The following is a 72,089-nucleotide window of genomic DNA, read 5'->3' as shown; positions in this document are numbered from 1 at the left end:
GGTTATATCTGCCATCATTAGCAGAAAATTACAGTAAATGAGTTCTTACCAAGTGTGAAGAGAGGAGGCTGGAAATCGGTTAGTGACAGACTGTAGACAACCACTGGCCTGGCTGGCTTCTCCTCAACCTCAGCTCCTTGCCTGGCCAGATTGGACAGCCTCTTCCCATCCTTCTTCAGAGCCGAGAACCTGGAACACAGAGAGAGGAAGTTCCACTCAGTGTGGTTTCGGCTGAACCAACTACAGCACTTGAGGTGATGCACAGCTCCGCCCATCTAGTTCCACCTATAAGAAAATAGCATCTTGTTTTCCACCTTTTCAGCCACTGAGTGTATACTGATGTCACCTGCAATGTACAGCCTGTGCTTAGACTCCGATCAGCAGACAGGTATGCTAAGCTGTGCGTCAGAAGAATTCTGTAATATGAGAAGGCTTCCAAAAATAAATGCAATAAGTAGTTTTTCACGAGCTCCTAAAGCTTTTGCACAGTGCTGTATATGGAGCAGAGATAGAAAAATGAGGTGGAAATCATTCCGGCTTACATGCAGCTCCGTGGCTGGATAGTGTACTGGTTAAGGGGCTCTGCCTCTGACACAGGAGACCAGGGTTCAAATCTCAGCTCTTCCTGTTCAGTAAGCCAGCACCTATTCAGTAAGGAATCGTTGGGCAAGACTTCCTAACACTGCTACTGCCCATAGAGTGTCCCTAGTGGCTGCAGTTCTGGCGCTTTAAATCCACCAGAAAAAAAGCACAATATAAATGTTGTCTTGTACCAATCATTTCCTGCCCATTTGACTGGCCCAATGCCTGCAGCATACAATTTGCATGCTGTTTGCCTTTAGGCTGGGATGATTTCTCATTGACCCTCTCTGATATATATACACACGGGAATACAGGCATGCTGGTGAGGAGGGTTCATTGTAGGCGGTACTCACAGAGGAGGAACCTGCATGATGTCTCCTGTGAAAGTCTTCAGCACCTTCTCCAGGTCCTCTCTGGTGATGTGATCTGTGCAGCAGAAACAAAGGTTACTAAGCAAATATAGAATGTGTACACTTGACACAAACATTATTATTTCTGCAAATTCAAAACACTGCAGCCAACAAACGCATCTCACCAGTACTGTGCTGGCCTATCTAGCCTATAGCAAAGCAAAATATACTGTTTTGAGAATTTGGTACTCCTGCGCCCCCTGCTGCCGTATCACCATATTGCAGTCTCACCAGGCCAGAACTACAAAGAAATACAAAGAGTACCAGACAGACAGACAACCAATGAGCAGAACATGACAAATTCTGCATTATGGGCAATTGCAAAGCACTACTCTTCATTCTGTTAAGTTTTGGAGAACATAAGTGACCCTGTACGTGAACATAAGCACCAAGCAGCAGCTGAAATGGATGGTTTGTGAAAGCATTTTGTTTAGTTTCAATGCTTTTCTTGTCAATTGCCTAGTCATTTTTGTAAAGTGTTGTGAAAGTATTTAAAGATATACCGTCACCAAGGACTGAACTTCATCCCAATCAGTAGCGGATAATACCTTTCCCGTGGGAAATCTTTACCTTTTCTCAAACGGATCATCAGGGGGCTCTGTATGGCTGATATTGAGGTGAAATCCCTCCCACAGTGTGATGTCATGACATCACACTGTGGGAGCCTTGTTGCATTGTGGGAAATAACAGCTGTTTCCAGCTGCCAAAAAAGCCAGAAGCAGCTCCTTCCAGTGACATCCCCTGCCAGCAGTAAAAATGTCGCCATGTGATAAATTTCAGAAAGTAAATCAGAGAGAGGAAAGATTTTACAATGGGCAAACACTGACTAAATTAATTTCTCACCCACCACCATAAACAAGGTCTCCTCATGTCTCTCAGCAATTTCCTCCTGGATGTCAGCTAGGTTCCTGTTGTATTTTATCGGTGGCTTGCGTCCAGCAAGAACTGTTTTGCGACTCAATGTAGCTGTGCTGAGCATACAGAAGCTATCCGCTGAAGGGCACATGTTCCGGATCCCAGCCATGAGGGTGTGTCCATTAGGCACAACAGGAGGGAATGTTGTATTTTATCGGTATAAACTGTATTTCCATGTGTGCCTTAACCTTCCTGGCGGTAAGCCCGAGCTGAGCTCGGGGTAAGCCGCCGGAAGGCACTGCTCAGGCCCCGCTGGGCCGATTTGCATAATTTTTTTTTTGCTGCACGCAGCTAGCACTTTGCTAGCTGCGTGCAGTGCCCGATCGCCGCCGCTACCCGCCGATTCGCCGCTATCCGTCGCGCCGCAGCCGCCCCCCCCCCCCCAGACCCCGTGCGCTGCCTGGCCAATCAGTGCCAGGCAGCTCTATGGGGTGGATCGGAATCCCCTTTGACGTCACGACGTCGGTGACGTCATCCCGCCCCGTCGCCATGGCGACGGGGGAAGCCCTCCGGGAGATCCCGTTCTTTGAACGGGATCTCCGGATCTCCGATCGCCGGCGGCGATCGGAGGGGCTGGGGGGATGCCGCTGAGCAGCGGCTATCATGTAGCGAGACTTTGTCTCGCTACATGAAAAAAAAAAAAAAAATTTTAAAAAAAAAGATTTGCTGCCCCCTGGCGATTTTTTTGCAAACCGCCAGGAGGGTTAATGGAAAAGTATGTCTGGACATTTATGTTGCTATGAGAGATTTACAGTGAATCTAGTTGATCAGCTGGGGCCTTGCGCAAAGCCTGTGTTTCATAAATGACTGTTTACAACTACACACATCTGCATGTGAGTAAATAACACAGCAAAGACAATGGCCTCTGACACTGACCCCAGCCCCCACAAATGGCCATTGAGGAGAAAGCTGAGAGGAAGCTGGTTTGTCTGGTTTGGTCAACAATGGTCCATGGGACTAGCTACAACAAGTTCCTTCCCCCCCAGCTGCTAAGGGCAGGAACTATTGATGATGTATAACACAGAGGAGGAGTCTTTATGCCTGTGGTATCCAGATATAAGACAATGCTTAAGAAGTTCTCTCTCTCTTGGAATGCTGACATGGACGGTGAGATAGAAAGGGGCTCAGCTAATGAAAGCGTGTGACTGTGCATAGGGTATATAGAGCCATTATGTGAGACACATACTTTGTATGCTATAACTTGTACATATGTAAATCTGTAAATAAACCCCTTTTATTTAACCCCTTTGAAACGACCTCAAGTGTCTGGTCATTAACATAGAAATAAGTTAACATAAGCTAGAGCACATTCTACAGTTCCTAAAGCTTAACCTAGACAAAACTGAGCTCCTGATCTTTCCACCCCATGCTGCTGCACCCCTCCCAGAATTCCACCTCACAATCGACAACACAACCATTCTCCCTACCTCCCAGGCCCGCTGTCTGGGTGTCACCTTGGACTCTGACCTCTCCATCCCACACATCCAAAACATCACCAGAGCCTGCAATTTTTACCTCCGTAATATCTCCAAGATCCGCCCCTTCTTAACCCCGGACACGACCAAACTGCTCATCCATGCCCTCATCATCTCCCGCCTTGATTACTGTAACTCCCTCCTTTCTGGCCTCCCCCTGAAACGCACTGCCCCCCTTCAATCAGTGATGAACGCGGCTGCAAGACTCATCCATTCTTCGCACCGCTCTGCATCCACATCTTCCCTTTGTGAATCCCTGCACTGGCTGCCTATCCGTTTCAGGATAAGTTTCAAGATTCTATGCCTGGCGTATAAATCTGTGCACAAAACCTTCCCTACCTACATCTCGGAGCTTGTTCATAAGTATACAACAGGTCGCCCCCTCCGTTCCTCCAACGACCTTCGCCTCACCACCCCACGCATTTCACACTCCCATGCCAGCCTGCAGGATTTCTCAAGCGCTGCCCCCACCCTCTGGAATGCCCTTCTACCACCCATCAGACTTGCTCCCTCTTTCAACAAATTCAAGCAAGCCCTCAAAACCCACCTCTTCATGATGGCCTACCCACCTCCTACCACACAGTAACTATCTAAGGAATATTTAACAGCCCCACCTAGTGTTTCCACCCCTCCCTTTAGATTGTAAAGCTGGCCATACACTGGCCCGATTTGCGCCCGTTTCGACAGCAGATTCGATCACTGGGATCGAATCTGCTGCCAATCGTTCACGCTACACGCCGAATTTCGATCCATTTCGTCCGATCCCGTCGATCGTGCCGTGCGGAAAATAACCGTCGATCGCCCGCGGGTAAAGAGCGCATCGCTAGCGGCGTTCGAGTGCCCGACGACCGACGCAATAGAGCACGCATACATTACCTGCTCCGCCGGCGCGACTCCAGTCTCCCGGTCACCGCTGCTCTGTCTGCGCTCTGGTCTCCAGGTCCGGCATGCCTCACTTCTTCTAGCCCGGCAGGAAGTTTAAACAGTAGAGCGCCCTCTACTGTTTAAACTTCCTGCCGGGCTAGAAGAAGTGAGGCATGCCGGACCTGGAGACCAGAGCGCAGACAGAGCAGCGGTGACCGGGGGACTGGAGTCGCGCCGGCGGAGCAGGTAATGTATGCGGGCGGGCGGGGGCAGCAGCAGCAGTACCACCACAACAGATTGTGAACGGTTTCAGGCTGAAATCGGTTCACAATCTGTTTGCTGTAAAGGTAGCCATACGATCCCTCTCTGATCAGATTCGATCAGAGAGGGATCTATCTGTTGGTCGAATCTGATGGCAAATCGACCAGTGTATGGCCACCTTAAGCCTCTGGCAGGGTCCTCCACTCCCTAGTGTAATCTACAGGATCATGTGCTCCTGTCCTATGACAGCCTGTACTTGTATTACTGGGCCTACCTAACCAGCCCATATTGCATGATCATGTATTTTGTACAATTTGCATGTATAACATTGTTCTATGTGTATAACCCTATGTATGTCATCCTTGTATCATTGTATATATTTATTGTCCAGCGCTGCGTAATATGTTGGTGCTTTATAAATACAATAATTAATAATAATAATAATAATAATGCATAATTATTGTAAAAATTAAGCATTTTTTATTATTATGTTATTTTCACTGGAGTTCCTCTTTAAAGTTAGGTGACTAAGTAGCTGCATTTAAAAGCATTTGAGTATAATATCCTGCAGGAACACAACTTAACCATCTGCCGCCCCCCATGGACGAGAAACCATCCCTGTGAAGCAGCCCTCAAGCTGTGGTTTGGTGTCAGAGTACACTAGGCCACTGAGGCCAAGTTGTTGTCTCTGGACATCCTAGGTAGTTTTATTTTGAGCAAACGAAAACTTGCTCTTATTTTTATTTATAGAGCACCAACATTCTTTAGCGCTGTACAACATGCAAAACATACAACAGTGGGGAGCATAGACACATGAGCAACATAATGTACAATTAGGACAACCAGTGAAACAAGTACCAATACATACAATAGATGCGTAGCTTGAAAACATCACCAATACTGATAGATGTTCATTTGGCAAATTGCACAGAAACAAGAAACACAAGGGTCCCTGCCCTAGAGAGCTTACAATCTAGAGCAGGGCAGGGCAAAGCTTGCAGGGCCCGGGTCGCATTCCTGAGATTATTCCCCTGCTCTCTCCTTCCCCCTCCCTCCATGCAGAATCACTAGTGGTGGGTAACGGGGAGGGGGGGGGGGGGGAACTTAAAACTCCCCTGATCCAATTCCCGCTTCGCATTTACATAGTAATAGGGCCCCACATGACAACGTCGTGTCATGTGATGCGGGAATCGGCAATCAGGTGGGTTTTAAGTTCCCCCCGTTACCGCCCATTTGCGACTTTGCAGGGAGGAAGGAAGGATAGAAATCCAGCTGCCTGTTAGCGAGCCGCAGTAACAGCACACGCAGGCCGGATATGGCTTGCGGGTCGCAGTTTGCCCAGCAATGATAGAGGGTATGGGGTGGAGACACTGGGGGAGTACACAAAGGGGTTAGCAGATGAGGCAGTGAGCTTTACAAAAAATTCTAGCTATAGCAAATTAAAGCTCTTAGGGCTGGTTCCCACTACAAGAGCTTTTCTGAGCGCTTGTGATTTTAAAAACTCTTGCTAATACAATGCTATGAGTTTGTTCTCACTTGAGTGATGTAATTTTGTACAAATCATGCATAGCATTGAATTAGCAAGAGCTCTTCAAATCACTTGCGCTTAAAAAGCTTTTGCAGTGTGAACCAGGCCTTATGTCTTTGAAGGCTCTTGGAATTACCTTCATACAGTGTAGTAGCAAAAAGGCCATAGAGTTAGGGGGTAGAGCGATAGCATAGAGAATAGTGTTCGGTTTAGCATTAAATCTGACCTTATCGGAAATTGTCACTATCCAATAGTAAGACATTGGTAATTTTACTGACATTCTACTAGCGGCTCTTTCTAGCACTCAGGTATTTTCTCTATCATCTAATTCAGCCTTTCTCAATCTTTTAACCCTGGAGGAGCCCTGTAAAAAAAAAAATTGGGATCTCAAGGAACCCCTGCATTTATTTCAGGGCTGTGGAGTCGGAGTCGTGGAGTCGGGCAATTTTGGGTGCCTGGAGTCGGAGTCAGGAAAAAATGCACCGACTCCGACTCCTAATGAATTTGTAACTGTAATTAAAATAGAAAATATGATAAAATGTTCTATTTCTCAGATAATAGTCATTAAAAATAATGTATATATACAGTAATAGCATGCTTAGTCCACAAAAATGAAATAAACCAATCAAAATTAGTTACTTGTGCTGCTTCAATAAAGCAGTCCCTGTATTTTTAAAGTCAGATATACATATCTGATTGTGACTGTATATATGATTTGTACACAGGAATCTCTTATATATACTAAATAACATCTATGCTGTAAGTATAAAGCCTGATGTGTAGCTGTGTCACTAATAGAGATGGTCAACGAGATGGAAATAATTCTGCATTGATGCTGATTTATGCAAATGTATGCACTTGTTATTAAAATTTGGTTTGGTGACTACAAATTAAAGGGTAACTGAGACGGATGAAAAGTAAAGTTTTATACATACCTGGGGCTTCCTCCAGCCCCCTTCAGGCTAATCAGTCCCTCACTGTCCTCCACCACCCGGATCTTCTGCTATGAGTCCTGGTAATTCAGCCAGTCAGCGCTGTCCGGCCGCATGCCGCTCCCACAGCCAGGAACATTCTGCACCTGCGCAATAGTGCTGCACAGCTGTAGTATGCTCCTGGCGGCGGAGTGTGTGCATGCGCACTACGCCTGACTGGCTCAAGTACCTGGACTCATAGCAGAAGATCCAGGTGGTGGAGGAGGACAACGAGGGACTGATTATCCTGAAGGCGGCTGGAGGAATCCCCAGGTATGTATAAAACTTTAATTTCATCTGTCTCAGGTTTACTTTGTTACACAGTAGTACTATACTCTACATATGCACTCCCCACAGAGCTGCAGGGAATCCACTGAGAATGCTGTGCACATTGAACACAGAGGTGTTGTCTGTTTACAATCTCCTCATTCCCCTGCAGAGTACCTGCACATCACTCTTACATGTACCCACACTTACATTGCCTAGGGCCTGATAGATGTTCTTTGTTCCGGTTTGTACCTTTTACAAGTACTCTTACCAAGGACTAGTTTTAGTCTAAAGGGAATAAATATAGTAGTCTACATATCCTTCTCACTTCAGTTGTCTTGTAAAATTCCTAAGCGTTGGCAGTTAAGAGACGAATTTCATGTTACATACTTTTAATCAACAAAATTGTAATATGCAAATTAGAGGAGTCGGGAGTCGGTGGAATCCTAAACTGAGGAGTCGGAGGATTTTTGGACCGACTCCACAGCCCTGATTTATTTTGCAGGAGGCATGGTCTTTAAAAATAGGTGAGGCTGTTTATTTCACTACCCCCTATTACACTGCCACTCATCGTACTGTCTCCTTATTCTTGTGCTTTTTATTAATGTGCTCAATATTATTCTGACCCCCAATTTAGTGTTTTTTTTTTTTTTAAACAGTACCCTCTATTATAATGTGCTCTAATATACTTCCCCCACAATGGGAGAAAATGCCAAGGAACCCTGGTTGAGCAAGCCTGGTCTAATTCATTCAGCATATAAAACAACAGAAAGCAAATGATCTCAGAGGGTGATACCTACCGAAAGGCTTCTCTTCGGTCACAGTGCCGCATGCATCCAGTGTGTCTGTGACTTTCCCCAGTTCAGCGACCGCTGTGTATTTCTGTGCACAGGAAGAGGAAGTGATGCGAATCATACAGGAAGAGGAAGTGATGCAAGTCATACAGGAAAAGCGGTGGTGTAGCGCTACCACTCTCCAATACAATGAAAAGACATATGAACAACAAGCTGTAGGTTATAAATACTTAACATTTACCTTATGTGGATGAAAATACAAATAAAAAAGGTGAAAAAAGAATATTAAATCAGACACAGAGTAAGCGATTTACTAAGGAGAAGAGCCGTTGAGTCAGTATATGACCCAATGACCCATCCTGGAAACTGGTGCAGAACTGCTACATATTGAATATGGCTGCTCCCATATGGATAGAGACCTATAATAAGCACTAGAGAGTCTCTGTAAAGCAGCAATAAAGCTGCATACACACATCCAATTTTGATTGGCCAATTTTACCACCTCCATGTAGCATGAGGGCCTACAGATCTTAACTACTATGAAAACGGTAAAATTGGATGTATGTATGCACCCTCAGTCAAAGAGATCCTAAGTATTTGCTGAGAGAAGTATCAAGATGAATTGGAGTCATCAGCAAGATAGCATCTTTGGCTCCCCAAGTAGACTTTTTGGTAAGCAAAGGTGGGAAATAGGTCAGAGGAGGTAGCAGCCAGGTCCCTCGACACTCAACAGGCCCCAGGCGCCTGCCTCATTTGCCTTGTGGTTGATCCTACTCTGGATACAATGCTGTTTACAGACTCTGATGTGTCACATCACTGACACACCTTGTCTTACCTTACTGCCTCCCAGCATGGTGCCCAGTAACTTCGTCCCACCTCCGATACCAACCACTGTATGGAGAGAGAGTGGAAGAGATTGAGAACAAAGCAGATGCCGGTATATACATCTATAGATGTGCTTCCCTTTAAGCAGCAATCACTATATATACAGCAAGTATATCACATCTTTAACATTCAAATATTTTACTGAAGAAAAAACAAACCAAAAAAAAAAAAAAAGAAAAGAAAAAAAACCATACAAGTGTGTGGGCAGGTTCCTGGATTTTGCTCATGCTACTTATCTCCCCCAGTGCACATGGCATACAGAATATATCCGAGGCAGACAAATCCATATTTTACTTTTTTTTTGTCCTAAATTTCTGTTGTATGATCTCAGCAGAGTTCATAAAGTTGGCCATACACACAGATTACCGCCTGATGTGGCAAAACGATCGACCTCTCTCTGACCGGAATTTGATCAGAGAGGGTTTAATTCTTGCCATACACAGCACATTGGTTTTCAATAGAAATCAGCAGGAAATCATTAAAAAAAAAATCGATTCAAAAGCAGTGCTGCATTGTGCGATGCATTGCAATGCTATTGGCTGTCCATCAACCACTGCACCACCCACAGTAGACTAATATTTTTCCTGTTCTTATCTCCTTTTCTGTTGTTGGCCCATGTATACACAGCTCTGCTCACTGTGATATTTATTAGACACTGAGGGGTAAGTGTACAAGTCTGTCTGTAGACAGACATGAAAACAATGTACAGTATAACGAAAACAATGTATATTAATAACAATAATAATCTACTGGATACCAGGTTGATCACATGGAGACCAGTATTCTCTTATGGTATTTCTGCGACCGGACATATGCCTTATATATGGACCCTGGGTGCAAGATGCAAAGCCTTTCTATACCATACAGTTGCAGCACATGTCTGGTTTGTGCCTCCAGCCTCTTGTTAACTGACAGTATGCCAAGATCTGCTTATTAATTACGGATCACACAGGTAGCCCAATAAGCTCTGCTGCTGCTTTCAAAACCTGCCTGAACACCAGGAACCCAGAATAGGGTACTGTGCTGCTGGGGAAGAGATCTGAAGGTGGAACCAGGACAAGGAATCAGCATCAGAGACTCTGGGCCCACTCACACTATCCGTACAGATTGGTGCACACTGCTCAGCACACAGTAGTACAGACAAAAGAGGCCGCAAGCCTACAGTGCAATTTTTGATGAAAAGAGAGAGGGAGAGTTTAGACAGCTGATAGACACATCTTACCCAGCACTCCTGAGGCCGAGGAGTCCAGGGTCCCTCCATGTCCAATCTTCAATGTTTGTTTCCGCTTCTTAGTGAACTCCTTTAGACCAGCCTCTGCAAAATGTAGACAGGGGCTGTGAAACTGATCTGTTATAGATCCGCACTGACACAAATGTGACAGTTATAAGTGTAGACAGGAGGGGCCAAGTCACCTGCTAGTAGAGATAAAAATAGCCGACTACCTTTAAAGAGTTGGCTCTTACAGCTCCTGGGTGGATTTTTGTTTAGTATCACTTGGGTGTTTATATTTTAGCTTAATTAAGCAATTATGAATGGTTTGCACATAAGCAATCTCTTATTCACTGTTTTGCTTACATTTAAAGTGACTCAGAGCTGAAATAAATAAAACGTTTTATACGTACCTGGGGCTTCCTTCAGCCCCATCCGCTCGGATCGCTCCCACGCCACTGTCCTTTGCTGTCTGCAGCTTCTGGAACCCGGGTCCCGTCACTTCTGTCAGTTGGAGCCAATCTGACGGAAGTGCGCTGTTTGCGTATCTCTCCAGCAGCCGCTGGAGAGATATGTAGAAGGCGCACTTCTCCTGCATAGACTGGCTCCGACTAACGTAAGTGACGGGACCCGGGTTCCAGAAGCTGCAGACAGCAAAGGACAGTGGCGTGGGAGCGATCCGAGCGAATGGGGCTGGAGGACGCCCCAGGTATATATAAAACTTTTTATTTATTTCAGCTCTGGTAGCCTTTAAATTTGGCTCCTCATCATGTCACTGTGTGTACCCACTGGCCTGTACCAATACTCGCTGTCTTTGGAGCGTCTGCCCCCTTCCTTCTTTCACATAATGGTAGGATCCTAGTCCGGCATTATGAACCAATGTTCTGTTTGCCCAATTGCCCATATAAATAAAGTCCTGCCCCGGCAAATGGATTACCAGTAGAGCTGAGCAGGAGCGGCTGAAGCTTTGTCTCTGCTCAATGGGCATCAGCTCCTCTCGTTCGCTTCAAAGCATCGGCTCTTAGGGCCCCTTTCCACTTGCGGCGATCGCAATGCTGAATTGCAAAATCGGTAACGATTTTTAAATCGGTAGGGTTTGCTACATAACATAGGAATCGCGGTAGGAAATTTCTACTACTGCGATTCGATTTTTACTAAAACGCGACTGCGCTATGGAGCGCTTTTTGCAATGCATTGCATAGCAAAATCACAATCGTCGAAAAAAATTAGCAACTTGCTGAATCGCAATCACTAGCATTTAGTGCAAATGTTAGCGATTGCTAGACGATAAGGGCCCTTAGAGCCAGCTTGTTCGTGAACACCACATCACTACCTACTGGGTCCTTACAATTCTTGTGGAATCTGGCGGTGTAACTTCCACACCACAGACATTAGTTATCCTTTAGATTGTCAGCCTCAGGCAGGACCCTCTCCCTTAGGGCCTGTTCACACTATATGCGTTCCTAGCTCTTTTTTAGGGAACGCGTACTGGTACCAAAAACGCATAGAAACGGCTCCTAATGCTTTTGAATGGGCTAGTTCACATGTATGCGTATGAGACGCATACGTTTCTCATCCGCATTGCTGCACGCAGTTCTGTGCGATACGCATAGAAACGGACGCAATGAAAGTCTATGGACGCGTATCAAAAACGCGTACTATTGCGTTTTTAGCGTCCGTTTTCCTCTGCGGTTCCCATAATTCTTTTTTTTCCCCTGGGTCACGTGTTTGTGCAAAACGCAATAGAAAACGCATTCAAACGCAAGAAAAACGCATGCGTTTTTCAACTTGCGTCTCTTTGAATTTATACGCGTTCTACAAACGCAGCAAGTATGAACAGGCCCTTAGGGTTTCCAGCTTGATTATGCAATCTTACTGACAATCACCCCTTTTTTTGGACTAGAACAATCTCTATTTTGACCTATGACACTGTGTTATCAAATCATTTGCATGCTCTTGTTTTGTTGGGAGTTTTCTGTATGTCCTACCTTGTATGTTAACCCTTTTATCTTTTGTGCAGCGCTGCGTAATATGTTGGCGCTTTATAAATACAATAAATAATAATTCGTTATGATGATACTTCTTAGCACACAATTGACTTTTTGGCGCTAGTCTACTTTAGGGGACCCACCGCAAATCCCCATAGACACTTTCAGCTGGGCTGCAAAACGGAACAAATGGCTTCCGTTTGCTTGTTGAAACCCCCACAAGCCATATACCCATGGATAGGTAAGCATGCCCTGTAACGAATTGGGAGGTTTTCGGTAACAGAAAGTTTAAATTGGCCGTGTAGGAGCCACCGAACGGCCTAAATCTCGGTTCCGTCGGCCATCTTAATTCTGCTGTGCAGGTCTCTTTCTTCCTCCTCATTGGAGGGTTTGTTAGCTGGCACGCCCCCACCTAACAATCCCTCCAATGAGGAGGAAGAAACGACCTGCAGAGCAAAACCAAGATGGCCGACGGACCCGAAATTGCGGTCGTTCCGAGGCTCCTACACAGTCAGTTCAAACTTTTTTTTTTTACCGAAACCCGCAAAATTCGTTAGAGGACATGCGTAGCTACCCGGGGATATAAGGCTTGTGGGGGTTTCATCAAGCAAACGGAAGCCATTTGTTCCGTTTTGCAGCCCAGCTGAAAGTGTCTATGGGGATTTGCGGTGGGTCCCCTAAAGTAGACTAGCGCCGACTTTTTTTCCATTCTCCTTGGTTCAGTTCCAACAAACATGAATCAAATTTACAAGCAAGCAAGAGCTGCTCATCGATCAGTTTGTATGTGTTTGAGTGCGTGTGTGTTATTTATCACCCCACATACCCAGTAGTTCCTTATCTCCCCTTCCCAGGATCAGTGATGAGATCCTGGCCACTGCCTCAGTGGCTTATTAAGGCTTGGCCTCATAGTCATAGATAATATGCTAAATCTATGTAATACAGTAGGCCCCCTTCCCAACTCATTAATTACCTCTCAGCAGCTTCTGCTTTAGATCATTCAGACTTTTGGCAGAGGTTGGACCTTTGGTTTTGTAGATAGGGAAGATACCATTCAGGGACAGCAACTTTACAGCCTTCTCAGCAGCCATGCCTGATTTTGACAGCAGCAGCACAATGATGTCATCAACAGGCGTTCAATCACACAGGATTCTGGGAGATGTAGTTTTCCTCCTAACCTGGGTAAACGGTGGCTCAGATGTCACATGTTTTGCTCAGAGCTGTTTCATATTTCAGCTGTTTTTTTTCTATAAGCTTTGCTGCAAAAAATGAATGGCCCGTTTATTTACCAGTGGCCCCTATCAATATCTTGTTTGTATGAGGATATTGAGGCAGCCATCAATATTATGATCAGTGTTTACATATTATTATTATTTATTGAATTTATAAAGCGCCAACATATTACGCAGCGCTGAAGATATGTAATTTAACAGTTCAAAGGGTCAATAGATAATTTCCCACATGTCCAATTTGCTCTGGATCATGAATGGGATCGATTTTCAGATCAGTGCTGCCTAAAATCGATTCCATTCTTAATCAGGACATGCTGAAAATTATCTATCAACCCATTGATCTTATCGGAAAATCGCATTGTTTGTGCCAGCCTTTTAAAGTACTTTGAACTGTTTACATCACTTATGCTGGGTACACGCGGTGCGTTCCCGCACTCGATGCCCCGTTCGATTCCCGGCCGGTCAATTATTTCCTAGCATTTCCGATCGCGTTTCGATGATTGTTAGGCCGATTCTCATGTAAAATATGCCAAATCCACCTAACAATCCATCGAAACACGAATCGGACATGTCGGAAATAATCGAGCTGCTGGGAATCGAGTGCGGGAACGCACCGTGTGTACCTAGAATTATAGGGCTGGTTAACACTGCAAGCACTTTTTAGAGGGTTACTAAAGACTAAAAAAAAATCAATTTTACTTACTTAACTTACTCTTGCAGCTCCTTGGAGTCATCCTGTGCCCACGCCATACTTCCGAGACCCTCCCACGTGCAGTGATGACCCCATCCAAGCTGGCTGGTCACAGCCAGTCGGAAGCAACTGCGCATGCACAACCTGATTGCGCTGCCGTGCACGGGGAACCAGCCCTATGGGCTCATTTACACCATTTCTGGTTCCCGAGTCGTGACACAATCATTAGACATTGCGTATAAAGCAATGTCTGGTGCTCAGTACAAAAATGTATTGACAAATTGTATTTTTAATCAGATTATTCAGATCGTATTATATAAAAACAGAGAAGCTGGTGGGCCCAATCTATCCTGAACAGTCACATTATTGATAGTTTCCTTAAAAGGAAATAAATATGGCAGCCTTCATATCCCTCTCACTACAGTTCTCCTTTAAGCAATACCAGTTGCCTGGCAGCCCTGATGGTCTATTTGCCTAAAGAAGTGTCTGAATCACACCAGAAACAAGCATGCAGCTAATCTTGTCATATCTGTCTAAATTTGTCAGAAACACCTGATCTGCTGCATGCTTGTTCAGGGCCTATGGCTAAAAGTATTAGAGGCAGAGGATTAGCTGAATAGCCAGGCAACTGGTATTGCTTAAAAGGAAATAAATATGGCAGCCTCCATATACCTCTCACTACAGTTCTCCTTTAAAGAGACTCTGAAGCGAGAATAAATCTCGCTTCAGAGCTCATAGTTAGCAGGAGCATGTGTGCCCCTGCTAAAACGCCGATATCCTGCGGCTAAATGGGGGTCCCTTCACCCCCAGCTTTAGCATGTAGTGTGGTTCATGGTCTAGAGGGTAAGACAGATACCTACTACACACTGTGTCCTGGGTTCAAATCCCAGCTATGGTATTTAAGCATGCTTTTCAAAAAGTACAAATCCTTAATCATGCTACTTTTTCTATTGAATTGATCATAATGATAGTATGTTTATGCTAGGCCAGATTTAGCATGTAGTGTGGTTCATGGTATAGAGGGTAAAACAGATACCTACTACACACTGCGTCCTGGGTTCAAATCCCACCTATGGTATATAAGCATGCTTTTCAAAAAGTACAAATCCTTAATCATGCTACTTTTTCTATTGAATTGATCATAATGGTAGTATGGTTTATGCTAGGCCAGCTTTAGCATGTAGTGTGGTTCATGGTCTAGAGGGTAAGACAGATACCTACTACACACTGCATCCTGGGTTCAAATCCCAGCTATGGTATATAAGCATGCTTTTCAAAAAGTACAAATCCTTAATCATGCTTCTTTTTCTATTGAATTGATCATAATGGTAGTATGGTTTATGCTAGGCCAGCTTTAGCATGTAGTGTGGTTCATGGTCTAGAGGGTAAGACAGATACCTACTACACACTGTGTCCTGGGTTCAAATCCCAGCTATGGTATATAAGCTGTTTTGAAAATCTGCAATTCCCTACTTGATGATATAAGAGGATGGGAGGAGGAGAGAGAGAGATTTTAAAATTTTTCCAACGGAATTCCGTATACATCGGAATTCCGCGGAACAGCTCCGGTATACCGTCGGAATGAAACGGTAGCGGAATTTCGGTATGACGGCATGCGGAATTGTTCCGGAAACGGAAATGGGCTCTTCCAACCATGCCTGGTCTGAAAATGAATTAATTAATCTCTTTATATAATCTCCATGTGTCCCTGCGTCCCATGTCCCTGTGTCAGTGCTTTTATGCTACTGGGCATGTCCTGCACTGACAGTCGTTGGGACAGGGTGCGGGAAGGGCCAGCCGGGCGTGTGTGGACTGTAATGCTGCAGCGGTGACAGACCTAGAGCCCCTTAGGTCGCCTAGTCAAACGATAAACATCTAGAGTCTGATTCTCCGACACTGGGGTGGGTTCCAGGGGCTGCCCTGGAGAAAGACCACTAGAAGTCCAGGGAATACTGGGGGGCGGGGCGGAATGGGGATAGTTACAATGGGTGGGGAAATGGGGTCCACTAGATAGCCTAGGGATGCATCTGAAGGATGGGCGGCTCCATGCTGCGCATGAGTGAGTGTGCATCTGTCTTTTTGTTAGCACTATGGGACGCAAGAACTTCCAAAGCCTTCCAAGGATCCCTGATGGCATATTGGACCAGCTGGCGGAATAACTTCAATGGGGGTGACAGCGTTGAACGGAGGACTCAGAGTGGATTGGAAAGACTCTATGAGCTCCAGAGACTTTCAACTCCACAGATGACGAGTATCTGACTTTTATTTTTTCAAAGTTGTTTCAGTGTTACTTAGTGTTATTTAAGCAAACTTACTTATAGTGCACTACCACTTTAAAGCCTACACCAAGGCTATAACAAAATTGTAAATAAGTGTTCATATGTTAATGAGCACTACAACCAGAATAAGAAAAACTAAAAAAAAAAAAAAAAAAAGAAGAGTAATAAATATACGTGTGTATACATACATTTAACAGGTACATTAGTCAGAGGAAAATATAGATTTTTTTTTCCCAATGTATTTTTAACATGAATCTGGATGTGTATATGCGTCAAGTGTTGTTGCAGTGGATGCACAGAGCTGCGTGTACTTCTAGAGCTCATTCACAGCGGGATCTGTAGCAGAGGGATTGGTTAATGGGAACGTGTTCTCTGAGCCAAAGTCCCTGCATAAGAACGACCGACTTCAATCATGAGCCATGTCCATTCTTAAAGTAATCCGGAACCGAAGCTCAGGTTCGAAATAAGACCCCGACCTGAAGTGAGGGAAGCCTCAGAATCTTATTGAGGCTTCCCTCGGTTGTCTGAAGCCCCCCATTGATGAGCGCGGTCCCCCTCCACATCAGGGCCGTGCAGCTTGCCCTTCTGGATTGTGGCCATGCAGTAGCCGCACAAACCCACGGCTCTGGCTTACTTACCTTGCGGCCACGATCTAGGAAGACGAGCTGCGCAGCCCCAATATGATTAGCGACAATACCTTGTCACTAATCTTGCGGGTGCCCACGCTCAGCGACGGGGAACATCAGAGCAAGGAGAGAAGCCTCAATAGGATCCTGAGGTTTTACCTCGCCTTAGGTAAGTATCTCAATTTGTACCAGAGTTTTGGTTCTGGTAAACTTTAAAGGGAAGGTCCAGGATGATTGAAAAGTAAAAATCTGCTTACCTGGGGCTTCCTCCAGCCCCTGGCAGCCGTCCTGTGCCCTCGCCGCAGATCCGGTGGCTCCTGGTCCTCTCTGGTGCAGAGGCCAACCTTGCCAGGTCACCATCTGCTTGCGCTTCAGCGTGCGGCTCACAGAGTCGCACTGACGTCATCCAGACTGTACTGCGCAGGCACACAACTACTGCACCCTCCTGCTGATCTATTTGGCTGCAGTAGTGTTTGAATAACAGCAGAAATAAGCACATGGCTAATCTTGTCAGATCTTACAATAATGTCAGAAACACGGTGACCTGCTGCATCCTTGTTCAGGGTCTATGGCTAAAAGGATTTGAGGCAGAGGATCAGCAGGATAGCCAGACAACTGATACTGTTTAAAAGGAAACAAATTTGGAAGCCTCCATATCCCTTGTTACAGTTGTCCTTTAAAGGAAGCATAAAGAAAATTGTGCTGCCTCATGATATACTTACCCGGGGCCTTCCTCCAGCCCCTTGCTGCCGACATGTCCCTCGCAGCATCTCCACTCGCAACCACCGACCCAGGGTCCCTGTCGGTGCAGAGGCCGACCTCCTCTACTGCACCTGCATTAGTGCCGCTGTCAATTAAGTCCACATTGTCCACAGCGTACTGCGCAGAAGCAGTTCTGCACCTGCGCAGTACGCTGTGAACGTGGACTTGATTGACAGCAGCGCTTCACGCAGGCGCAGTAAGGACGACCTCGAGGTCGCCTCTGCACAGGCGGGGATCCCAGGCCGGCAGCTGCGAATGGAGATGCTGTGTGGGACGTCGGCTGCAAGGGGTTGGAGGAAGCCCCAGGTAAGTATATCAAGGGGTAGCAATTATCCTTACTTACCCGGGGGCTTCTTCCAGCCTCTCAAAGTCATTTAGGTCCCTCGCCGCAGCTCTGGTCCTCACAGGTGTACTGCTGGCCGACTGTAAGGATTGCCGACCCATTGGAGGCTGGTGCTTCTGCACATGTGAGCACCCACACGCAACACGCCCATGTCATCGGAGCGCAGGCACAGAACGCCCCAGGAATGTGGATGTGTACTCTGCCAAGAAGCACCGACCTGCCAATAGGTCAGCGATCCTTACAGGCAGCCTGCGGGACCCCAGAGAAGATCAGAGCTGCAGCGAGGGACCCAAATGACTTCTAGGGGCTGGAAGAAGCCCCAGGTAGGTAAGGATAGATTTAGGTTTTCGCCTTGGGGGTCCCTTCAAGGTGAAAACAACCCGCTGGCTGAAGTGGTTAATATTAATCCAAGGGCTCTGAACTTCTTCCAGGTCTGGAACACACTAGAGAAAGCTTTTTTTGAGCGTTCAGGAAGCACTTTAAATCACTAGCGATTTCCCTAAACCTTCAGCCAATGTCAATAAATGTAACAAATTCCACAGTACCGATTGCAATTAGCAAAATTGCAATCACAGGACATGCAGCATTTTGGTCTCGTTTTCTCTTCAATGTAAAGTATTGACAGTAGGAAGATGGAACGCTGCAACCACCAGCGTGACCAACGGGAGCCTGGGATCTCAGTGCATCGAAGTATTGAAGCGCTGGCAAATCGGTCATGAATCGCTACACATAGCGATTTGTATGAGATTTTAAATTACTGCAAACTAAAAAAATTATAATAAAATGAAAGGACCAATCAGAATTAAAATCGCTAATCACAAATCGCTACACAATCGCTGGCAACACTTTTTAAAATCGCTACCAAAATCACTGGAAAACGCTCATGAAATCACTTACAAAACGCTACTTAAAAATGTGGGTTTCAGGCCACAGACAGGTTTTAGACTACTCCATCTCTTAATGGGGGATTCTCACGATTTCCTTTATTTTTAAAAGCATCCCTGTACGGCAGTGGAACAGCCAGAATAATGGCATCTGTAGCTGGACTAGCCAGAATCTTCATAAAGGCTGCGCGATCGCTGGATCCAAGGGAGGGTAACGTATAAACGGGGGGATCGCAGAGGATCGCAGGGGAGCTGCAGGTGCCCGACCCTTTTACTAGCTAGCCAAGTGCCACCTAGAGCATTTACAATTAATTTGCAGTTATTTAATTATGGGGGACTCCTGGGGCCACAGAGCGGTATGCCCGACAGTGTCGGGCATACCGCTAAGGAGCTTAATAGGAAATCGATCGGAAAGCAAAATCGGCCATGTTGGAAATAAAATCTCATAATGTGTAACCAGCATAAGAAACTCTTATTCCCATGAGGCTATGGACTAGTCCAAAACCAGTTGGTAACATAGGAAGAAGCTATAAAGTATTCTGCCTTTTAATCTGGGACAAAAGAAACATTCTTTATGTGTATAAATGTATTTTAACTCTTTCTGGACCAGCACCCTCTGCCCCCTTAAGGACCAGAGGGTGCTGGTCCCGTAAATCGCCGCTTCCCGACGAATCGCCGCAATGATCCGCCGCTCCCGACGAACACGCCGCTCTGTCCCCGCCGCAGGCTGCTCTCTCTGCCGTCGCTATGACGGCAGAGCGCTGTGCGCCGGTCAGGAGCCGCTTTTATTGGCTCCTGACCCTGTCACTCCATGTAAGCCAATGAGAGCGGCTTACATGAATGACAGGGCCAGGAGCCAATGAAAACGGCTCCTGCCCGGCTCACAGTGCTCTGCTGTCATAGAGGCGGCAGGGCAGCAACGAGCGGCGGGGGCAGAGCGGACCGAGCGGCGGGAACGGGCAGGGGCACGCGGTCAATGGGACGTAGAGTTTACGTCCTGTCAGGACCGCAGCGCCCCCTGCCCGACGTAGATTCGCACTCGCTCGGTCTGAAAGTAGTTAACTTCCAGGATTATGCAATTTTTTCATACTATTGTCAAGCCAAGGTGGAATTCGATTGGTCCATTTTCAAGCTGCAACTTATTGTGGGACAGTACGATGGCACAGTGGTTAGCGCTGGATTCGTTTGTTCTCCCTTGTGTTTGTGTGGGTTTCCTCCTGGAACTCCAGTTTCCTCACACACCCCAAAAACATACAGATAAGTTAATTGGCTTCCCCCTTAATTGGCCCTAGACTGCGATACATACACTACACTATACATATGACAATGGGAAAGATTAGATTGCGAGTCCCTCTGAGGGATAGTGACAAGACTATATACTCTGTGCAGCGTTGCAGAAGATTTTGGTACTATATGAATACGAAATAATAATAATTATTCCTGCATCAACTCAGAATTTTTAACATCTAATTGACCATTCCTAGTCTCAACTGACAACAGGTCCAAGCGTAAAGCCTTCTGACAGCAGTGATAAATCATAGGCATGATTAATGAGATGCAACTAATGTCTCCAAACATTCAAATTTCATGCAAATTATACGCAGCTTGAAATTAGATCAATCATAACTTTCTGTCAATTTTTATTGATCCATGTACAAGCTGCATATAATTTACATGCAATTTGAATGTTAAGACAAATTGTTAGCATGTCATTGAATTTACAATAGTGGTGTCAGATTTGCTGTCCTTATATTCCAAAGCATAAGCCACAGCTCAATGACTCCACCTAGAGTCCAATGTTGTAACTGACAGTGTGCAGCAACCTGAAAACTCCCTGCTTCTAGCAGACACAGGGTGGGGAGGATCGATTAGGGTTAGGCATAGAGTGGTAGGGCGAGTGTTGGGATAAGCTTATGTTATAGAAAAGTATTTTACTATCTGAATTAACCAGAAGAAGATCAGTAATTTTACAGATATTTTACCAGCTGCCATCTCCAGCGCCATTTATGCATACTGTGCTGGCTAGCAGGGCTGAATGCCAATGCATCTCTTTGTAAACAAACACAAAACATTTATATCCCGCTTTTCTCCTGGCGGACTCAAAGCGCCAGAGCTGCAGCCACTAGGACGTGCTCTATAGGCAGTAACAGTGTTAAGGAGACTTGCCCAAGGCTTCCTACTGAACAGGTGCTGGCTTACTGAACAGGCAGAGCTGAGAGGTGCCCCTTCCAGTTATAAACTCACTGGACCACTGTCCCCATTCTTAGCTCTGCTCTTTTCAGCTCTTGCACAATACGATGCTCATCAGTCAGGAAGACACGAGACAGGACCTCTTGAAATAAGTGGCCACACTACAGGAAAAGTCTTTATAATGCATGTATAATACAAATCATACACTACATATATACAGAATATACTGATAAAATAAGACACTGTGTTCCACATCATACGTTCCACATCCGCTCTTAAAATATATTATCTTCTTTATACAAGCGACGCGTAGCAAAAGCCATTACTTTCCATAATAAAACAAAATGAAAGAAATAAAGAGAAGAAAAGTGACATAAGAAAATGTAGACATCCAGGTGCTGGTTGAGAAGGTAGCAGCAGGGAAATGAATGTGCAGGTACAATGCTGTTATGCTGTGAGTGTTCATGGGAGGACAAATTGGCTGCCGACCGAGAGACTTGGAGTCAGCTCCGTCACTACTACAAATCATCACATGGCCAGTCCACGATCACACGGTCCGCTAAGCATGCTTCAAATAAAGACTACATCCAGGGGAAGAAAAGGCTCTCCTGTGGGCAGTCAGTTTAAATAAATAAAAAAGTTAATAACAATTTTTTTTTCAGAGGGACAGTTTAAAGCCAGTCTTTTCACATCGTAGAGCAGAACGCCAAAGTCTGTATTCTTTTAGCAGAAATCCTAAAGCCCCAGTATGAACACAGTGTTTACATTCAAAGCAAACCTGAAGTGAAAAGGGGCTAAAACATAGATCATTACCTTGAGGATGGTCTAGAGCACAGGAACAGCACTCCTCGATGGCCATATCCATACCAGTGTTTAGGATGGACAGATAAATATGTTATAATTGATGAACCACATCTGATTCAGTCTTATCAATTCATTTGAGCTGTGTCAAAAATGTATGAGGACCTCAGCACTTGAGGACTGGAGTTTGACTTGCTTGATCTAGAGCCTTCCAGGAACCTGGCAGCACCTATCGTTCCAACGCATTGTCCTTCTTCATGTCCCAGCCTTTGGCGAGGGAATCTAGACTAAGCATGTGTGAGTAAGGTCCGCACATGCCCAGTAGAACGAAGCTCTCGTGCATAGCTTTATTCCTCAGTGCACCACTGCTTCGCTGTACTGGGCATGTGCGTTTTTTTCTCGCGCATGGCCAGTCTGAATGTGCTTGTCCATGGCCACACATCGTGGCCACAAGAATAGAGGGACTCCGTGCTGGAACAGGGGGCTGTCAGATCTTGTTCACATTGCGTTCTGTTCGCATTGGTCATTTGACAATATTTTTTTTGCGGTTCCCGCCGCTTGGGGGGGGGGGGGGGGGGGGGGCGGTGCGTTTTTGTTAAAATCACTTTTCTAGAGCAGTTTTTTAATCCACTCCCTGACACAAGTCAGGAAGTGAACTCTTTCACCCGGAAAATAATAAATACAATGCATTTTACCTATACCTACCATTGAGGCAAAATCGCTTCGAAAATGGTTCATGCAGCGCTTTTCAGATCGGAAAGCGAACACCCCAATATGAACTAGCGCAAAAGAAAGCATGGTGTAAGCACTTTCAGGGCTTACACCATGGTGTAAGCGCTTTCAGGGCTTACGCTCCGGCCCCGCCTCCTGTTCACTACTGGAATTTCAGACTTTAAAGTCTGAAAACCACTGCGCCTGCGTTGCCGTGTCCTCGATCCCGCTGATGTCATCAAGAGCGCACAGCGCAGGCCCAGTATGGTCTGTGTCTGCGCAGTACACTCCTGGTGACATCAGTGGGAGCGAGGACACGAGCGTGCAGGCGCAGTGGTTTTCTGATTTTAAAGTCAGAAATTCCAGAAGTGAACTGGAGGCGGGGCCGGAGCATCGGTGAGTGGCTGCACCAACACAGGATGTCTGCGGGGAACCGTTAGAAGCCCCAGGTAAGTTCAGCTCATTTTCCCCCGACCCCCCTACAGTATCCCTTTAACTGAGATGGATATGGAGGTTTCCTTTTAAACAATACCAGTTGCCTGGCAGTCCTACTGAGCTCTTTGGCTGCAGCAGTGGCTGAATCACACACCTGAAACAAGCATGCAGCTCTGACTTCAGTCAGAACACTTGATCTGCATGCTTGTTGAGGGGCTGTGGCTAAAAGTATTACAGACACAGGATCAGCAGGACAGTCAGGCAACTGGTATTATTTAAAAGGAAAAAAAATCCATATTCTTCTCAGTTTAGGTTCCCTCGAAGTGTTTCCCTCCCCATATTGGTTGTAAATTATTTCTCTGCACTTCTTATGAGCTCTGCGCAGGTGTTGTCAGCATTTACAGAGTAGGGAGGTACAGGATAATCAAAAGACAATTTCATATCAAGATTTTTTTTTTTTTTTTAAATAAGTCACTTCAGGTGTCATTTAATTGTGCATCAAAAACTTTTTTTTAGTTTGGAAAGTTACAGGTTTCCTTTAAGGTAGTGATCTGCAAACTTGGCCCTCCAGCTGTTAAGGAACTAAAAGTACCACAGTGCATTTGCTTTTATGAATCATGACTGTGGCTGTCACTCCTTCAATGCATTGTGGGACTTGTAGTTGCTTAAAGTAGATCCGAAATGAAAAACTAACTATAACAAGTAACTTGTCTATATATAAGCTTAGATAGTTTACACAGCATATCTAGCTGCAAACAGCTTCAAAATTTTATGATTATTTATTCCTGTGATACAATGAGGGCAGCCATGTTCGTTTTTTCACATTGTCACTGGCTGAGGGCTGGAGATGCTATTAGCTTGCCTGTGTGTAAATTCAGTCCCCTCTCCTCCGCCTCTGAAATCAATGGCTAGTAACCTCCTCCTCCTCTTCCTCTTCCTCCTGCCCAGACTGAGCTCTCATAAGCCCTTGCTACACTGCCAAAGCACAAAAGGAGCTGTGGGCGAGGCTTGTTTAGTTTATAGGGAATTAGAGTATTAAAACAAAAAAAAAAGTATTTGGCTTGAGGAATGCCCTGTAAACTATATGAAAGGAACACAATCATGCAATGAGTAAAAGCTTATCTTGGATCCACTTTAACAGCTGGAGAGCCAAGTTTGCAGATCACTGCGTTAGGGCCTTTTCCATATCTTTAGAAAATCCCACCAGGAGACGCCACACTCTTGACAATTGTTCTGCCTCCCTCTTCCAGCTGCTGCAACTTCTCTATAAGACAACAGATGTGTCTATGGGAAACATCTAATGCCTTGAAGCTGAAGTGCGGTGACCAGGATAGTAGGGCAGAATGATGGGCACATGTGTGACTTTATAACACAAGTATCCAACTCCAGTCTTTGGGGGCCACATCCATGCCAGTGTTTAGGATGGATTGAGAAATGAGGAAATGTGCTCTACTTGAACCATACTTTTCCTGATTTAGTCCCATCAATTCATTTGAGCTGTGCCAAAAATGTGTGAGGAACTCGGCCCTTGAGTTTGACTTCTCTGCAAGCTGAGACTTTCTAACAGAAAATACAGAGAACGCCTTTGAGGAGGTGCATAATCGATCCTGCCATGGTACGAAGACAGGTACTCTTGTTCCATCCATGGTGACCTGACAGCCTTACAGATTCCTTCCTACTTTTTCCACAACTAAACTACAATTTAGATCGGAGTAACACTTAACGGTCATGCTTGCATCATTCTTTTGTACAGGATAAAGAAAAACATTTGTGATCGATTTTCATTTAAAAAAAGTTTGTAAATCCATTTGTCAAGTAAAAGCCAAAGTTCCGGACTTTGCACACCTTAAATGGGTCAGTGTAATGTACATGATTGTGGTAATACTGTTTACTCTTTTTACCACGCGGGTTATGTAAACTTCATCGGATTTAACCCCTTTCACTCCTTCCGCAAAGCGGTCGCTAAAGAATTAAAAAATAAAAGGTCCGTCTTCGTATGTGCACAAGCTAGACCACAAATAAATTGCAAAGAAAGTCCACAATATTAAAAGTCCTGTAAAACTCTCAACGTAACGGAAGAGATGAAATCCACCATGGGGGTTTCTCCTGCGTTCTGGGGACGGGGCCGTTTGCCTTGTAGTAAAGTGTCGCTGTGCCCGTGCAGGAGGTGAGACCTGCGGACGAGCGCCAGGCACCATTACAGACGTTGGCGATATTCCCTTCTTTCCAAGGTTAAGTCCTTCTGCCATGATTAAAACAAATAAAAAGAGAAGATTTGGTCTCAAATGTGTGACTTCATGGGGGGCGGCTGTGACATCAGGGGGTGGTGGAGCTGTGAAACTTGACAAAGGCGATGGCTGCCAATTCTTTACAGAACTCCTCCAGAACGATCACCCCTTCCAACAAGGTCATGTGGTCAACTCTGGAGAGGATGGAGAAGACAAAGCGAGAAGAGAGGGAAAGAGAGGGAGGGACAGAGCAGAGGGAGGGAGGAGAGGGAGGGAAAGAGCAGAGGGACAGAGCGAGGGAGGAAGGGACAGAGCGAGGGAGGAAGGGACAGAGCGAGGGAGAGAGGAACAGAGGGAGAGAGAGAGGAACAGAGGGAGAGAGGGAGGAGAGGGAGGGACAGAGCGAGGGAGGAGAGGGAGGGACAGAGCGAGGGAGGAGAGGGAGGGACAGAGCGAGGGAGGAGAGGGAGGGACAGAGCGAGGGAGGAGAGGGAGGGACAGAGCAAGGGAGGAGAGGGAGGGACAGAGCGAGGGAGGAGAGGGAGGGACAGAGCGAGGGAGGAGAGGGAGGGACAGAGCGAGGGAGGAGAGGGAGGGACAGAGCGAGGGAGGAGAGGGAGGGACAGAGCGAGGGAGGAGAGGGAGGGACAGAGCGAGGGAGGAGAGGGAGGGACAGAGCGAGGGAGGAGAGGGAGGGACAGAGCGAGGGCGAAGAGGGAGGGACAGAGCGAGGGAGAGGGAGGGACAGAGCGAGGGAGGAGAGGGAGGGACAGAACGAGGGAGAAGAGGGAGGGACAGAACGAGGGAGAAGAGGGAGGGACAGAACGAGGGAGAAGAGGGAGGGACAGAACGAGGGAGAAGAGGGAGGGACAGAACGAGGGAGGAGAGGGAGGGACAGAACGAGGGAGGAGAGGGAGGGACAGAGCGAGGGAGAAGAGGGAGGGACAGAGCGAGGGAGGAGAGGGAGAGACAGAGCGAGGGAGGAGAGGGAGGGACAGAACGAGGGAGAAGAGGGAGGGACAGAACGAGGGAGAAGAGGGAGGGACAGAACGAGGGAGAAGAGGGAGGGACAGAGCGAGGGAGGACATGAGAGTAGGGAAAAAGTAAGAAAAAGAAAGCAAAGAGAAAGAATAAAATGAAAGGGGTAAGGAATAGAGAAAGAAACAAAGGAAGAGAGGGGTATTGAGGCAAGACATATATATAGATGCCAAGACAAAAAGGTACAGAAAAGGGAAGGTAGACAAAGCAAAGAAAAGGGTTGTAAGGGTTTAATGAAACTGATAAAATACTCACACAATACATAAATACAAAAATAAGAAAGAAAAAAAGGTGAGTGACATTTTATAGTATGACACAGCTGCAATGATACGAAGCTAGTGTGTATGTGGAGGAGTGGAGGATTAGATATTATGGTATATATATATATATATATATATATATATATATATATATATATATATATATATATATATATATATATATATATATATATATATATATATATATATATATGTGTGGTGCGTGCACATGAGGAGTGAATGGTTATTTGGGAATGTATATGGTGTTTGGGTCTAGGGGTGGATTAGGTGACTTACAGTGTGGTATTTATGGCAAACTAATAGGAGGGGGTGCACTATCACGTGGGCATTAGCATCCGCTTCAATTTTTACAAAGGAGGGTCTGGTAGAAGGAAAATTCCTTCTTAGTTCTGAGACCTGTCATGTGATAATGCAGCACTGAGGATTGTCTACTTTGTTGGTTGATGGGAAATTATCTGCAGCCTCACATTCTCTGCTCACTCAAACCTGCTCCTTCTGACCAAACACTAAGCATCCACAGTTCAACGCACCCAGGGAAGAAAAAATGAACACTGCAGCTTAATAAAGAGACACTGAAGCGAGAATAAATCTCGCTTCTTGTCTCATAGTCAGAAGGGGCATGTGTGCCCCTGCTAAACCACCGCTATCCCGCGGCTAAACAAGGGTCCCTGACCCCACAACCCCCCCCCCCCCCCCCCTGCAAAATCAACGACCAACTTGGTCGTAGATTTTGCTGCTCTTCAGGCAGGGCTAACGGCTGCAGCCCTGCCTCTCAGCGATGTCTATCAGCGGCGCATCGCCGCCTCTCCCCCGCCCCTCTCAGTGAAGGGGCGGGGGAGAGGCGGAGATACGCGCTGACAGACGCACGTGAGGCAGGGCTGCGGCGGTTAGCCCTGCCTTAATCCGGAAGGGGGATGCACTGCTCGGAGGGGATTTCGGGGGGTAAGGGACCCCCGTTTAGCCGCGGGATAGCGGCGTTTTAGCAGGGGCACACATGCCCCTGCTGACTATGAGGTCTGAAGCTAGATTTATTCTCGCTTCAGACTCTCTTTAAGCCATGTAAATGCTTTTAATCACTGTCACCTGGCAGGAAAAGGGAGTCAATGCCTCCAGGCTGTACAGACATGTCACCAGCCTCCAGGTTAACACCACATTCTGTTGCTATGGAAGTAAATGAAGAAACAGTGTATGCAGGGGTTGCTACAGATCCGGCAAGCAAGTTCAATAAATTATATTGTTAAAAAAAGTTCCGGCACCCTAATCTTTAGGCGACTCCCATGCCCACACACCACCTGAGGTAGCCTTTATCAGGCGCCTCATACAAATGTAATCTGGTGTGTATGCATGCACAGGTTTCCTCCTATATTTCTGAGGCAAATTGTTACAGTTTGAGTAGCGTATGAGCAAAAGCTAAAGACGAGAGAGCAGAGCTATGATGCAGGGAACTTCCCATCAGACAACAAGGTAAGAAAATCCTCAGTTGGAATTATCAAGACAGGGTTCCATTAGAGCCTGGAAGTAAACCTTTTTTATAATCAAAATTCAAACCTTTGCTTTATTTCAATATTTTTTTTTTCAGCTCTACATGTGGCAGCTGAATTATACTGCAGGATCACCTGCATTCAGATAAAAGTCTACAGATGTAGGAGAACTGTCGCCCGGCACAAATTGAGATTTGATCCCTAGGTTGACAGTTTAGGGCTGAGACTGTAGGTGAGTGAGGAGTCACTGCTGAAAAGGGGACAATGTTCTGTGCACGGCTTCCAACAGGCAGGGTGAGTGGGAATAACAATGAGCTTGGGGGTTGCTTTAGGCGAGGTTGGGAGGGGCTTCTGTGAACACGCTAGATTCTTGCCCAAGGCGGTCTTTACCAGCCGCCTAGGCGGAGTTTACTTTAGCATGTGTAAGTAACTGTAGAGTAGTGACAAACAGGAAGGGGAGGGGAATAATCTGCCTGGAAATATAACCCCTTATGGCCAAGACAAAGAACTGCACTGGATACAATGGTAAGTGAAAATGCAAGAGGTGTGTCTTACATCGGTCCATCCGGCTCCAGGCCCAGCAGCCTCTTCCTTACAAGCAGGAGCTTGGGGGTGAAATCAGGAATCCGCTGGATTCTCACCATGAGATCTCCCACCACCTGGGAGAAGAAAGGAACAATGTTTTTTTTTTACCGACTCATGCCATATTAGATTCACATTGGATTATAGAGCACCACAGAATGAGTGATACAGCCGAGTCACCACCCCCTTCCTCCCTCCGCTTTCTGCACAGGTAAACTGGGAACCAGTATTATTCAATTGGCTAGTGCACACTTGAATGTGTTGCTGCAAATAAAAAACAGCAGTGAAGCACTGCAGCATTTTTCTCCATCAATTACATTAGCGCCTGTGATAAAACATGCATAATTTCACACATACAGACACATGGTGGCAAGAAAACACATATAGAAAACTGACAGACAAGTGTGCTCCCAGCCTCAGCTTATTACACTCAATCTGTCCACCTCTGATGGAGCAGAACTGGCTCTGCAGACTCCTCCAGCATCACTACAGTACACAGCACCTGGGGACGGGTAGAGAAGCTGCGGGCTGGGCGTTGTACACAAGAGTCTACTACACACTGAATAGGGACCATCTACAAATCTTTGTCTGCAAAACTTTGTATGATTTGTTATCAGTGGCTGAACAGATGCAGTCATTAGAATAATTGTGCAGAGAGCAGAAAGTTTTTTTCTCTCTGTGCCACTGGTTGTCAGTTTCTTAGGACAGGGAAAAAAAAACTTCCCCATGGGGCCCCCTGTGGCGTCTGGGGCCCCCTGCTGCTGCATCCCTTGCAGGGTCTATTGTTTCGCCCCTATTCACAAGACCATAAAAGAGCTGGTGTGAGGAAGGATCTGTGCCCACCAACCATGAAAAGGACCTTTCGGTCTTCTACAAAAAGAAAACATCTTTTGTACCAAATGATAAGCTGCTGTCCATTTATTAAGATCCATTTAGAGACAATACTCACCCTGACAATGACAGAGAAGAGAGAGCGGCACCCTGAGGCCAGGTTGACGTAGGGGTCCAGCAGGTACTCGTGGATGTGAGGGTGAGGGAAGAGAGACAGCTTGGACAACACTGATGTGACCTGCAAGTTTACATCATAGGGCTGCAGGAAAACAAACATATATTCAGTAATCCCATCTACGCAACCTCTCAAACTTGCTTTTCTAACATGGCCATATTTTAGCATCATGTTTAAAAAAAAAAAAAAAAAAAAAAAAAAAAAAAAAACCAATGGCACCAAAGTGAAGCCAACACATGCTGCAATAATGCTTAACCACTTGAGCACCACAGGTTCATAGACCCCTAGTGACCAGGCAAATTTTTTTACAATTCAGCACTGAATTTTTCCTCCTTTTCTTGCCACTAATGGAGGATTTTTTTGGTGGTCTCTGATTGCTGCTGCATTTTTTTTTAATGAATTTTAATAGATTTTTTTTTTTAAATTAAAAAAAAATCCTATTTTTTCCCCTCCCCCTAAATTGGCCCTGACTGCGCTCCATACACTTCATTACCCGATGCCTATGAAAGGGATTAGATTGTGAGCCAATCAGAGAGACAGCTAAGTGACAGGGCTGTCCCCTGTACAGCTAGGTCACTAGGTTAGCTAGATCGCAGCGCTGTACAAATGTTTGTGTCTTTTTTTTTCCCACATTGCAGCCTGCCAGCTCTGATCGGGGCTGTCAGGCTGCTATTGGATCCCCACTCTGTATTTGCAGGGAACAGCTATGAGCAAGCACTCGTTCCCTACTAATCCTCACCCCTCACTCTTGGCCGTCCCAGGAGAGCCACTCTGCGGCCGCCCATCGGCGTTAGGCGGTCGCATAGTGGTTAAAGGCAGCCTAAATTCTAAATGCCACATATATTTACACTAATTACTAGCAAATAGCAATACAAAGATTTTTTGATCTTTTCATTTGTGTGAAAAAAAGTGATTTATTTAATTTAAGCGTTTATATAGCGCCAACATATTACGCAGCGCTGTACAGAGTATATTGTCTTGTCATTAACTGTCCCTCAGAGGGGCTTACAATCGAATCCCTGCCATAGTCATAGGTCTACGTATGTATCGTGTAGTGTATGTATCATTGTCTAGGGCCAGGGGGAAGCCAATTAACTTATCTGTATGTTTTTGGGATGTGGGAGGAAAGCGGAGTGCCGGGAGGAAACCAGAGTCCCCGGAAGAAACCCACACAGACACGCTGAGAACATACAAACTCCTTGCAGATGTTGACCTGGCTGGGATTCGAACTGGGGACCCAGCGCAGGAAGGCGGGAGCGCTAACCACTACGCCAACGTAATGCTCAAAAAATGACAGAGAAGAGTTCTCACTGCAGGTATTACTATGGAGGGCTGTGTCCAGCACATCCATCATACAGAGACAGTCCTCACTGGCTCTAAAACTGTGACTAAAATGAGTTCAGAATGATAGAAAGCAAAAATATACCTTTAACCACTTGTCGACCGCCCACAGCCTATGGGCGGCGGCAAAGTGGCCCGCAGAACGACCGCAATACGCCGATCGATGGCGGGTCGTTCTGCTCATTCCTGCCGTGGATCGCGTGCATCCGCCGGCAATAGGCTCCCTCCACCCGCGACGTCAACCCGCCGGCCGCTCGGAAGCGCCGGCAGGTTGTTAACCCCCGATCTGCCGCAATAAGTTCGTATAATACGCTTTGTATTGTATACCTATATATGGACCTAGCTAATTTCTGAAGGGCTGGGAGGAAGGCAAGTGTTATAGGCTAGTGCTGAACTAGTCGGCATTAGCCCGGTAGCAGTAGCACAGGTGCTTCTTTTTGAGCATTTCATCCACTAGATCAGGGGTGTCAAACTCAAATACAAAGTGAACCAAAAACCTAGACGCTAGCCAACCTTAATGTCTACTGGCCACCTTATAAAAAGGTCCCTGGTGTCTAATGGCCGCCCCCCCCCCCCCTGCAACGCAACTCCCTGGTGCCTAGTGGTTCTCCTCTCTCCCCATACAGTTCACTAGTGTCTAGTGGTCCTCCCTCCCCTATACAGTTCCCTAGTGTCCAGTTCTTTCCCCCTACCTCCTCCTTATGGCTTCCCTGGTGTTCTAGAGTTTCACCTCCAATATAGCTGTCCTGGTGGTCTAGAGTGGGTCAAACATAATGCAAAGTGGGGAACCCTCTTGAGGTAATGGCTCTGAGGGCCAGATTTGGCAAGCGGGCCGGAGTTTGACATGTATGCACTAGATCTTCTTGGTTGACCTGAGGAAAATGACGTTTGCTCCACAAAATGCAGAGTCGTGAGACAATTATAATAAAAACCCTTTTCTTAAAAGGACAATTGAAGCGAGCAGTACTGTATACGGAGGCTGCCATATTTATTTCCTTTTAAGCAATACTAGTTTCCTGGCAGCCCTGCTGATTTATTTAACTGCAGTAGTGTCTGAATAACACCATAAACAAGCAGGCAACTGGTATTATTTAAAAACAAATAAATATGTCAGCTTCCATATCCCTCTTGCTTCAATTGTCAGGCACGTCTACCACATATTCTACTTTGAAACTATTTTTAATTGTTTTATAACCCTTGGTGTCTCCCATACACCATTTTGGAGTTTGTATAGACAGAAAGGCTCTGCCATGGTTCTGTAGAATGCTTGAGGGAGAAGCTTAAAGTGAAACCGAGGTGAAAAACTGATGAGATAAACAATTGTATTTATCCTCCTACTCCTAAGAATGACTTTTGTTAGACATCCCAGGATTTTATTTTATATTTAAACATTTAAAAAGTAGATTGAATGTTTTGTTGTCTCTGCTCAGTTGCAGTCTATCAAGCGCCCCTAAATGAAAAAAACACATGAACTATATTGACCCTTTTCTCTCTCCCTCTGCTCTCAGAAATATGTAGAAAAAATAGCTCATCAGTGATGTTTACTATATTCCTGACAAGCTCCTGACAAGACAGAAGTTGTCACTTCCATGCCTATAAATTAACTCTTTCAGGTAGCAAAATAAAAAAACAGCCTGGTTATTAATAGGTTTAGTACTGTAGATAAACATGTTTATCTCATCATGTCATGTCGCCCCGAGTACACTATAACTGATTTGTGACCGTCAGGCTCTGGACCTCTAAAGACTTTTTTTTTGTGACCACTGCGATTAACTCACAGTGAGCACAGGGTCAGGAGCCAATGAAATTAGCATCTGACCATGGTGGACCATGGAGCTAAGATGTCATCAGACAGCTGAGTTTAGTAACGGCGGGACGCGCTATTGTGGTACATATGATGGAGCCGGTGTAGATAAACTACGCTGAGCCAGGCTTAAAGGAAATTTTAAGTTTTAACTTTCTAGCTACTTTCCGGGTGCTTCTTCCAGTCCCCTGATGTCCTCCTGTTCACTCGCTGTCATTCATCAATTCTCCCCCTCCAAATGCTGCATGCGCAACCTCTCCATCATACTACAGTCTCTGGGAGAATTCTGCACGTGCGCAGTAAGTAAAAATTGATACTGCGCATGCGCAGAATGCTCCTGGCTACGGGGAGCATGTGCAAGTCCAGGGCTGCACATGCTCGTGTGCCACACCTGGTCAAGTCAACCAATTTTCAGAAGGAGGCAGCAGCTAAACAGAGCAGCGCGGAGTGAAGGTGGGAGACCCAGAAGGACTAATCTAATATAGATAACAGCCAGATGCTCCCCAGGATATGGATAAAGGAAGGCATTTTTGGAACCCCCCCGCGGATTCAGATAAAGGAAGGCATTTTTGGAAAACTTTCGAAACCATCAAATAATAAAGCACACAAAATAAAGCACAAGATGTGTGTAAGTAATTACGCCTTACCTGGTCAAGTATCCTGCCCATACGATCAAACAAGACTTTGAGGAAATGTCCCTCGAAGAAAGGAGCCTCTAAATTGCACTTCTCAATAGCCTTAGCCGTGCCAGGCCATTCCCACCGTAGGCAGATTGCACAGTAATCCCGGAACTGCACCAGAGACATTTACAATCTATCAGATCAGACTAATTTGACGGGACTTGAAGGCATGACCAAGTGTTAATGATGAGACCACTTACCTGTCTGTGGGCGTCCCTGAGGTAGGTGTCATAGCCGGTGCCCTCCACGTAGTACGAGGACTTGGCTTCATCAGGGACCAGGCAGAGGAAACTAAGGAAGCACAAAAGGGCTTTATTATCCCAGATTAAAACATCCGATTGCACCTTATAGTAAATTGATTATCGAGCACACTGGAGGTAAAGCAAAAATGTAAAGTACACCTGAAGTCTTTCGGGAACAAAAAGTTACTTACCAAGGTAGAGGGAAGCCTCTGGATAGTCTATTGGCTTCCTGTGTCCTCCTCCACACCTCCCTCACTGGCCATAACATCTGATTATTTGCAGCCACGCTCCCCATCGTGTACAAATGCAGCCGTACAGCACAATAAGCTGCAAACGCTTGTTCACGAACAGCTCTGTGCTACTGTGCAGGCGTGGCTATATTCACGCAGGTGATTACAGCTGTGCATGTTCATGAAGGTGGCGTGGCCACAAGCTTTTGTCAGACATATTCAGAAGGTTCATGTGTGGCAACGGTGGGGTCGAGGATGACATAGAACACATCTGGACTAGCTAGAAACTTCTCTGTACCAAGGTAGGTATCTAATTCCCCCCCCCCCGAAATATATTTTTCAGTGATACGTTTAAAAAGAAGCTTTAGCGAAAAGGGGGGGAAACCCACAATACAGTGCAAAGTGAGAAGTTAAAAAAATAGAAGAGAGATTTGGTTATTATCTATAACTACACTGCCTAATCTATAACCACACCTCTAACATTGCTAATAGTTTTTTTTTTTTATAAATATACATATGCACACAGCGAGATTCTTGTTGCTTGGCAGTAGGAAACAGCAGTTTCCCGCAATGCAGCAAGGCTCACAGACAGGAAACTGGCAGGACTTTTGTCCTGACATCACACTGTGGGAAAGGTTTTACCACAATATGAGCCATACAATCCCGTCCCCCCCCCCCCCCCCCTTATTTGAGAAAAGGTACAGATTTCTCATGGGGAAGGGGGATATTAGCTACTGATTGGGATAAAGTTCAATCCTTGGTTACAGGTCCTCTTTAAATTGTCCAGCATGATTCCTCATTTAAATTAGATTTGTCAGAACCCCGTTACAGGGTTTACACCATAATCACGGTACAGAGTAGCAGCTCTGCAGCTCACCTATTGACGATCTTGTGGACCTCTGTTTTCCCATCATTCCTCTGGTGGTCTGGGCTGATGGGGGGTGAGGCACTGAGCCACTCTTTGGACAATACATTGTCTGGAGAGATATCAGAAAATATGGGATCCTCTTCCAAATCTCTGTGCAAAGGAAAGAAACACCATCAGAATCAAATGAACTGTGCAGAGCAGCCTATCTATACAAGACGTGAGAAAACAGGTTATTACCAGACATCTCTGCAATGATTAGTGACTACAGCAATTAGCACCTTTTCAAATCACAGCACTGTTAGAGCCCATTCACACTATAAAGGTGTGGTCACATGGTGCGGTCACACGGTGCGCTGCCACATGTGCTGCTGCTATCAGCAGTGAATGGGGCAATCCATCAGAGAACAAGAGACAGGAGTGTAATACTGCATCACGCTACAACAATAGCACTGGTGTTACCCCCTAGACATTTATTATTACGTATTTATATAGCAGTGACACTTTCTGCAGGTCTCTACAGAGCACACTTAAGTAGGGATGCTCATTCGGATTCCGCGGAAATGCAATTTCCGAAATTCCGATCGGAAATTGCATTTCCGCATCGGAATGCGGAAATCGGTAATGTAAGTGCCGTAGGCGGATTTCCGCCAGAAATCGCGGAAATTTCCGCCGGAAATCGCGGAAATTTCACCCGACTTTAACATCGATTTTCTCAAAAACTATAAGGTCTTTTTGAAAACTTTTTTTTGCATCTTGTTCACAAGATTCGTTTTAATAAACCCTGAAAATTTGGTGTTTCTAGGACTTAAGGGGGCTTTGTTATTAACCATTAAAGTCGGTGGATTTTTACTGTAATGTAAAATGCAGAAAATCTGCATCTGCCTATTTTCTGCATTTTATATTACAGTAAAAATCCGCCGACTTTAGCAGTTAATAGCAAAGCCACCGTAAGTCCTAGAAACACCAAATTTTTAGGGTTTATTAAACAGAATCTTCTGAACAAGATGCAAAAAAAAGTTTTCAAAAAGACCTTATAGTTTTTGAGAAAATCGATGTTAAAGTCGGGCGGAATTTCCGCGATTTCCGGCGGAAATTCCGCATTGGAATGCGGAAATTGGTAGCGGAAGGCGGAATCGGTAATCGGTACATGACGGAATGCGGATTTACCGCGGAATCGGAAATTGGCATTCCGACCATCCCTACACTTAAGGTAGCCATTCATCTAGCGATCATGGTCAGATTAGAATCTGATTAGAGAGATCTGTCGGTTGCCCATACCCTGCAGGCCAATTTCCGATCAAATTCATACTGAGATCGATCCGAAAACAGCCTTGTGACGCCGCCTTGCCGCTGTCCCTCCTAATATTCAATGTGCCACCCCCCATTCACAGTCCTTGTCTGCCACTGGCTCCGTCCATACAAGCGCCCCACGTGGTCGCCGGGGTAACATGGGTGTGCGTGTGATGCCGGCAACCACATGGGGTACGTGTATGGATGGAGGATGGAGCCTGAGGCAGATACGGACAGGTAATGTATTGTGCACTGGGGGACAGCGTTGGGCGTTTCATTGCAATCAGCGCTTGTCCCGATATCACTCAGCATTACTGCAGCACACCCGCCCGACCATGACAGCCTGAAATCTTGCAGCATGTCCGATCGACATGCTCAGCCCGAAATTTGTTGCATCGTCGTGCATGCACTTAGCAGCACCAATCTTCGATTATAATACAATAGTAGCAAAAAAACAGGTTGGAAAAAATTGTGATTAGCCGAATTGCAGAAAAATCTCATAGCAGTGTCATTTTCCTGCTCTCCTATTCTTTGTATAAGGGGCCAATTGCATGAAAAATGCAGAAGGCATGATGGATTATGATCAGGAAAAGTCTCATTGTAAATGCAGCGCACTAATGGGAACATGCCCGCGTGGTTTACATTAGTTTAAAAGTATCCTGTGCTTTGAGATCCGATTGCAATCGGAATCACATCGCAAAACACTGCTAATGGAAAATAGCCTTAGGCCTGAGCCCACTGACGCAGTTGTGCCCGCTTTTCAGTTACACATCAATGTTAGAGATGCTGAAAAGCGGACAGAAGAGGACACAACTGCGTTTGTAGGCTCAGGCCCTTACTGTAGTCTAGGCTTAGGGCCAGGCTGGGTGGGCGTCAATTGAACCAGCAGTCTTTATATGAGATGTGGGCAGTAAACTAGAGGTGAGCAATGCAGGCAACATCTTCGCCAAGAATTGGACTTATGATTTCACATCTGCCATTCCGGAGAGATGTCTACCAAGCCATTGTTCCTTTTTTTGTGAGCTATAACACACACACCGCATATTGCACTGTATATAGTGTGAAGGGGCTCTCACATAGTTATGGGTTAGTGAAATCTGTCCTGTAACAGCAACCAATCAAAGTTCATGTTAAAGCAAACCTGTGGGGAGAAACGTGTTGCTGTAGCTCTGAGGACAGTCATATGATCAACTGAGCAACCACTGGAAACAATGATGAGGAAGGGGGCGGGACCTTTACTCAAAAAGCAAAAGCTGATTAATTAGTCATGTTCATGAATGATAAAGGACAGAATTTTCATCCGTAAATATCTTGGTGCTGGCTGCTGATCAAATGAGAACATCTACACTGTGCAGCAAGTAAAGTCTGGGTGCAAGCTTTCTGTATGTTGGCAGAAGTTGTTACAAGTTTACTTTAAAGTTAAAAAGGTAGGTAGGTAGGTGTAGGTGTGTGTGTGTGTTCTGAGCTGAGCTCCTCTTTAAGCATGAGCGTTGCTGAACTGTGGCTGCGTGAGTATGGCCGTGCCTGCGCAGCAAGTTGAAGCCAGGCATGCGCAAACGGCTCTGTGCTACTGCACAGATGTGGCCACGCCAGAAAAGCGAGGCCCTGACCAGCTGGAGGGTCCTGGTCAGCGCTGGAGGACCAGAGGACAGCGTGGGCAGCCTCTGGAGGAGGATCCAGAGACTTACTTCTCCTCAGGTAAGCATGCGTTTCTAAACCGGAACTTCGGCTTGAGTTCTTTTTAAAATAGACTTGAGACGAAAAAAAATAGCATTTATACTACCCTTGGGTTTCCTCCAGCCCCTTTCAGGCTGCGGGCTCCCTTGATGCCCTCCCGGGCTGCCTTGATCCTCTGATAGCTGTCCGGATAAATCCTTCAGTCGCTGCCAGTTGGCCATGTACTGTGCATTTGTGGCTCAGCTGTGTGCACACCTCCATCACACTCCCATTGTTGAATAAATCCCTGAGAATCCCCTATGAAGAGATGGGCTAGTCCAAAACCTGTCACATTTCTACTACCTGCTGTAAGTGACAGCAACATAGGAGAAAAGTAATTTATGGCTCATTTTACTCTGGACAAAACGTACTTCTTATTTGTATATGTTTGCACATTATTCACATTTTACAATTTTTCGCCATAGTGCCCCTTTAACTAACATAACTAATGTAACTTAAAGGGGCACCATGGCTAAATTATGCTTATATTCTCATTTAATATAAAATATGTGCAATTGTAGCAATGTGCAAGACTTGTATTATGGCTGAATAAAACTCTGTTTAAATATTGCTTTACCCTAAATCAGTGCTGGAGTCCCGTCGCCAGAGAAAGCGAAGCTGAACCAGCACAATCCATTCTGCAGGAGGCTGCCTTATCAGTCGTTTCATCTAAAGTTGTAATCTTCCCCTTTGATGTATTGGGAGAGGTTTCACCCGTCTAACTGCACATTAGTGCTGTTACAGCTCCTCTGATCTGCCGTACGGCTCAGGACAATGACGTACGGCTCTGATGAAAAAAAATGCTCCCCGCTGAGGCCCCCCTTCAGAGAAGCTGGCACAGGCAGGGTCACCACTTGTTGGTACGGCAGGTCAGAGGAGCACTAAGGTGCAGTTGGACATTGGGTGAAACCTCTCCCGATACATTAAAGGGGGAGAATACAACTTCAGATGAAACTACTGATAAGGCAGCCCCCTCCTGCAGAATCGAATGTGCTGGTTCAGCGTCCCTTAGCTTTCTCTGGCGATGGGACTCCAGCACTGATTTAGGGTAAAGCAATATTGAAACAGAGTTTTATTCAGCCATAATACAAGTTTTACACATTGCTATAATTGCACATATTTTATATTAAATGATAATATAAACATAATTTAGCCATAGTGCCCCTTTAATGACAGTATGTTGGTTTAGGCTGAAGTTCCTCTTTAAGAGTCACGCTATAAAAAGATTTAAGTTATAGATGCAATACCCATGACAGTTACTACACTCTACTGAGCAAGCCCAGCCTCTCTAAGCTTTCCCATCCACCCATAGAGACATACACGGCCCCGGCGATCTGGCCATTCTCCACGATATCCTTGTCTTCTGGGCATGGCGGTTTGTACTCAGTGTAGTTCCGCTCCTCCAGGTTCCGCAGGACCAGGTTATACAGGATGTGCTCGTGGGGCTTCTGTAAAAGGTGCTCAAAGAGGCGCAGCGTCATAATACTGATCTGCAGCAGAAGAGAGACATCAGATTAGACTTAGAGGAACTCCAGTAAAAATAGTGTAATAAAAAAAAGTGCTTCATTTTTACAATAATTATGTATAAATGATTTAGTCAGTGTTTGCTCATTGTAAAATCTTTCCTCTCCCCGATTTACATTCTGACATTTATTACATGGTGACATTTTTACTGTGGGCAGGTTATGTAGCTGCTGCTAGCTGTTTTGGCCGTTGGAGACAGCTGTAAACAGCTATTTCCTGTCTGTGAACCTTGTTACATTGTGGCAAACTGTCAAAAGTACCGCGGTCCTCAGAGATTCTTGTGGGAGGGGTTTCACCACAATATCAGTCATACAGCGCCCCCAGATGGTCTGTTTGTGAAAAGCCATAGATTTCTCATGTAAAAGGGGGGGTATCAGCTACTGATTGGGATAAAGTTAAATTCTTGTTTTGAGTTTCTCTTTAAATTCATTGACCACATGCTAATTTTACCAACTATGCTTAGAAGTGGTGAAGAAAGTTAAATCAGCAAACCTGGTGCCCCAAACCCTCATAAATGTGGGGCCAGTGCCACCCTGTCCATGACATCACACCTCATGCAGGAGCAGAGTAGGTATAGGAGGTATGCTGTGAGGGAGTGACCTGTGGTTACCTCATCTGAAATATGGTTGCAGTGTTCTATTAGTCGGTGGCGTAGTGGGACCTTCTGGATGGTGCTCGGCGTCTCTGGATCCCGCTCCTCCCCCAGCAGGAAGTAGACGATCTGCTCCAGGAGGGCCTCGGAGTTGACGTGTCGGACTATCCTGTGAAGGAGGGATGTGGCCGTCAGGATGCCGATCTCTGACCTGAAGGAAGATGGCCAGAATAAGGACGGTAAATAAAAGCACGAATAATAAATTAGAACAACACAAAGCAACGTAAACACTTACGTCTGTAGGAGCTGGGGCTCCATCACACCCACCAGAAACCTCTCCCTTACGCAATGCGCCATCGTGCCGGCAGCCATCTGAGGAGAAGAATACACTGTTACATGAATGGCAACTCTAATCAGAAAAGATATTCCCGACATCAGTTTATCTTGCCTACAAAGCTCCCTCCAGTCTGACTCCCCATACATTTCTACACATTTTCAAATACCATCCTACTTATTACTTGCGCCTTGCTGACAGTCTTCTCTTCTCATTCATCCTATTCATCTCTCTTCCTGCTACTTCATAGAGGATTTCTTATGTGCTTGTCTCCTCCTCCGGATCGCTCTTCCTTAATCTATGTGACACTTGTCAAACTTTGAAAATCTTAAACTTAAAAACTCACCTTCTCGGCTAAGCATATTATCTGGTTTAAACCATGTAAACCTAGTTACTGACCCAGCATTGTTCTCTCCTAAGGGCCCTTCCCCACTAGCTGACGCATGCACAAACCCGATTTTGTGCAAGCGTTATGATGCACAGCATGACGACGGGTATTTCTGTTTTGACGCTCATCAGCGGTGCTAGTTCATGGAAAAATGTGTGCCTTGTACGATTAAAGGCTCCCAAAGGCATTACAATGTAACGCTTTGTCTAATGTGAACGGTAACATAAAAGTCAATGGACATCATGTTACCCCGTGTACCGCATCTAGGAGCAATCTGTCAAAATGGACAGAACAACTCCTAGTGTGAAAGGACCCTTAGCAATGCATTAAGGCAGAGACTAACAGTTTAATATTTTAAAGGCACTTGTATTGACCTGAGGAAGCAGGCCAAGACCAGTGAAATGCATTGTCCTTTTTAATCATGCTGAATAAATCATTTAGTCTCTTAACATTTTCCCTGTGGTTTGGGTTCTTACATCTGGAGTGGTAAAAGACACCTCCCTCCCCCTTATTATTTTGTTTCATTGCATTACCTATTTTCCAACCATTTCCAACTCTAATGCCTGATACACACCATGCAATTTCCCATTACAGACGGGTGGAATCGATTACGTATTTCCGTCAGGTCAGATTTTATTTTCACTCTCGTACAAAATTGAACGGAAATCAGATCGGACCTACCGGAACTTATCGATTCGACAATGCATGGTGTGTACCGGGTATAACAAACTTTCTACAGATAGTACACGCAATCACTTTGGATTGGTACAATGGGTTACAGCACTCTGCCTATCCTCAGTAGAGAGCAGGCATTCTGCTGTAGTCACTGTTTACCCTGTGAGCTTCTTTGATGAGCTGGTCACAATAATCGAACCACGACAGGAAGGAGATGAGCGCTCGTTTCCCCGGAAATGCCGAAGTGTCGTCCTTAACGTTGTATGAGTCCAGGCTGGGGAGCAGACAGAGAACCATGGTTAGTACAGACAGGCTGATTCTATCCAGGTCTCCCAGTGGGAGGCCACCACATGCTGGGGATCACATCTACACAGTCTTCTGCAGACTACAAGAGAACCAGCCACAGCATACTGTAAGCTCTCTCTGGAGCACACACCGCCCAGAACCTCCCATTTCCAAATTCAGCAATTAGCTGCAGGGAGCAGAAGCCCACCAACTGTAATTTTTAACACATGGGGCTTGATTCACAAAAGAGTGCTAACTGTAGGCACAGCCATTTTCACAGGAATTTTCGTGCGAAATCGGTATCGTCTTCGCGCAGAAATTCGCGTTTGCATGCAAAACCGATAACGATTTTGCGCGAAAATGCCCGTGCTAACAGTTAGCACTCTTTTGTGAATCAAGCCCATGGACTACTTTAGTGTTTGGCAGAGGACTTTGACACTTCTATTCAAGACTTTGTTAAAAACATTGTAGAATAGCCATGATTCAAATGCTTAAAAGGAAGGTGAGAGACATGGTGGCTGCCATATTTATTATCTTTTAAATAATACCAGTCTACTGGCAGTCTTGCTGGACTCTTGCTGGTTACAGTAGTGTCTGAATCACTTACCTGAAACAAGCATGCGTCTAATCTTGTCACATTTCTGTCAGAAACATCTGATCTGCATGCTTTTACAGGGTCTATGGCCAGAAGTATTAGAGGATCAGCAGGACAGCCAGGCAATGTGCATTGTTTACAAGGAAATAAATATGTCAGCCTCCATATGTCTCTCACCTTGGGTTCCCTTTACAAAACATAATATACCATCAGTAACCTGAAATAATGATTGAAGTGAATCCTTGCAGGAGGTTGAGAAGAACTTGCTTTCTTCGCTCAAGAAAAGAAGTGAAGTGATGCCAAATGTACCTTTATAAACATTACAAACATTAAAGTGGACCCAAACTCTAGCACGGCACACACTTAAAAGTCTTTATCACACATATAGTTTCTGAAAAAAAAAATGACTTCTGTGTTTTGTGTTTGTTTTGGCAGATTGACCTGCCTAATTAGTTTTTATCAGCAGCTATTAATAGACTGCAGGAGAGCTCTGCCTAGACAAATCTCCATATAGCAAACACTGAGGTTTAAACTTACAGTACCATCTGCAAAAATGAAACCAAGTAAAACTTCAGGATTTTTTTAGGATATCGATGACTTGTAATGAAGATTTTTTTCATAAATGTTATCATGCAATGGCTGATCTTTTACAGCAGAGAGGAAGTTTTGAGTTTAGTTCCACTTTAAACATTAAAAAAGTATGAGGCTAGGGAGGAAAGACAACCCATGAACGAAAAGAGCTAACAATAAGATGGAAGCCGCTAGATCTTTGCTGAATATTGTTGCATAACGTTAGATTTCTTACCCCCAGTTGATCCCTTCTACCGTCTCGATGTCCAGCGGGTCGATGGACTGCGGCAGAGCGAGGTACAGGGAGGTCAGCCGGTCGGTCAGCAGTCCACATAGGCTGGTGTTCTGCGTAAGGCACTTAGCGGCTGCCGGCTCTGGAAGACTCACTAATAGCATGAGCCCCTCGCAGGCTTTCACCGCGATCCGGCCGTCCTGAGAAACAAAAAAACAGGCAAATCAGAACTCAGCGTACTCTGGAGTTCAGAATAAATCCCAGTGGCCTCCGTCACACACTCACCGGACTCTTGGTCAGATTTAACAAGGAATTCACCAGGTTGTAATCCTGCTGAACATGATTAGCCGATGCTGCAGTCTCAGCCACCGTATCTGCAGAACTACCACCAGGGTGAGCTGCCTGCGCACTGTGTGCGCCATCTGCTGCTGCCCCGTCACTTGTAGCCTCTGGAGGAAGAGGCTGCCCCGTGTCATTAGCAGGTACCTCCCCCAGGCCGCCTCCAGCAAGTCCTCCAAAGCTGTTTGACGATCCGACTACAGGAAGCGGCTTCATCTTGTTCTGAAAAATGTACAAGATAACTGTAATACACATGAAAATATTTAAAGGAGCATTATCCCCCCAAAATTTTAAATTTACTGTAAAATACACATGTATAAGAAGTACATTTCTCCCAGAGTAAAATGCACTATAAATTAATTACTTTTTTTCCTATGTTGCTGTCACTTACAGTAAGGATTTTAAATCTTATGAATCTGACAGGTTTTGGAATAGTTCATCTTCTCATGGGGAATTCTCATTATTTCCTTTATTCATTACAAAGCACTCCCTGGAAAGGATCTATGCAAAGATGCCAGCCAGCCTCCCCACTCTCTTGCACACTATGTTGGCAATTGGACTGAGCAACTACCATTCAGGAAGTGCTTTCAAAAATAAAGAAAACACTGTGAATTCCTTATGAGGTGATGGAATAGTCCAAAACCTGTCAGATCTGAAATTGCTCTGAAAATGCTGCATGAAAAAACACAACCACTCCTGTAGGATCATGGCCACTCACTTTCATCAGCGAAGCTCTTCCTTGAAATCATACAATGCTGCTAAAAGAGCCCTAATCAGGGCTCTGGAGTCAGTAGAAAAATCATCCGACTCCTCGGTTTTTAAAACCACCAACTCCGAGTCCAGGTACCCAAAATAGCTCCGGCTCCTTGACTGACTACACAGCCCTTGCAAGGCTATGGAGTGGGTACAAAAATCATACGACTCCAGGTACCCAACAATTGCTCTGTCTCCACAGCCCTGGCTCTAACAGGTCCAAGGCCTTAGTTCGCTCTGCAAAACGCAACCACTGACACTGCATTAGCGCTTTGCTGATTGCAAATGCTCCACAGTGAGAACCAGCCCTAAGGCACAGACATGGAGACGCCGCAGTCACACCTGGAGACATTGCAGACTTCCATGGTGTGAAAAGCATAGTGACCATCAGTAACCGTCTTCCCATACTGCAGATTCACAACATTCACTCTGGCCTGCATCTAAACGCATTCCAGCAAGACAACCAGACAATCCTCCAAGCTGTGCAAAAGGGATCCACAGAATAAACAGTCCTAGAGTACAGTGTCGCTCTGTGTGTAGCAGAAGCCTGGCACACACGTACGCAATTTTCTTCAAATTCTGATCATTTTTTTAAGATAGGACACCATTTGAAAATGAATCAAAAGGACATACACACAGAAAAATAGCCAGTCTTTCCATCGCTATTTTACAGCAAGTCCAATCTGCTTCCAATCGGAAAAGAGATTGATTTTGAGCTTTGGATCAGTTGCTGGCAATCAGTGGGCTGTGTATATTTTTTTGCTCGATCTGATGATTTTCTCGATAAGCAATAGGACCTGCAGAGATAATTGCATGGTGTGTACCAGCCTTACAGGAGAAAGTATGGGGTCAGTGTGACAGGTGATCATTTGTCAGGCTTTGATTTGCTGCAACCACTTTATGCTTTACCCAACACAGGATAAGTAAATACATGATTGGGCCAAACAAACCAGAACCTTTACAAACCTATTAGATCAGTGTTCCTCAACTCTGTCCTCAAGGCCCACCAACAGTGCATGTTTTGTGGAAATCCACAGAGGTAGTTTATCAGCTTTGCTGAGACACTAATTACCTCACCTGTGCATGTTTGTGGTTTTCTGCAAAACATGTACTGCTGGTGGGCCTTAAGGGTTGGTGAACTGTGTATTAGATAATGGAACTGATCACATGACCTGCAGCCCACTGAGCAGCTCTGGGAGGGACTGAGACAAATGTCCAATCAAGAAGATGTTTGAGGTACCCACAAGCGGTTAGCTTGGGTGCCAGCTTATGGCTATTATTTAGCTGAAGCGCCAGCTGTGAAGATTTCGGTGCTTGAATTCTGCTCAGCGGGTAAAGATGATGAAAGTGGAGGAAGGATTTGAGTTATCGGTTAGGGATAGGTGTTATTAGCGTCTTCAGGTGCCTACACATTACTCGATTTGTGGCATCGATATCTGGCCAATTAGATCATAATGATCGAATCTGGTGGAAACTGATGCCGCAATGTGGCATCTGTTCATTATTTCGATCGATTTCAGGCCAAGATTGATCAAAGCATGCTGGAAAGATCTTCTTTGAAAGGGCTCGGTCAGGTGCGAAGGGGCGTCCGATTTCCCAATGACCGATGGACCCCTCAGCCTGCCTCCCCCATGTAAAATGTGTACGGTACCTTCCGGGCCCATATAGATTGTCACAGGCTCATCTGTCCATTGGCGTGCCTCCTCCCATTTCCCTAGTCTTTTCCCATGGCCGCCAGCAGTGCCTGTACCCCATGATCCCGTCACATGTACATGAAGTCAGTACATTCAGCGGGGGTCACGGTGTACAGGTGAGACGCTGGACACAGAGGGAGGTGTACCAGTGGACAGGTGAGCCTGCAACACACAGGCCTGGGGGTACATAGTTCATGGGGGAGACAGAGCAGGCAGACATGGCTGGACAGATTTCCAATAGAATTCAACAGGATTTCCAAGAGATTTAAAAATATTAAATCTCTTGGAAATCTGTTTGCACTACACTGGCAGCAATATATCCCTCACTGATCAAATTTGATCAGAGTGTGATCTATCTGACAGCCAAATCTGCTGGCAATTTGCCAGTGTATCAGCACCTTTAGGTCCAAAACATGTAGTAAATTACCTCAGGGACTACTTGTGCTTGACAAAGTTAATAAGTATAGCAAATTGATTTTAGGAATGATCAAATATATATATAAAAACAGAACTATACATGATTAGTAAACCTCCCTGGCGGTACAGTTTCAGAGGCTACGTCCGCGGGAGGATTTTGTTAAATAAAATGTGTTTTTTTATGTTGTAGCATTTCGCTAGCTAACTATGTCCCTCAAGCCCCGCTGCACCTAACTAAACCCCCCGATCGCCCCCGGTAATAATTACCCCTACGCGATCCCGCGAGAGCCGCAGCTTCACTCATCGCTATGGCGACGATTGGACAGGACGTCTGACATCATCGATGTCATGCACAGTCCCGATCCTCCCCATAGCGAAGCCTGGAGCTGATTGGGAGGCTGCGCCATCGTGGGATCCCTGGGGGGTACGTATTACGGCGGTGATCAGTGGAGAGCGGCGAAACCTGGGGGACATAGTTAGCTAACCAAGTGCTAGCTTAAGCATATACAGCAGATTTTATTTTAAAAAATCCTCCCTGGGCCATGTGATCCTCTGCGGCGGCTAGCGCGAGCGTAGGTCGGGCTTACCACCAGGGAGGTTAATTAAAATCATATGGGGATTTTTGGATAACATTTATAACAAATTAGGGTGGGTAAGTACTGAAAATCCATAGACAATCTCAGAGGCTGGCGCTCACAGTCTGCAGCACACCCCCACTTGTCTGCTGCGTAATACCCCCCACTGACACAAATCACATATGTCTATGTTGTTCTATAAGGAGGTTCATCATCTGGAAAACACACTTTTTTAATTTCAAAATGTCCACATCTTCAAGAGGCAATTGATATACAGTTCATAAAGCTTGCTAGTTGTTCCTGGATATGTCAGTATTATTCACACTTTGGATAGTGACAGCCACCACCACACCCCAGTGAGATGCACTCACCGTGTGCTGAGACCCACAATCAGGTCTATTGACACCTTGGGACCGTTCAAGAGGTCGTCCCCCACCACTCAGGCAATCTCCAACTCCCCTCCAGCACGTCTTCTCCTCAGTAGAGTACTTTAATAAAAACGCCTCACATAGCGTAATACTGTTTCTTTATTAAAAAGTTTAAAAATTCATTGCACTTACAATTTCCTTGATAAGTATAGGGCACAGAGTTTTTCCACGGGCTCTCCCCCGTCTGTTGGCCAGCTGGCAAGCGCGTCCCCCGACAGCCTTAGGAGTCCTGACCGCCGCGCGCTCGGTCACCCTTGTCCTCCTCCGCCTGGGATCACGCCGCTTCTGAGGCTGTTAAAATTTGCGCTGGAAAGTAACTACTTCTGGCATGATGGACGATACTATGTCCAGCACAAAGGATGCGCTATGGGGGCAAGCTATGCCCCAAGTCTGGCCAATCTATTCATGGGTAAATGGGAGGAAGGTATAGTGGAGCTTCATACGGGCCTAAGGCTATGGAGTCGTTTTATAGATGACTTATTTTTTATTTGGGGGGATGGGGAGGGGAATTTGGATGTTTTTTTGGAGTCATTGAACAGTAATAGCCTTGGAATATCCCTAACGGCAGAAAAAAGCAAAGATAAAATACATTTTTTGGATTTAGAAATAATTAAAGACACTGATGAGGTAAGAACCAGAAGTTTCTTTAAAGAGACAGACAGAAATGGGTACATCTCGGTGTTGAGCTGCCATCACTCAGCATGGATCAGAGGAATCCCAAAGGGCCAATTCCTCAGAATGAAGAGAAACTGTAGCAGTATGCAGGATTATGATGAGCAGGCGGGGGTGCTGAGGGAGAGGTTCAGGGAGAAGGGGTATGACCCTCAGTTTTTGGACCAGGAGATGGGGAGGGTGAGAGGGATGGAAAGAGGAGAACTATTGGAGGAAAGGGAGAGAGAAAAAAACTGAGGTGAGTATGAGCTGGCCTTCATTACAGGATATAGTGTACAATACAGGGAAATCCAAAATATTATCCAGAAACATTGGGGAATACTGAACACGGATTATATACTGAGAACCATCATCCCAGAAAAACCCAAGTTTATATATAGGAAAGCGCAGAATTTAAAACAAATAGTGGCCCCAAGTTGTGTGGAACCAAAAAAACAAGGAACAATGCAGGGGTGGCAAACGCCAGGTTTTTTTCCATGCAGGTCATGCAAGGCATGCAGGGAAAGCAAAGGGGTGAAAATATCCTCAGTGACATCCTTCAGTAATGGAAAAGAATACCCTATTAGACAGTTCATAACGTGCAATGATAAATATGTAGTATATATGACATGGTGCAAATGTGGGTGGCAATATATAGGGAGGACAACAAGGACCCTAAAGGAGCGGATGGGAGAACATGTCAGAAATGTTAAAAAAGGTTATGCCAACCATAGTTTGTCTGCACATTTTGGGCAGGAGCATAGTTGTGACCCTAGGGTAATGTCATTCTGTGCACTACAAAAGATGACCCCAGACTGGAGAGGGTGCAACAGGGTGAAACAGGTCTCACAGGCAGAAACGAGGTGGATTTACAACATGGGGACCCTGAGACCAGATGGGCTAAATATAGAGATAGATCTGGTATGTTTTTTGGGGGAATAGCCTTTTTTTTGGGGTCCCCATGCTGTGGACCCAATGATGAGTAATTTTCTGGCATTTATATGTATTTTAGGATGGAGTACCTTTTTAGTACACGTGTGTATGCGGCGACATCGGTGAGTTCAAACGCATATAGTGTGCAATAGGGGAAATAAAAAAAGGGGGGAGGAGTGGGTATGGGGGAACAGGGGACTGGCTCTTATAGGAGGGGGAGGGGCTAATAGCAGCGAAGGAACTCAGCGTATGTCGATGCACACATGTGGTAGTGTAACATATGGTATTAATATAGAAGCGTATTTTATTGTAATATAATATAATGTTGCACTGCAGTGCATAGTATTAATGGGGGAAGTAGGGCATTATGTAATACAAAGCAATGGATTGTTGTGTGGAATAATCAAAAGTGTGGTATAGGGCCCGAATACTGAAACTGGTTACCAACAAGTTTACGGATAATGAGATGAGAATGCGGATGAAGTTGATGGATACACTGTATGTAGGGGGAAATGCCATGCAGCCATCTGGCGGACGCAGCCTAATACAGCCTTGGTAGGCTGACAATGTATTGAAAGCCAATTTATAGGAAATACGGTAGCGCTATTGTATGAGGAATACGGGGAGGGGTTGGAACAGGGAGGATGCGTGAGAGGGATGAGGCGGGGTATGATGATGAAATAGCGTCTGAGAGCGTCTGGCCCCAGCTTCTGATGAGTCCAGAGTGACGAAACATGTCAGGCGGGGCCTAGACGCGGAAGACGCTACACCAAACGCACGTGGGAAGCGGCGTGATCCCGGGCGGAGGAGGACAAGGGTGACCGAGCGCGCGGCGGTCAGGACTCCTAAGGCTGTCGGGGGACGCGCTTGCCAGCTGGCCAACAGACGGGGGAGAGCCCGTGGAAAAACTCTGTGCCCTATACTTATCAAGGAAATTGTAAGTGCAATGAATTTTTAAACTTTTTAATAAAGAAACAGTATTACGCTATGTGAGGCGTTTTTATTGAGGTACTCTACTGAGGAGAAGACTTGCTGGAGGGGAGTTGGAGATTGCCTGAGTGGTGGGGGACGACCTCTTGAACGGTCCCAAGGTGTCAATAGACCCGATTGTGGGTCTCAGCACACGGTGAGTGCATCTCACTGGGGTGTGGTGGTGGCTGTCACTATCCAAAGTGTGAATAATACTGACATATCCAGGAACAACTAGCAAGCTTTATGAACTGTATATCAATTGTCTCTTGAAGATGTGGACATTTTGAAATTAAAATAGTGTGTTTTCCAGATGATGAACCTCCTTATAGAACAACATAGACATATGTGATTTGTGTCAGTGGGGGGTATTACGCAGCAGACAAGTGGGGGTGTGCTGCAGACTGTGAGCGCCAGCCTCTGAGATTGTCTATCAGTTTTTTGTGCAGAGGGGGCGAACCAGTCCAGTGAAGGGGGGAGGGACGTGAATATCAGCGCACAGTGTGTTTGTATACAATCTTTAAAGTACTGAAAATCCCTCTGGAACTCCATAATGATGGTGATAAGTCTCCCCAGCAGCTACACTTACCTCCAGGAAGAAGTTCACCAGATACGGGTCCTGCTTCAGCTTGGAACACACGATACACAGGAACTGGATCTCCTCATTCTCTGTCGGATTGGCCAACACCTCCCCACACAGGCGGATGAGTTTCTACAATGCAGAAAATGGATATGGTAACAGCTGGGGAATAATGATGCCGGCATACAAAGTGCGGGGCTACAAATAAGGAGCCTGAAGGGGACGGAATGTTTGAGGTTCGCTTTTAAAGCAAACCTGTGAGGTTTTGAAGCACAAATTTGGATACTTACTGGGGCTTCTTCCAGCCTCTATAATTTATTCATTATGTCATTTTCACTACAGTTCCTCTTGAAAGGACTCCCAAGGCAAACAAAGAAATCTATCTTTCCCAGAATGCAATGAAGTTCACAGACAGCAAACTGACAGGACCATGGTCTTGACCTCACACTGTGGGAGGGGTTTTCTCACAATATCAGCCATTAGGAGGTCCCTGGTGATCTATTTAAAGAGACTCTGTATTAAAAAAAAGCCCTCTGGGAAATACTTACCTCCGGAGGGGGAAGATTCAGGGTCCCAATGAGGCTTCCCATCCTCTGTAGCTTGGGGGAATCTAGCGCTGGCTCCCCCGAAAGTGCCCCAACAAGCTTGACAAGCAGAGATTTATTACCCTCTCTGAGATCCTGCGCAGGGGCACTAGCGTCTCTTCGTTCGGGCTAGGCGGAAATAGACAAACCCGATCGTATCCGCTCTACTGCGCAGGAGCAGAAGACTCGTGTCTGCGCAGCAAAGCGGATCAATCAGGTCCGGCTATTTCCACCTTAACCCGATCGAAGAGGGGCTAGTGCGCCTGCACAGGATCGCGGTAGGACAATATTTACTTCGACGTGATTCGGGGGTCCCAGCAAAGCAACAAAGGAGAGAAGGGGAAGCCTCGTTAGGATCTAGAGGTCCCCCCCTCCTGAGGTAAGTATCCCTCAGAGAAAAGGAATAGATTTCTCATGGGAAAGGGGGTATCAGCTACTGATTGGGATGAAGTTCAGTCCGAGATTAAAGTTCCTCTTTAAGGCTAGTGTACATGGATCTTTGACTTCAGTTCTAGGTCAGTTGATATGGTCTTCAGTCTACATTCAGGCTGACCTCAGTAGGGCAACCCCAGTCACTTATTCACTTGTACAGCTGGGATATGAACTGATGTCAAACTTAAAGGAAACCAGAGGTGAAAATAAAGTGATGAGAAACTATTGTATCTATACTCCTAATCCTGAAAATGGCTTTAAAAAAAATAAAAATAAAAAAAAAAATCCCCTCTGATAACGCTCACTGTGGCTCGGACCATGCTGTGGCTCAGAGTGCTGACACACACAGGCCTCCATAGTTACCTGCACAGGCCGATGGACATTGATGTGTGGCAGTAAAGGCTGCTTGATGCGTCCCAGAAGCTTCGTATAGAACACCAGAACCTGCTGTTTCATGCCTGGGGGACACTGGTGGAAGAAGACACAGTTACTAAAGAGAAAACAGAAAAACTGACAGGAAAGAAGCCTGAACTAAGAGGAGTGTGGAAGTCACCATAAAATGCCAGATACTGGTGATTAGTGGTACAGAGTCACACCAATCTATGTTCCAACATCGCGATCGGTGGCACTCGAACAGTTACGTGAATGATCTATTATACCAAAGGACACTTCAACTAAAGTAAATTAACCTTAGCGGAAGATTGAATGTTCGTTCCGGATGTAATCCCTCATAACGGCGTTTCAAATGGAACGAGCGTCATGGTTCATCGGCTGTCTTTAACCTTCATTTAATAAACCTATTGTTAAGGTGGCCATACACTTATAGATTTGCAGCAGATTCGACCATGAATCTGCTACCAGCAGCAGATCGACCTAGATTTTCCATCCTCTCAGATAGATCAAATCGATCGAAATCGGCCGCAAATCCATCAAATGTGGAATAGAATCGATTTCTGATCGATAGATTCTATAGAATCGATCGCTGAAATCGACCAGTGTATGAAATCGTTTCTGTGGAATCGATCGATCAATCAGAAATTGATTCTATCAAATCTATAAATCGATTTCCAGCCGATTTAAATCAATTTGATCTATCAGGCAGGATGGAAAATCTAGGTCGATCTGCTGCTGGCAGGAGATCAATGGCCCATAGAGTTGCATTGGATCTAATGGTCCAATAATGCATGTAGATCGACTTCCAATCGATTTCATTCTGTTCCTAGTGTGTGGCAGTGGCACACCTCAGATAGATTCCTGTCAGATTTGACTCGACAAGCATCTGACAGAAATCTATCTGATGGTCGAATCTGCTGGAAAATCTATAAGTGTGTGGCCACCTTTAGAGAAAGAGCATCAGCACGACAGCCGGGACAAATGCCAGCAGCTCCACCCATGTTCCTTACACATTAGGTTTCTTTACACAACTTCTTATCATGCTTGGCTGACCTGAAATTTTGTTTATGCCTACTTGGTGGAAACACAGAAAATCTCTTCCGTTAAATCTTGCTTTCTCTGAGCGTTCAGGAAATGCAAGCAGTGTTTTTAGCTTACTGGAGCCAAACAGCTCCCAGCGCTTTGTCTGTCATGCTGCGGATTCCGCACTAGTGGACAAGGGGCCTAACACAGCACATCTAGTAGTACTGGCTGAATGATTCTTAATAGCTCAGCTGCTGCATGGGATGTTGGGACCCAAAGTTGCGAGGAGATGTAATGTTCTCAAATAAACCATTTCCAGGTGATACTAATCATTTGTAATAAAGGTAAATTATTTTGCAAAGGAGACTGATTCAGAGGAGTCTATGGGAGGTCTGCTGGAATAGCATATTTGTATCACATTAGGCCTGAACCATAAATCTAATTTAAACCGATCACCAAGATCACGATTTCGGAATCGTCAAAGCGGCGATTTCCCTGATGACATCATTTCTGCATAGGGGAAGTTTGAAGAAGCAGCTTCAAACTTCCCCCAAGTCCCGGCACGTGTGGTAAGCAGCATCGGCACAGAGAGACCCAGAGGGGGCACAGAGAGAGACCCAGAGTGGGCAGAGAGACCGTGACCAGGCAGAGAGAGACCCAGAGGGGGGACAGAGAGAGACAAGGAGACAGAGAGGAAATCATGAATCGAAATCGCGATTTCGGACAGAAATTACTCAATTCAACTCTCCTAAAATTGTTCAGGCATATATCACATGATGCGGAGTCCCGTGATGTACATCGCTGCTCATACTCAGGGTGCACTTGCTCATGAACTGCACCCGTATTCAGTGGCTCTGGAATCCTTTTACTGAACTAAGAGTACGTTCTGGACGGAGCAGTGCTTTTCAGCGCTGCTAGATTTGGGCGCAGCCGGCGCCTCCATAGACTACAATAGGAATCATTCCTATTGCAGCGCTCAGTGAGTAACGTCGGCTCCGTCAGGAGACGGAGCCGAGGTTGCTTAAAAAACACAATAATTCGGCCTCCAGCAATCGCTGGAAGCCGAATTATTTCATTCCCCCACTATCCATGGCATACTGGAGGGGGAATAGTAATTAAAGCGGCCCGGACTTGTGCAGAAGATCAGCCTTATACCGCTGTATCCTGCGCCCAAGTCTACCGGCGCCGATTTCAAATATACTCCTTTCTGGATGATGTGCTTGGCAGAAGCAGAGAGATAGGAATGTCTGTCCACCTAGAACTGAGGAAAACAAGGAAACTGTGGGCTGGACTTCCTACAGCATTCTAAAAATAAGCTGAAGGTTACTTGTAATTATGACGTCTACAAAGACAAGGCCGCCAACAAATATGGCTACAGGGAATTCAAACTTTCCATGTTTAATTTGCATTAATGTGAAAACACTGCCAGATAAGTTATTCTGCATAATGTACATAAACTGTTCTGGGTCTGTATGAAGGACATACAAAGTAAAAAGGTTCCAGGTGCAGCCGCTGGCTGCTGATAGCCTACTAAGGCTTTGATTCCTAACCTAGTCTTGCACCTAACACTACCTGTCCCTTCTTAACGTAATTCTACCCTTATCTTATTCCTAACCTAGCCCTACTGAAAACCCTACCCCTAACACTATCCGTCCATTCTTAAAGCGGGATTTTAAGCTACATAATTTAATTCCATTTACCCCACTGCTCTGTGTTTATTATGTAGCCTGCATCCTTACCCTGCAATGCAAGCATTCCAAACTAATCATAAATGTTTCTGCTGTAATAAATCTTATCTCAGTCAGCCTGGCTCTAATTGGTACATTGCCGACAAGAGGGAAGCTTGCCATCTCCTCTCCCACATTCCTGCTCCTCACTGACTGGCTGAGGGCAGTACAGTGTGAAGCTGCTGAAATCTGATCTATGTTGTGCTCACATGTTTACAAAGCAAGCTAGATATGACAATACTGTTTCTAAAAGGGAAAAAAAAGTAAGGGAGGAAATTACATCAGGATTGGCCAGAAGTCAAAATTGAAAAGGCCAGGAACAGTTTTATCTTTATTTACTATATAAAAATCTACTGAAATCAAAATGTGGAAAGTACAATACATATGTTATGCAAGTAGGATAAGTATTTATCAACTTATATATGTGTCATATATAGTTTGTCTGACCCTGCTGCTTTAAAGTAGTTCTACACCTAGCTCATTCCTAAACTACGTACACAATAAATTGCATGTGAGGTTCTACTCCTATGTGACTACACCTCTGCAGTTTAGCTACCGCAGGAGCAAACCGTCCATGTATACATCAAGAGAAATAAAACGCGTTCGTTTGCATCTGCATACAAAATCACTCCGGAGGAGGGGATCAGTGCCACCTGAATGGACTTACGTCGGCTTTCCCCAGGGTGTAGAGCGTCTCTAGGACTTTGTGGTGTAACAAATACTCCATACAGGGCCCGGTCTCCCCCGATTCCCGCTCATTCTCTTCCTGTATTAAAATGTCCAGCATCTGCTCCAGGTGGGAGGGGATGTTGGTGTCGGTCACCGGGGCCTTGTCATCTGCAGGGCGACAAAACAAGTATCAGGAATGAGAAGCGACATATCGGTTCTGGGTAGACAGGTTTCATGCTGAATGCAAGGTAAAAAAACAGCTGAAATACTAGTGGGAGCCGATTTGCTTGTGATGGTCAATAAGATTTAAATAATTCACAGCTTGTTCAATTTATGTAAATGTATGCAGCTTGAAAATGGACCAATCAGACCTGACTTCAGTTTCATTCGGTTGGTCCATTTTCAAGCTACATATATTTGCATTAAAATTTACATAATTTGGCATCAACTTGGAAGGATTGGGATTTCACTGACCATCACTACAAGAAACCACTGAGAAACTGAGCTGATCCTGCAGCCATGGCCAAGATTTATCCTTGTATACCTGAGGTGACATATAGAGATAAACATGTATGTACAGTCCAAAATACATTAATAACCAGGTTGTTTTTCTTGTTTTATTTTGCTGCCTGAAAGGGTTAATTTTCAGGCATGCAAGTGACAGCTTGTTTTGTCAGTACCTAGTCAAGAATATAGTAAACTTTACTGATAAGCAAATTACAGCCATAGAAGTTTTTCTAATGGATAGAAAATGGTCAATAGTTTATGTATGTTAACTCTGGGACTCTTAATAGGCTGCCATTGAGCAGAGACAATAAAGCATTCAATCTACTTTGTAAATGTTTAAATATAAAATAAAATCATGGGGTATCTGAAAAAAGGTCATTTTTAGGAGTAGGAGGATAAATATAATTGTTTATCTCATCAGTTTCTTTTCTCTTCAGGTTCACTTTAAGCGTCTTAAATATCAACACTTGGTTCATGTCCAACCGTAGTTGGGTTGCTGAAACCTCGAGGGGAAAAAAATATATATATCTCTAGTAGAAGGAAAGCTCTGGATAGTCCAGAGGCTTTCTGTATCCTCCTGATGCCCATAGTTTCAGCGCTGGGTCCCACTGATAAGACCTTGTCGTATATGCTCCTGTGGCCACGCTTCTGCCCAGGTTTCTTCGTACTGGGCATACACGACTAGAGTCTGCACATACGAAGTAGAAGCAAGCCAATTGCACATGGTTTTTTTTTCTCCATGCACAAGCTGGCTTCCTTCTACTGGGCATGTGCGGACCGTACTTGCGCATGCCCAGTATAGAGAGACTCCCACTTGGACAGAAGTTGAAAGCCCAGCAAAGACTATTCTTCCTCCGCCAACTGAGGAAATTTGGTATGGACCTGAAACTTCTGACAAGCTTCTACTCAGCCACAATCGAATCTGTCCTCTGTTCCTCTATCCTGGTCTGGTACGGTGGCTCCTCTGCCAGTGACAGACACAAACTACAGAGGATCATCAGATCAGCGGAGAAAATCATCGGTAAACCACTGCGCCCTCTGGACCTCCTCTAGACACCAGACTGCGCTCCAGAGCTTTGCGGATCGCAAATGATCCCTCACACCCGGGCTCCCGCTTCTTCAGTCGGCTCCGTTCAGGCCTGAGATATCGGTCCATCTATACCGGGACCTCAAGGCACAGGAACAGCATCTTCCCCTCAGCGGTCACATCACTGAACTCTCTTGACTCTCTCCCATCCCGCATCACCACTACCTCCCCATCCCCCTCTCTTTAGGTCGTTCTCCCACTACCAGCTGGAAAGGTCTTAAGCATGTCTACATCGCAGAACTCCATATTTCTTTCTTTGTGTAAATGTTTTTGTTATGAAATTGCTATATTGTATTGTATTTGTTAGTTGCATACTACCATGTTATCTTCTGTTATCTCCATTGTTTCCTTACTGTTCCTTTAGCCCTGCTCTGTGCCAGACCTAATTCCGGGCATGACCCAGTTGTACTTGGCGATATTAAAAATGATTCTGATTCTGAAGTGTGACCAGGAATAAGAGGGTCCCAGGCTCAGGGGTTGGCTTGCGGAGGATCTAGGAAGCCTCTGGACCATCCAGATGATTGCTCACTCCTTTTTTTTTCTGATTAAATAGGGCCAGGTCACCATAAAGATTATGATCTTCAGCCATTCCCAGGTCCAGCGTTAAGTAAAACATGTCCTATACAGAATGTCTTTCTTAAGGGATCTGCAATTCTGTGCAGCCAGTCTTGTGAGTCAGAGAGGAGAATCAATAGTGCCAAGCTGTACACTACGGCAGGTGACCAGCAGCCTTTATACTTAATCTGACGTCTCTCAGGTATTATCTCCTATTGCTTCACTATTCCGTAACACAATTGTCAATCTATGTCTCAATTCCTTGCAAGGATTGCAAAAATACGCTTGGATTCCCTTTTTGCGGTACCCTAAGTGGAAATGATATGTTTGTTAAGTGCCGAACAACTTCTGGGGAAGTGAAGTGTTTTCCTTCACGAAACGCGTCGAGCCAAGTGCTCAGCCTTGAAGTACTGTATAACATCTGTTGATTATATGAAGTACTAATGTCTTTGGCTGTTCAGATGCTTGATATGTCCACCCAGATTTGTTTGTGACCCTTTGCAGTGGATTTATATTATATGGATATGAACAACAGTGTGTGTGTGTGTGTGTGTGTGTGTGTGTAGTGTGTGTGTGTAGTGTGTGTGTGTAGTGTGTGTGTGTAGTGTGTGTGTGTAGTGTGTGTGTGTAGTGTGTGTGTGTGTGTGTGTGTGTGTGTGTGTGTGTGTGTGTGTGTGTGTGTGTGTGTGTGTGTGTGTGTGTGTGTGTGTGTGTGTGTGTGTGTGTGTGTGTGTGTGTGTGTGTGTGTGTGTGTGTGTGTGTGTGTGTGTGTGTGTGTGTGTGTGTGTGTGTGTGTTGCACCCGACTGTAAGCAATGCCAGTTTTGTACCGACAGAGCTGCTAATTTAACTTGTTGTTATCCTACGTGCAATTGATTGCAATTGCAAGTATTAGTACAGCTACTTTGGCTGAAGTTGTACGCAACTGCGCATGCGCAGCCCATCCACATACCCCACTCGATCACACGCCCGTTACTTCAAGCATCATGTGCAATTGCGCACGACTTCAGCCGAAGTTGCAGCACAGTATAATGTCCTCAGTGATGCAGATGGAGCCCGGGGCAGATGTGCTCCCCCATAAGCTATATCAGTGTTGGCGACCCTATGGCACGCGTGCCCGAGGCGGCACGCAGAGCCGTCTCTGTGGGCACGCGTGCGGTGGCCACTACCATCACTAATCCCACAACCCCCGCCGCCGAGAACCCCGCATGCAGTGATGGGTCGTTCGCTAAGAGCTGATTCTGTTCAGCGATGGGGAAGAGCCGAAGCTGTGCCCCCACGCTGTCCCCGCTCTGCTCACAGGGGCACCTGATCAGACGTCAGCACATCCTGTCAGCGTGGGACTTTCGGCTGGCTGCGGGAAGGTAATCGTGGAACTGCGCGCCGCCGCTGGGAGAGTAAACTGTCAGGTTAGTAAATTCTTTTTTTTGCAGGCATTTTCCCACGTTTCGTTATTTTCTGCTGACATGTTGCCCACATTGCGTTATTTTCTGCTGACATGTTGCCCACATTGCGTTATTTTCTGCTGAAATGCTGTGTAGAACTAAAATCCAAACTGTGACTTTCCTGTTTTCACCGAGCCTGACTCTACTGCTTCCACCGTCCTTACAGCATACTTCTATTGCCAAAGGCCTAATCTACTTAAGAAGAACAATATTTTGTGAAAATTACTGCTGCCTATCTAAACCGTAACCTTAAAGGAAATGTCAAATAAATGCCAAATAATGCTACCCCATGATCTACTTACCCGTGGCTTCCTCCAGCCCCTAGCAGCCGACATGTCCCACACCACAGCTCAGCTCTCAACCGCCGGCAAGGGGTTCCGTCCGGTGCAGAGGCCGACCTTGTGAGGTCATCCTCTACTGTGCCTGCGCAAAAGGCGCTGTCAATCAAGCCCACTTTGTCCGGAGTGTACTGCGCAGTGCACTCCGAACAACGTGGACTTGATTGACAGCTGTGCTAGCTCAGGCACAGTAGAGGACAACCTCGGCCAGCGGCTGGGAGTGGAGCTGTGGCTTGGGACAAGTCAGCTGCAAGGTGCTGGAAGAAGCCCCGGGTAAGTAGATCATGGGGTAACATTATTTGGCTGTCAGTTCCTTTAAAATAAACCTGAGGTGAGAGGGATATGGAGGCGGTCATGTTTATTTCCCTTTAAGCAATACTAGTTATCTGGCTGTCCTGATGATCCTCTGCCTCGAATCCCTTTAGCTATAGCCCCTGAACAAGCATGCAGCAGATCTGGTGTTTCTGACATTGTTATATCAGACAAGATTAGCAGCATGCTTGTTTCTGGTGTTATTCAGACACTACCGCAGCCAAACAGACCAGCAGGACTGCCAGGCAACTGGTACTGTTTAAAAAGAAAATACATATGGCAGCCTCCATATTCTTGTCACTTCAGTTTTTCTTTAATCAGTTTTAATATATTTTATACTTGTTGGCGCCTCTGTTACATACATTTTGTTAGATAAGGTTTAATAGGTAACATTCAAACAACGAATGTAGAGTTCTGCACACATCCATATTTAGGACATCTTTGAATTAAAAAAAAAAATCCTTTAATCGAGGATTTTAGCTGTTTGGTCGGAGTCCCACCTTACTGTTTCCGCGGGAGGGTGAGAGAGCGAGACAGCTATCAAGTAAGTGGGTGTGCTGCACCTGCAGGGTATTGTGGGAATTATACAGCAGTTTCCATATTTATCACCTGTACACATACAGCACAGAGAGTAGTTATCGGTGAAGCAGGACAACAGGTCGTGCTAAACTCAAATACAGTCTCCCCACCCTGCCCACATGCTGCTGACACAATGCCTGAGGCCAGAGGTACTGAAATATCTTACCAGATGTCTCTATGTAGTAGTGAGTGATCGCCTTCCAGTGATATACAAAGTCCTCCTGCAGTGGCAGTGATGGGGCGAGCTGTGACACAGAGGATAACTGATCAGAGAACAATGATATAAATGCATATATAAACATTACAACAAAGGGGTCATACTTACATGTGTCAAAAAGCATGCCTTTCTCTGTGTATTTTTTTTTTTATGTGTTTGTGTTTTTACATGTGTGTTTGAAGGGAACCTTAAGTGAGAGGTATATGGAGGCTGCCATATTTATTTTATTTCAATCAATACCAGTTGCCTGGCAGCCCTGCTGATCTCTATGGCTAGAGACAACAGAAAAAAGTATGCGGCTAATCGTGTCAGATTCTTGTCAGAAATATCTGATCTGCACGCAGAGGATTAGGCAACCATTATAGGGCACACAATGTATATTATTATGCAGGGGGTGTATGGGATATAATATAGTGAGGACAGACGGATATACAGCCAGTAGAGAACACACAATGTATATTATTATGCAGGGGGTGTATGAGATATAATATACAGAGACCAGAGAGATATACAGCCAGTAGAGGGGCATACAATGTATATTATTATGGAGGGGGTGTATGGGATATAATATTACAGAGGACAGAGAGATATACAGCCAGTAGAGGGGCACACAATGTATATTATTATGCAGGGGGTGTATGGTAAATAATATACAGAGGACAGAGAGATATACGGCCAGTAGAGGAGCACACAATGTATATTATTATGCAGGGGGTGTATGGGAAATAATATACAGGGGACAGAGAGAGATATACTGCCAGTAGAGCGGTACACAATGTATATTATTATGCATGGGGTGTATGGGATATAATATACAGAGGACAGAGGGATATACAGCCAGTAGAGGGGCACACAATGGGCTCTATTCACAATCACACATGCGGTAAGAGATTTTTTTACCGCTATATTACCGCCAGTGATAATTTCCACATTTTTTCCACATTCACTAAAAATGTTCCGCGTGTTTCCCGCATGCGGGAAAATCCCAGAAAGATGCATAAAAATGTTTGGGAAACATGCGTAATTACATAGTAAACATGCGGAAACCACGCGGAAAAAAGTGGCATAAAAAAACTTGTCCCCCCAAAAAAATTAAAGTCCAGCAAACACAGCTCTCAAGGCTCCAGACTCCATTTATCACTAGTACTAGTAGGTGATTAAAAAAAAAAAAAGTAAAGTAAAAAAAAAAAAAAAAATTAGTAGTTCTACGTCAAAGAGGACATGTGCGCTCCCGCGGCCGATCGCGTGCGTGCACACGCGCTCCCGGCCCAAGGTTCATTGGCCCAGGAATCAATGAATCGGGCCATGGTGCCCGATCACGGATTCCTCTCCCCCGCAGAAGCTTCGCTTTTTCTGACTCCTATGTACCTCTAAGCGTACATTATACGCTTAGAGTGACGTCATGTAAACAAACTCAAGGTTGCCACATCTTGTGGCCAAAAAGTAAAACTACAATTAAATGTAAAAAAATAAATAAAAATACACATATACCCCAAACAAATACTATTTACATCCCACCCTCCCAAAAATACCTACATAAAAGGTTTAATAATAAAAAACAAAACTCAAATTTTTACCTAAGGGTCTAAACTTTTTAAATATCTATGTAAAGATGAAATATTTCTATTTTTTTTTCTTTTATAAGCTTGTAAATAGTGATGGATGCAAAACGGAAAAAATGCTCTTTTATTTCCAAATAAAATATTGTCGCCATACATTGTGATAGGGACATAATTTAAACGGTGAAATAACTGGAACAAATGGGCAAATACAATACGTGGGTTTCAATTATGGAGGCATTTATTATTTTAAAACTATAATGCCCGAATACTGAGAAATAATGAATTTTTTCTGTTTTTTTCTTATTCTTACTGTTAATTTGTATTTACAGTAAGGTAGCTCTTAGCAAAATGTACCACCCAAAGAAAGCCTAATTGGTGGCGGAAAAAAGAAGATATAGATCAGTTCATTGTGATAAGTAGCGATAAAGTTATAGGCTAATGAATGGGAGGTGAACATTGCTCGGATGCATAAAGTGAAAACGACCGAGGGCTTAAAGGGACTCAGAGCAGTGCAGAAACTATGGAAAGATGCATATCATTTTAAAGCTCTCTTTCTCCTCTTTCCAATGATATATAAACCGCCGCCCTATGCCTTTTAGTTTTCGCTATTTTCGTGATTGAATTTGCCGCGGCCGCGATTTCAATCGCGAAAAAAAAGGAAATTAAAAGGCGTAGGGCGACGATTTAGGTGTCACCAGAAAGAGGAGAAAGAGAGCTTTAACCACTTGCCGACCGCACGCTTATACCGTGCGTCGGCAAAGTGGCAGCTGCAGGACCAGCGACGCAGTATTGCGTCGCCAGCTGCAGGCTGATTAATCAGGAAGCAGCCGCTCGCGCTAGCGGCTGCTTCCTGTCAATTCACGGCGGGGGGCTCCGTGAATAGCCTGCGGGCCACCGATGGCGGCTCGCAGGCTAAATGTAAACACAAGCGGAAATAATCCGCTTTGTTTACATTGTACGGCGCTGCTGCGCAGCAGCGCCGTAAGGCAGATCGGCGATCCCCGGCCAATCAGTGGACGGGGATCGCCGCCATGTGACAGGGGACGTCCTGTCACTGGCTGCACAGGACGGATAGCGTCCTGTGCAGCCCGGATCACCGGGGGGGAAAGGTAGGAGAGGGAGGGGGAGAATGTCGCCGCGGAGGGGGGCTTTGAGGTTCCCCCCCCCGCAACATGCCTGCACGCAGGAGCGATCAGACCCCCCCCCTGCACATCATCCCCATAGGGGGGAAAAAAGGGGGGCGATCTGATCGCTCTGCGTGCACCCTGATCTGTGCTGGGGGCTGCAGAGCCCACCCAGCACAGATCACAACAAACAGCGCTGGTCCTTAAGGGGGGGTAAAGGGTGGGTCCTTAAGTGGTTAAAATGATATCCATCTTTCCATAGTTACATTGTATTACACAGGCCGACTTTTTCTGCTGAATGGAGCTGCTGACACTGGGGAAAGTGTCGTCCTGTGTAATACAAGTAACTATGGAAAGATGGATATCATTTTAAAGAGAATCTGTATTGTTAAAATCGCACAAAAGTAAACATACCAGTGTGTTAGGGGACATCTCCTATTACCCTCTGTCACAATTTCACCTCTCCCCGCCGCATTAAAAGTAGTCAAAAACAGTTTTAAAAAGTTTGTTTATAAACAAACAAAATGGCCACCAAAACAGGAAGTAGGTTGATGTACAATATGTCCACACATAGAAAATACATCCATACACAAGCAGGCTGTATACAGCCTTACTTCTGAATCTCAAGAGATCACTTGTGTGTGTTTACCTTCTGTCCCCAGCTTCTCTCATGCACTGAATATTACAGGCTTCCTGCAGACAGCTCTGCCTATGTCGTTAATTCCTCAGTATGTGACAGACCAGCTCCTTTCACAGCCTCCAGAGGAGGATTTTTATCCAGCTCTCTTCTATCACTGATAAGATAGCAGAGAAGCTGCTGGCTTATGTAAATAAAACACACACTGGAGTGTGCATAGAGGAACAGTTCAACACTGAAGAACTTGGCAGCCTTCCAGACACAGGCCGACAAGTCTGACAGGGGAAAGATACATTCAGTGTTCTCCCCAGAAATCTTTGCCAGCCGGGTGGCATGAAAAAGTAGCCGGGTGGGGAAGTAAGGGCTCATTGAGTGGAGGAGAGGGTCACGCGAGGTGGGTGATTGGTTTGCTGGGGAGTTGGGACAAGTGTGTGTTTGTAGAGCAGGGGTCTCAAACTCAATTTACCTGGGGGGCCGCAGGAGGCAAATTCAGGATGAGGCTGGGCCGCATAAGGAATTTCACAATCGCGGCGCATCGCCGCCTCTGCCCGCCCCTCTCACTCTTCCTTCACAGAGAGGGGCGGGGAGAGGCGGCGATCCGTGTGGCGATTCCCTTCCAGGAAATGCCGGCGGATTGCCCCCCGGGCGATTTGGGGGCTCTGCAGCCCTCGTTTAGCGGCGGGGATGCGGCGGATTACTTGGGAGCACTGAAGCGAACTATAAGGAAGCTTTTGCCGGCGAGGGCCACAAAATATTGTATCAAGGGACGCAAATGGAGTTTGAGACCCCTGTTGTAGAGGATCACAAAAAGTGTCAGGTGGGGTATTTTGATCACCCTGGGTAATACTAGGTGAGGGAGAAGGTTGCGCCGAGTGCTACTGGATGTGGGTGGAGATAATACCACTGACAGCTATCAGGTGGGGAGGGAGATCTCACCCTTGGTGCAGGTGTTGTGGGTGAGGGGTTCATACTAGATGCCTCACACTGTGTTGCTAGTGGATTGAGTGTACATGACTGGCTGCTGCAAATGGACAGGGAACCATCTTTCTTTGGGTTGTATGGAGGAGGGGTCTCGCACTGTGTGATATATATCAGCTCCTCCCTGGCTTGCATAGGCAGAACAGACCCATAGGAGTCCAGGAAAGATTTATTTATGATTATGAAGGATTGCAGTCAGGACACAGGACTTTCACGACACAAGCACACATATATAACAAGAGAGCTATGTGCTCCCACAGCCACTGGCTCTCACACAGTTAAGTCTGCAGTTTACATTGTGGCTGACTCCACACAGCATTCCATCTCTCACCATGACCTGCCCGGGATCCTCCTGCTATAAATCACAGCCCACCACACTTCTCCATCCTGTTGTCAGCTCCCCTATGACTCCAGCACGTGTTTCTCCCCTGTGCTATAAATCAGACCACCGCACTGCTCCGTCCCGCTTTATACGCTGAACTTCGTGCACATAAATTAACACGTTCAGCCGGTCAATGATTGCGCTCTGTCTGCCTCTAGTCTCTGCCCAGCACATCCCCACACAGCTTATACACACTACACAGTCACGAGCCTAGTCTGGACTCTGCAGTGACAGTCGGCAGCTAGCGCTATGGTCACACCTCTTACCATGCGCTGAGCCAATCAGTGCAGGAGCTCGCCCGGGAAGCACGAGATCTCGTGTGCAGAGGGGAAGAAGCACATCCTGACAGCCGGGCACTTGTCAGTGAAGAGTGCGGCTCGCAGTGACAGATTTCATCAGCCGGGCGGTAACTTATCTTACCTGGGCGCTCCGCCCGGCTGATTGATCCTGGGGAGAACACTGTACATTGATTTATTACAGAGATGGTTATAGTAGAAAGTGTTGCAGTGAGCCACAACACATTAGAATAGGTTTAGGAACGTGTAGGATGGTAGAAAAAACATTGTAATTTTTGTTACAGAGTCACTTTAAAGCTCTCTTTCTCTTCTTTCTGGCGACACCTAAATCGTCGCTCTACGCCTTTTAGTTTTCTTTATTTTCGCGATTGAAATCGCGACCGCGGCAATTTCAATCGCGAAAATAGCGAAAACTAAAAGGCGTAGGGCAGCGGTTTATATATCATTGGAAAGAGGAGAAAGAGAGCTTTAACCACTTCGCCCTATCTGGACGGATATATCCGTCCAGATGGGCACTGCTGCTGCAGCCGTGTGGTGCGCGCGATCGGGCGATCGGGCGCGCGCTCCCGCTGCCTCCCCCGATCAGTGAATGGGAATATAATTCCCATTCACCGATCTAAGTCTCCGGCAGAAATGCCGACGCTTTCTCATCAGAGAGCGCGGTATTTCTGCCCCCAGGAAACATCACCTTCTTCTTATAGTTCCTAGATGCGAGATCGTTTGCATCTAGGAATTTTTTGAATGTGGCCATCTTGTGGCCAAATAGTAAACTGCACCCACATACCTAAATTAAATAGAAAAATACATTATATTACATCTAAAATTAGCTATTTACCTCCCAAACTAAAATTACCCAAATACATTTTTGTATTTAAAAAAAAATAAAAAAAATTACAATTTAAAAAAAAAAAAACCTATATAAATAGTTACCTAAGGGTCTGAACTTTTTAAATATACATGTCAAGAGAGTATCTTATTAATTTTTTTAAAATTATAAGCTTATAAATAGTGATGGACGCAAATTGAAAAAATGCACCTTTATTTCTAAATAAAATATCGGCGCCATAAATTGTGATAGGGACGTAATTTAAACGGTATAATAAGCGGGACTAATGGGCACATAAAATGCATGGGTTTTAATTACTGTAGCATGTATTAATTTTAAACTATAATGGCCAAAAACTGAGGAATAATGATTTTTTTCCATTTCTATCTTAATCTTCCTGTTAAAATGCATTTACAGTAAAGTGGCTCTTAGCAAAATGTACTACCCAAAGAAAGCCTAATTAGTGGCGGAAAAAACAAGCTATAGATCAATTAATTGTGATAAGTAACGATAAAGTTATTGGCGAATGAATGGGGGGTGAACATTGCTCGGATGCTTAAGATTTTCAACGCTGTAGGCTGAAGTGGTTAAAATGATATGCATCTTTCCATAGTTTCTGCATTGCTCGGAGTCCCTTTAAGTGGTTAAGTCACAAATAAGGCGCCCCTTTTTTTTTTGTGAATTTTGATTTTTTTGCGGGAACTTAACCGACTTTTACGGACTTCTACCGCATTTTTTACGCATGCGGATAATTAATGCGTAAAATTTTACACATGCGGTAAATGTTTATGCGTGCAATTTTGTGAATGTCAAGATGGTCTCATTTCAGTTGGGAATTTACCGCAAGTGCATTTCCGCATGCGGAAAATTATTGTGAATAGAGCCCAATGTATATTATTATGCAGGGGGTGTATGGGATATAATATTACACAGGACAGAGAGATATACAGCCAGTAGAAGGGCACACAATGCATATTATTATGCAGGGGGTGTATGCGATATAATATACAGAGGACAGAGAGATATACAGCCAGTAGAGAAGCACACAATGTATATTATTATGCAGGGGGTGTATGGGATATAATATACAGAGGACAGAGGGATATACAGCCAGTAGAGGGGCATACAATGTATATTATTATGCAGGGGGTGTATGGGATATAATATACAGAGGACAGAGGGATATACAGCCAGTAGAGGGGCATACAATGTATATTATTATGCAGGGGGTGTATGGGATATAATATACAGAGGACAGAGGGATATACAGCCAGTAGAGGGGCATACAATGTATATTATTATGCAGGGGGTGTATGGGATATAATATACAGAGGACAGAGGGATATACAGCCAGTAGAGGGGCATACAATGTATATTATTATGCAGGGGGTGTATGGGATATAATATTACACAGGACAGAGAGATATACAGCCAGTAGAAGGGCACACAATGCATATTATTATGCAGGGGGTGTATGGGATATAATATACAGAGGACAGAGAGATGTACGGAAGGCACACAATGGATATTATTATGCAGGGGGTGTATGGGATATAATATACAGAGGACAAAGAGATATACAGCCAGTAGAGAAGCACACAATGTATTTTATTATGCAGGGGGTGTATGGGATATAATATACAGAGGACAGAGGGATATACAGCCAGTAGAGGGGCACACAATGTATATTATTATGCAGGGGGTGTATGGGATATTAGATTACAGAGGACAGAGAGAGATATGGCCAGTAAAGGGACACACAATGTATATTATAATGCAGGGGGTGTATGGGATATAATATTACAGAGGACAGAGAGATATACGAGGAGCACACAATCTATATTATTATGCAGGGGGTGTATAGGATATAATATACAGAGGACAGAAGGATATACAGCCAGTAGAGGAGCACACAATGTATATTATTATGCAGGGGGTGTATGGTATATAATATACAGAGGACAGAGAGATATACAGACAGTAAAGGGACACACAATGTATATTATAATGTAGGGGATGTATAGGATATAATATTACAGAGGACAGAGAGATATACGGGGGGGGGGGCACACAATGTATATTATTATGCAGGGGGTGTATGGGATATAATATACAGCAGACAGAGAGATATATAGTCAGTAGAGGGGCATACAATGTATATTATTATGCAGGTGGTGTATGAGATATAATATACAGAGGACAGAGAGATGTACGGGGGGCACACAATGTATATAATTATGCAGGGGGTGTATAGGATATAATATACAGAGTGCAGAGAGATATACAGACAGTAGAGGGACACAATGTATATTATTATGCAGGGGGTGTATGGGATATACTATACAGAGGACAGAGAGATATACAGCCAGTAGAGGGGCATACAATGTATATTATTATGCAGGGAGTGTATGGGATATAATATACAGAGGACAGAGAGATATACAGCCAGTATAGGGGCATACAATGTATATTATTATGCAGGGGGTGTATGGGATATAATATACAGAGGACAGAGAGATATACAGCCAGTAGAGGGGCATACAATGTATATTATTATGCAGGGGTGTATGGGATATAATATACAGAGGACATACAGCCAGTAGAGGGGCATACAATGTATATTATTATGCAGGGAGTGTATGGGATATAATATACAGAGGACAGAGAGATATACAGCCAGTAGAGGGGTATACAATGTATATTATTATGCAGGGGGTGTATGGGATATAATATACAGAGGACAGAGAGATATACAGCCAGTAGAGGAGCGCACAATGTATATTATTATGCAACTGGTGTATGGGAAATAATATACAGAGGACAGAGGTATATACAGCCAGTAGAGGGGCACACAATGTATATTATTATGCAGGGGGTGTATGGGATATACTATACAGAGGACAGAGGGATATACAGCCAGTAGAGGGGCATACAGTCAATGCATATTATTATGCAGGGGGTGTATGGGATATAATATACAGAGGACAGAGAGATATACAGCCAGTAGAGGGGTATAAAATGTATATTATTATGCAGGGGGTGTTTGGGATATAATATACAGAGGACAGAGGGATATACAGCCAGTAGACGGGCACACAATGTATATTATTATGCAGGGGGTGTATGGGAAATAATATACAGAGGACAGAGGTATATACAGCCAGTAGAGGGGCACACAATGTATATTATTATGCAGGGGGTGTATGGGATATAATATTACACAGGACAGAGGGATATACAGCCAGTAGAGGGGCATACAATGTATATTATTATGCAGGGGGTGTATGGGATATATTATACAGAGGACAGAGGGATATACAGCCAGTAGAGGGGTATACAATGTATATTATTATGCAGGGGGTGTATGGGATATAATATACAGAGGACAGAGAGATATACAGCCAGTAGAGGAGCACACAATGTATATTATTATGCAACTGGTGTATGGGAAATAATATACAGAGGACAGAGGTATATACAGCCAGTAGAGGGGCATACAATGTATATTATTATGCAGGGGGTGTATGGGATATATTATACAGAGGACAGAGGGATATACAGCCAGTAGAGGGGCATACAATGTATATTATTATGCAGGGGGTGTATGGGAAATAATATACAGAGGACAGAGGGATATACAGCCAGTAGAGGGGCATACAATGTATATTATTATGCAGGGGGTGTATGGGATATAATATTACACAGGACAGAGAGATATACAGCCAGTAGAGGGGTATACAATGTATATTATTATGCAACTGGTGTATGGGAAATAATATACAGAGGACAGAGGTATATACAGCCAGTAGAGGGGCATACAATGTATATTATTATGCAGGGGGTGTATGGGATATAATATTACACAGGACAGAGAGATATACAGCCAGTAGAGGGGTATACAATGTATATTATTATGCAACTGGTGTATGGGAAATAATATACAGAGGACAGAGGTATATACAGCCAGTAGAGGGGCATACAATGTATATTATTATGCAGGGGGTGTATGGGATATAATATACAGAGGACAGAGAGATATACAGCCAGTAGAGGAGCACACAATGTATATTATTATGCAACTGGTGTATGGGAAATAATATACAGAGGACAGAGGTATATACAGCCAGTAGAGGGGCATACAATGTATATTATTATGCAGGGGGGTGTATGGGATATATTATACAGAGGACAGAGGGATATACAGCCAGTAGAGGGGCATACAATGTATATTATTATGCAGGGGGTGTATGGGATATAATATTACACAGGACAGAGAGATATACAGCCAGTAGAGGGGCATACAATGTATATTATTATGCAGGGGGTGTATGGGATATATTATACAGAGGACAGAGGGATATACAGCCAGTAGAGGGGCATACAATGTATATTATTATGCAGGGGGTGTATGGGATATAATATACAGAGGACAGAGGGATATACAGCCAGTAGAGGGGTATACAATGTATATTATTATGCAGGGGGTGTATGGGATATATTATACAGAGGACAGAGGGATATACAGCCAGTAGAGGGGCATACAATGTATATTATTATGCAGGGGGTGTATGGGATATAATATACAGAGGACAGAGGGATATACAGCCAGTAGAGGGGCATACAATGTATATTATTATGCAGGGGGTGTATGGGATATATTATACAGAGGACAGAGGGATATACAGCCAGTAGAGGGGTATACAATGTATATTATTATGCAGGGGGTGTATGGGATATATTATACAGAGGACAGAGGGATATACAGCCAGTAGAGGGGCATACAATGTATATTATTATGCAGGGGGTGTATGGGATATAATATACAGAGGACAGAGGGATATACAGCCAGCAGAGGAGCACACAATGTATATTATGCAGAAGAGGATATTATGACTGGAGCGGGCAGTTCCGGCCACGTCATCAGTCCCGGTGTCTCCGGTGCGGCCTCCTCCTCCCCCCGACACTCACCGCCTCCACCGCCTGCTGTAAGATGGAGGTAAACTTGGAAAACATCTTCCGCCTCTGCTGCGCCAACCGGGAAGACCGGGAGCCCTCCGACCCCGCCAGCCTGACACCGTCCACAACACAACGTATACAGCGCCCCCTCCCGGCCACCGGAGCACAGCTGTCCTGCACCGAGCAGTGCGCTCTGCTGCCACCTGCCGACCCTCCGCCGCAGCGCTGCCTGACGCACTGGCCGCCATCTGCTGTACAATGCCTGGTACTGCACCGAGCAGAACGTTGTGCTGCGATGCTGCCTGACGCACTGCCCGCCATCTGCTGTACAATGCCTGGTACTGCACCGAGCAGAGCGCACCGTTGTAACACGTCGCTGACTGACACACTTCGCACCATCGCCATCTGCTGTATAATGCTTGGTACTACTCCGTGCAGTGCGTTCTGCCGTCACCTGTGCTGCTTGACACACTGCTGCGCAACATCGCCATCTATTGTACAATCATACCGCTGCGCGCTGCTCTCTGCTCCTCATTTGTGGTCTCCATTGAAATGTCTACCGGCGCCCACAGGCGGAGACATTTTGTAGCCTCCTTCAGGTTCTTCAATACATCCTCTAGTATATGCCTCAGTTGCGATGTTTCTCCGCTGCTGGGGATTGGTCGGGTCATGAAAGTAGGTGACACCTCCCCCTTCTCTCCTGCTGCTTAGAGATGTATTTTGCGCCTAATGACCTGACAGAGATCAGAAGTACTAGTACTGCAGAAGAAGTATGTGAGAAGATTGACTGGCTGACGTTTCCTAGCAATTTACGAACCACGTCTAAATCCAACGAATTATTCAATTTCAGGAGTTCACAATCTACTAAATACTGAGCTTTGGTAGGAAACCATGGTGCTTGGAGTCTAACCTAGACTCAGGGGGCTTGTTCACACATAAGGCGTTTTTGCCCTTTTTTGAGGCGATTTTCAAAATTGCCCACAAAACGCTTGTGCAATGAATCTCTATGAGAAGGATGACATCTGCACGTTGCTGATGT

At 45.2% G+C, this 72,089-nt stretch overlaps 2 protein-coding genes across 2 annotated transcripts in view; both read right to left on the bottom strand.

Annotated features, from left to right (window-relative positions):
• Positions 1–13,265, bottom strand: part of TRUB1 (TruB pseudouridine synthase family member 1) — a 22,617-nt gene extending 9,352 nt beyond the window's left edge. The window contains exons 1-6 of the mRNA XM_068258727.1: positions 13,121–13,265; positions 10,175–10,267; positions 8,903–8,958; positions 8,074–8,155; positions 936–1,008; positions 50–189 (exon numbers count right to left, since the gene is read on the bottom strand). Of these exons, the coding sequence (XP_068114828.1) occupies positions 50–189; positions 936–1,008; positions 8,074–8,155; positions 8,903–8,958; positions 10,175–10,267; positions 13,121–13,238 (562 nt within the window). The 5' untranslated portion in view covers positions 13,239–13,265. The remainder of the gene's footprint in view (positions 1–49; positions 190–935; positions 1,009–8,073; positions 8,156–8,902; positions 8,959–10,174; positions 10,268–13,120) is intronic.
• A 9,668-nt stretch (positions 13,266–22,933) lies between these two features.
• Positions 22,934–71,249, bottom strand: FHIP2A (FHF complex subunit HOOK interacting protein 2A). The gene is made up of 17 exons (XM_068258526.1): positions 71,063–71,249; positions 60,239–60,317; positions 55,249–55,418; positions 51,802–51,906; positions 50,432–50,554; positions 43,369–43,644; positions 43,087–43,283; positions 41,561–41,675; positions 40,300–40,376; positions 40,023–40,215; positions 39,209–39,378; positions 34,892–35,032; positions 33,743–33,833; positions 33,510–33,653; positions 29,661–29,801; positions 28,685–28,788; positions 22,934–25,523 (listed from the first exon to the last, which is right to left on the bottom strand). Exons 1-17 carry the CDS (start codon positions 71,105–71,107, stop codon positions 25,418–25,420), a joined length of 2,277 nt encoding a protein of 758 aa, XP_068114627.1. The 5' UTR covers positions 71,108–71,249; the 3' UTR covers positions 22,934–25,417.
• Positions 71,250–72,089: the final 840 nt, after the last annotated feature.

This window comes from Hyperolius riggenbachi, chromosome 10 (genome assembly GCF_040937935.1).
Source record: "Hyperolius riggenbachi isolate aHypRig1 chromosome 10, aHypRig1.pri, whole genome shotgun sequence".
Taxonomy (NCBI): Eukaryota; Metazoa; Chordata; class Amphibia; order Anura; family Hyperoliidae; genus Hyperolius; species Hyperolius riggenbachi.
This window is presented reverse-complemented; position numbering and strand designations above follow the sequence as displayed.

What these genes read in the sequence shown, in the direction of transcription:
- FHIP2A (XM_068258526.1), bottom strand. Translation starts at nt 71,107, where the DNA reads ATGTTTTCCAAGTTTACCTCCATCTTACAGCAGGCGGTGGAGGCG. An exon ending in TGGTGAACTTCTTCCTGGAG is followed by an intron (nt 43,645 to 50,431) that starts GTAAGTGTAGCT and finishes TACATTTTTCAG; the next exon opens with AACAAGATGAAGCCGCTTCC. An exon ending in TCATCAAAGAAGCTCACAGG is followed by an intron (nt 40,377 to 41,560) that starts GTAAACAGTGAC and finishes TCTTCTCCTCAG; the next exon opens with ATGGCTGCCGGCACGATGGC.